General features: G+C 31.4%; 2 protein-coding genes, 1 long non-coding RNA gene and 3 pseudogenes across 8 annotated transcripts; 3 read left to right on the top strand and 3 right to left on the bottom strand.

Annotated features, from left to right (window-relative positions):
• Positions 1 to 16,639: 16,639 nt before the first annotated feature.
• On the top strand, positions 16,640 to 18,448 carry LOC145183516 (uncharacterized; annotated as a pseudogene). The gene is made up of 5 exons (XR_016447640.1): positions 16,640 to 16,721; positions 16,940 to 17,110; positions 17,338 to 17,417; positions 17,906 to 18,110; positions 18,255 to 18,448. The product of XR_016447640.1 is annotated as an uncharacterized LOC145183516 (transcript).
• Positions 18,449 to 18,961: 513 nt separating this feature from the next.
• On the top strand, positions 18,962 to 20,036 carry LOC149877999 (uncharacterized; annotated as a pseudogene).
• A 16,746-nt stretch (positions 20,037 to 36,782) lies between these two features.
• Positions 36,783 to 37,487, bottom strand: LOC149877998 (uncharacterized; annotated as a pseudogene).
• A 5,070-nt stretch (positions 37,488 to 42,557) lies between these two features.
• LOC149877997 (uncharacterized) lies at positions 42,558 to 46,125 on the bottom strand. The gene is made up of 4 exons (XM_090073043.1): positions 45,776 to 46,125; positions 44,549 to 45,131; positions 43,901 to 44,068; positions 42,558 to 43,774 (listed from the first exon to the last, which is right to left on the bottom strand). The coding sequence occupies exons 1-4, from the start codon at positions 45,937 to 45,939 to the stop codon at positions 42,827 to 42,829; spliced, it is 1,863 nt and encodes a 620-aa protein (XP_089929169.1). The 5' UTR covers positions 45,940 to 46,125; the 3' UTR covers positions 42,558 to 42,826.
• A 3,853-nt stretch (positions 46,126 to 49,978) lies between these two features.
• On the top strand, positions 49,979 to 51,155 carry LOC149877996 (uncharacterized). 5 transcript variants are annotated; one of them, XR_016447637.1, is made up of 5 exons: positions 49,979 to 50,096; positions 50,308 to 50,369; positions 50,591 to 50,649; positions 50,807 to 50,875; positions 50,966 to 51,155. It is a non-coding gene; the product is annotated as an uncharacterized LOC149877996 (long non-coding RNA). The 5 variants fall into 5 exon arrangements; XR_016447636.1 differs by having other exon boundaries at positions 50,308 to 50,372; XR_016447634.1 differs by lacking the exon at positions 50,308 to 50,369.
• Positions 51,156 to 63,179: 12,024 nt separating this feature from the next.
• Positions 63,180 to 67,140, bottom strand: LOC149877995 (uncharacterized). Its single transcript, XM_090073360.1, has 4 exons — positions 64,357 to 67,140; positions 64,058 to 64,123; positions 63,742 to 63,798; positions 63,180 to 63,579 (listed from the first exon to the last, which is right to left on the bottom strand). Exons 1-4 carry the CDS (start codon positions 66,941 to 66,943, stop codon positions 63,260 to 63,262), a joined length of 3,030 nt encoding a protein of 1,009 aa, XP_089929486.1. The 5' UTR covers positions 66,944 to 67,140; the 3' UTR covers positions 63,180 to 63,259.
• Positions 67,141 to 72,089: the final 4,949 nt, after the last annotated feature.

Genomic DNA, 72,089 nt, shown 5'->3' with positions numbered 1-72,089 from the left:
CCTCCTGCTCTTGGCTCAGAACAGCTCCCACACCATGTGGACTGGCATCACAGTGAACTATGATTTTTTTTGATGGATCAAAGTGGGCTAACAATGGTGCATTGCATAATAAAGTTTTAACTTTTTGAAAAGCTTCCTCGCTATTTTTACTCCATTTCCAAAATACAGTCTTCCTCAACAAATTATGGAGCGGTTCTGTAATGGAAGCCATCCTAGGTAAGTAGGCATTGTAATAGTTAGCCATGCCTAAAAATGCTCTTAACTCTTTGACATCAGTGGGTCGAGGACTGCTTCCTTGACTGCTTCCACATTTTGTGGTGTTTGTCTGCAACCTTTTGGCTGATTATAAAACCACAGAATATCACTTCAGGTTGCATGAAAGAGCACTTAGATACTTTTAGAGTTAGTCCTGATTCCTTTAATATTCTTAATACAGATTCTAAATTGCTTAAATGCTCTTTGTCAGTTTTTCCAGAAATGAGTATATCATCCACTCGTACTTTCACAAATGGTAACCTGCCCAACCTTCTATCCATTTCTCTTTGAAAAATCCCTTTGGTATATTTCTGCCCTCCTGCAATAGTGGCTAACTGATCAGTAGTGTTTGGTATTGGATAGGTATCTAGAGGGGCAGCTTGATTTATTGTAACTTTATAATCCCCACATATACGCAACGGACCCAAAGGATCTTTTGAATTCTTTAGAACAGGCACTATGGGTGCTGCCCATTTTGAATACTGGACTCTTTCCAAACCCCTTGGTCTTCCAAGTGATCAAGCTCTTGTTCAATCCTAGTCCTCAAAGCATACGGTACTGGTCTTGGTTTAAAAAACTTTGGTTGTGCATCTTTACGTATGGGTATGTGACATTTAAAATCTTTTAGGCATCCTAAATTATCACTAAACACTTCTGGAAATTTCGCTACTAATGGTTCTACCCTCGAATCAAACTCATAGCAAACATTAACATTTCTCATTCCTTTACACAATTCCATCCATTCTAGGTTCAGTATCTGAATCCAATCTCTTCCCGTTAATGTGGGGACATTTCCTTTAACTACAGTTATAGGTAAACTGCAAGATTGTCCTTTATAATCTACTTCAACAAACCCTATTCCTTCTGGTCTAACAAGTTCTCCTGTATAAGTCTTTAATATTACTTCAGACCTTCTTAGTCTTTCATTATTTCCTTTTATTCTTCTATAAGCTGAAACACCTATTACAGAAACAGCAGCCTCTGTGTCAACTTCCATTCCAACCTCTTTACCATTGATTTTTACATTAACCATAACTGGTCCATTCACCCTCTCAGATTCCTCACCTATTGAATACAAGGCTAAAAAATCACTTTTATTTTTATCTGCATCAGCAGTGTTTCCTTTGGTTAATCCCTCATAAACTTCAATTTGTTTCACTCCTAATTTCTTCTCCTTCCTACCATCAAATTCTTTTTTTTCTGTTCGACATCTTCTTTTAATATGTCCAATTCTGCTACATGCGTGGCACTTTGAGTTGAGAAAATGGCAATTGTTTGCCAGGTGACCTGTGTAGCCACATCGAAAACATTCTCTATTTTCATCAAGTTTTTTCCAAGTATCCATCTTGTGTACTTCATCTTGTTCTATAGGGCCTTCTTTAGTACCATGAATAGCCTTAGCATCTCTATATGCTGCTTCATATGCTCTTGCTGTGTCTAGTGCTGTCTCCAATGTTAAATTTTTGATGGTTAATAACTTTTGCTGAACATTTTCATTGTTTAATCCACATACAAACCTATCTCTTAAGTAATCATTTAATTTCTCACTAAATTCACAATACTCTGATAGTCTGCGCAACTCCATGATATATTCATTTATTGATTTCGCCTCTTTCCTGTCTCGTTTATAAAATTGGAATCGTTGTGCAATAAAGTTTGGGGTAGGTTTTAAGTGATTCCTCATAAGCATTATTATCTGAGTAAAAGTTTTATTCTTAGTGTCATTTTCGTACAAACTACAAATAAGTTTGTATGCAGGTCCTCCGACAGTTGATAAAAACACTGCTTTTTGTAGTTCTGCATCTTTAATAGTATTGGCCAGTAAATAATTTTCAAACCGTTCTATGTATTCAATAAAATCATCCTTTTCTAAATCTAAACTCGATATATTAGCCAAATGCATCATTTTCACTTCGTCGCCAATTGTTATGAATACGTTAAAAAAAGAGAATACTACTGCTTTACAATAATAACAGAACTATATTTCATTGTAACCCTTACAATAATAACAGAACTATATTTCATTCTAACCCGGATTACACAGTTACAACAATTACAAAAGTATAACTATAGTTACATATATGTGTGTGTGTGTGTGTGTGTGTGTGTGTGTGTGTGTGTGTGTGTGTGTGTGTGTGTGTGTGTGTGTGTGTGTGTGTGTGTGTGTGTGTGTGTGTGTGTGTGTGTGTTTATTTATATTATATATGTATAAACAAAAATTATAAACCATAACAATATATATAACATAAATTTTTATAGTTAATTAATTTCAATGAATGTTTTGTTTGTGTCAATAAATAGATGTCAAATAAAACAACGTGAACCTTAACTTAAGTTTTAAGTAAATGTTATTTAATTATTGCAGACTTATTTACGAATCGCAATTAACAGCAAAAACACACTTTTCAAGCATCATTATAAGTTGATGATCTTCTTTTTTATATTATGATAAATGAATATAATTTATCACCAAAAAAAGTAATTGACATTTCTTGTACATTTTTTTATACAATGACATTTGAAAAAACCTTAAAATTATTAACTTAACAATTACATCATAAGTTCAGCTATAGATACATAATGTAGAAACTATTTATAGTTGTCAAATTTAATAACTTCAAAATGTAAGCTGAAGGCCATTACGGATTTTCAATAAAGTTAAGCATGCGTACAATAATGAAAATGTCAATATATGACAATATTGACAAACTAATATTGCGTCAATATTGGCATTCCAATATAAGACAAACAATATTGGCGCATTATCGACATGCTAATACTTGCCAATATAAGTATGATAATATTGGCGCATTGTCATTTACTAATGTTGGCGCAATATCGCTTTTCTTGTCCAATATTGGCCAAGATACTCAATATGGAGCCAATATTGCGCCAATATTCCTTGCTACTAGGGAACAATCAAAAAGAAAATTCAAAAGTATAAAAAGTAAACATACCTTAGGTTTATTCTTTTCTAGGTTCTTATAGGTAGATATTTCATTTAAAAAGATTTTCTTTTTATTGAAGTCAGAAATAAGGAAACCAAAGAATTTGACAATTATTCAAATGAAAGCATGCAAAAAATTTATAAATGTTATTAGATAATATACTTATCACATTTTTTTTGCATTATTATGTTGCGTTAAAAAAGATACTTTATAAAATATTGCTTAATTAAAATGTGTTGTATAAAAACTCCTTGTTATAAACACATTTATTTGAAAGAAATTTTTTTTATTGCAAAAAAAAAAAGTAATTGTGAATGTCTTCTAAATGTGTTGTTTTGTGCCTTAAGTCATAAGGCATTTTTAACACCTTTCTTTAAAAAAAAGCAATAATCGCTTTTCGGAATCCATTTAGAATAGATTCCTTAACGTTCAGATTGATTTAAATGTCATTTTAACGGATCTAAATCCGTTTTAAATCACCAAATGCCTGTAGGGGAAATACATTTGCGTCGGTAAATTTTTTATTGCTATTAATAGCAATAATTATTGCAACACGCGTCGATGTTAGAAAATAACTGAAAATTAACGTAGAAAAGACGTGGAAAGTTTCAACGTTTGTTTTTAATGTTGAACTTACGTTGAAATAACGTTGAAACTTGGATCGTTGTTTTTTAACCATATTTCAACCAAATCGCAACGTTGAAATAACGTTACGTGCTTGCTGGGATGTAGTTCGATGAATAAAAATCACCTCAAAAATCATTTTATTTTAGAAAACATTTTTTTTTCAATATAGCAATTCAAAGCTTTATGTAAAAATATTGATTTATATGTTTGATATTGATACTGTAAGAGGGGAACTGCTGTTCGGACTCGGATCATTTTTCCGTTACATCACTCCAACATAAGCCAAAATATTCCACAAGTTAGTTCCTAGAGACTAATTCTCATAACAGGTTTACTTAATTGATCACTACTCATATTAAACACAACAGAATCGAAACGCACTTAAATAATGCTTTACAATAGTAGTATTATTTCATGAGTTTCATCTTTATTGCAGGTACCAAACCAAAGAATAAAAGAAGGGAGAAGGAAAATAATAAAAAATGTTTATGTTGCAATAACTGTATATGTTGCAATAATGTTTATGTTGCAATAACTCCATAATTATAGACTGAATAATTCAATAATCAGCATAACATGTCGTGTCTGTTGAAGAACCATCTTCACAATCAGAGGGTCCAACAACTGGAAGATTGTTGTAGAATTCCTGGTTCACAGGGTTGCATAGTTTTTTCAGACACTGCAAGTGTCTGAAAAAACTATGCAATCCTTAAATTTCTTAAATTTCTCCCGACTGATTTGAATCCTTAAACTTCTCCCGACTTATTGGAATCGGGGTAGTGTTTAAAGACAAGTGGCCTTGTTTTCAGAGGGTTGTTTGTTTACCTTTAGGTCTCAATGTCACAACCGCAGTTTCAATGGTGCCATTCCAGGAATCTCTAAATCTGATGTATTGCGGATGAGAGGCTTCGATGTAGACTTCTAGTAAAGGTCTTGTTTTAAAGGGACAAGATGTCTTGTAGCCTGGCTTTAGGAAATCTTTGAATGTCTTGAACATATTCTGGTCATAGGGAATTACTGTAAAGGGTGATGGCTTGACACGTGCATTCCTGAACACTTGAACCCACTGGCTGGGAAGATCCAGATCTGTTGACTGTTTGATCAGGGCCAAGTCGCGGTCACATTCAAGATACAAGTGACCACGGATTGGAAAACGGATTGAGATCTGCTAAAATTGCCTTTTTGTGTTTCCCAACCTATGCTTATCTGAGTAGAGTATAATTCTTGTTTTGGCCTGCACACCCATCACAAAACAAATCCAGTTTTGTCTCTACTTGCGGGATGTATGTCTTTTTAAAGTGATAAAGCATGGAGTACACATCATCAGCACCCTTTTTGGCAACAGTTTCATAAAAATAGAAGTATACATCATCTGTTGACAGTATGCGAACATTAAACGAGGCACAGTTCAGTTGACGCTTGTAATAAACATCCTTGGAAGTTTTGTTGTGAGTGCATAGATTTTTCTGAAAATCGAAAACAACTGCCTCTGTAGAATTATATCTCCGGGCAAGATCTTTCGCCTCGCGTTTTCTTTTGTAGAAAGTTGCAGCTTTTCTTTTATGAAGTTCCAGTTCTTACTTTATTCTGCCACTTTCTGGGTCTGACTCTACATGTGACATCTTCTGCTTCAGCTCATCACAGAAATTACATGTATCTTTTCTTTGATATCCAAATCCAATATTAAATGTAGTGTTAAAGATCTTTCATAAGAAACTTCACGTACAGGGCAAGAGTTTACAAACATTTGATGCATCTTTGCAACATTCAATTCCTCTGGCAAGTATATTATCCTTGTAGCACCCATTGCATAGTTTGTCTTTCTGCCACGGAAGAACCGAATATGGTCAATCAATGCTTGCAATTCTTCTGGCTTTAGTCGATGAGGTTGATTTCTATGTCTCCCTCTCATGTCTACAGGTGGATGTCCTGTGGTAAAATAGATAAACCAACAATATTTAAACAGTATTATTATTTGAAAAATCAACATAGCATAAACCTACATAATTTTTGTTTTTAAGTTACAGCTTAAAAAAAAAAGTAAACAAGTAACTAATCACTCAGCATTGTTTCGCAACCTTTGCGACAGATTTATAACAAATAAAATGAAGCTTACCAGTCTTTGACAGAGAAGATTTTATAGTTTGAATCCTCCTATTTGTTATTCCAAACAGAGCTATGAATGCTTTGTGACACGCTCTTGTTTCAAATGGCACACCAGCTCGAATAAACCGGACCTTTTACTCATAGGAGAAGCCCCTGAATTTGGCATTCTCTTTATCATTGCGTGGTCTTCGCCTCTCAACTGCTTTCACCTTTAAATAAAAATCAGTTCACTTATTTTCAAGAATCAAAAGCAATAAGTGTGCAGTATTTTTTTACTCCATGTTATTATTTTGTAGGATGATTACAAAATAAATGCCAGATTACTAAGAAAAGGCATTGTTTTAGCTCTACAATTAATATTTTTTGTGACAAAATTATGTTTAATCTGTTATGACTGCAATAACCAAAGGTCTTTTATTTACTTATTGTTATTCGAGATGGGCAGAAAAAAGATTCTTCACCTGAACAAAGATAGCAAGGTGCGAGTCTTGCGCATCTTTACTATTAATCGAGTTAAGTTGATTGAGTAGACCGTCTTTTTCTTCGTCAGTAATCGCTTCAAAGCATTTCATCTTGCACCAGCAATCTTCCCCTCTTTCATGACTTGATATGCGTTGAAATTTCAGATGTTCTTTATGAGTAAAATTCTTTTTTCATTTCTTTGGTTTGTCACTAATGACCGGGCGATCAGTGCTGATTTCCACCATCTTTAAAGCAGATGCGTAACAAAAACAGCGCGTTATTGGCTCCCACATGTCATGTGAAAAACAAAAAGTCAGTTGACAACAAGCTTAATCGTTTTTTCGTTGTAAACATGGGACTCTGATTGTTCTGCCAATGTGTGGTGTTTCTTAAAATTCCCATTACTCAAGACTCCAATCGTTTTTCGGTTAGTCACTTCAGGTAGACAAAGTATGAACCTAGGGCTACAATAAAAGAACAATAACTCAAAAAAATCAAACTTGTGACTCTGATCGTTCTTCCAGTGTGGTCTTCAATTGTTTCTAAAGTTATCTTGTAGTTTTATCAACTTTGTAGATGGTCCATTTTCAGAGCCTTTTATCTCTAAGTTTAAATGTTTAATAAAAAAAATTAAATAAAGATGAAAAAATCATAAAAATACAGTTGCCAGAACCATGTAAAAAAAATCTTGCCTCAAGTTTGGAAGTTTTCACCATAGCGATTAGCCTCCAAGAAATATTCTCTGTAAAAGAAAACGTCACCCGATAAACGTAGGGACCATCTCTTTTGAATAAATAAATCAATCATGAAGGCCATGGAAACAAATTCAACACAAAGAATCATAAACATATTTTTATAGAAAATTTGATGTCATTTGGAAAGAAAGTTTTCGATTGTATTTATACCCTTCAAACAAATCTCTTTTCACGTTCACGAATAACGCCGAATACCGGTGCAGTGTTTTTTTTCACAACTTTGCTTCCACCGAAAAACTATTTGGTACATATTGTCAGAAAACCTAAAAAAGCTTTTGCCACTCTTTGGTCGGTATTTATGATTGAGAACAAATGTGCAACATCAACAGCACTAACAAAACTGTGCAGTGCTTTTATCGTCAGTCGCGTCACTATAGTCAAATAATATTTAACAGATCCGTCGATGAACGTTTTATATTACAACAGCATACCTTTGCCTAAATACGGGTAATCAATATACTAATCGTCCAACAACAACTGAATATTTAAAAGAAAACTTGGGAACATCCGTAATCATAAATGGAAGAGTGTGAAACTTTTTTGTAGGAATGTGTTCGCCACGCCTTTAATAAAAGTGTTTGCACAATTTACAAATACTCAGTTTTCTGAGTTTTATCTTTGAAATGTACATTACACTTGGTCATGGTAAATGAAGTAAAACTTTCACAAATTTTTCGGGATCTCCGATGTTGAGTCTTTTTTCCAACCTAATTTCCTTCCTACTAACGAACCATAAGTAACTAGATAAAAAAGTAATTCTATGAATAAATTCGTTCGCTATTTATTTTAAAATGAACAGAGTTTTAAGAAACATGACGATGAAGATGTACGAACTCTTTGTAATAACGGGTGATATATAAGTAATCGAACGAAATAAGAACTTTAATATGTTATTTTCAAATAAAGAAAAACCATAATTTGTTTTTGAATAAAAATGAGTTTTTTCTGATATGAAAAAAAACTCTATCATCTGCAATAGATCTCAACTTGGCTTTGAAAACTTTAACAAACGACAGTAAAAAGTTTAAATCAATACGTTTCAATCTCTGTTTGATGCGATCAATTAAGACTTACTCTCTTGAAGCTTGCCAAGTTCCTTTGTAAACCTTTTGAGCCAAATAATCCCAAAAGTTCGCAACTCGTTGTGCTTGAGGTACATTTGATGGTTTAGATTTCTTGTCAACATCGTTTACATGTTCGTCTATTTGATTTAGAGAAACCTTAGAGCGATACCAAAATAAAGTCACAATGAAAAAAAAAAAGAACTTGTGATCGAATGGAAAATGTTGTTTTCTAAACATTTATTAGCCTCGATTGCTACAGCGTTGGAAGTACGAAACAATGATATGAATTGATTAAAATGATTTTTGATTTCACTTTCTTTTATATTAGGGTTTTTAATAAAAAAAAATTCGAAACGTTTTCGAAAATATTCTCTTTTTGTTGCATTTAGCCTCATATAAATACACATATTTTAAAAGGATAAAATAACATTTCATAGATTTTTTTAACATATTTATTACACCACATGACTGTTTAATTTACTAATAAAAATAAATTAAAATTTGTCTGATACCTAATGCATCACCTTTATAGGTGGATCCCAATGAAAAAATACCCAGACGTTACCGGAGGAGATTTGATGTCGAAAGCAAAAAAGAATGAGAGAATAAATAGAAGCTTAAAAGATATTTGAGTGAATAAAACAAGTTAGAATAAATTTACTTTAAAAAGTCGAATAATAACTTTTGTTTACGATCTGTAACAATGACTTCAAATATTTCATCAGTACGAAGAGGCATGCGAGTTGCATTTCAAGTTAAAATAACCCAATACTTATTCTCGATGTGTCTGTCTTTAGTCCCTCGTGCAGTAAACTTTATGCAATTCAAATATTTTGCTTATGTAATAATTTAAAGAAAATAATTTAACTGCGTAATGTTGTTTTACTGTTGTACACTCGCAATGATGTTGTAATTATCATGGTGACGTAATTAATTTAATGAAAAATAGTTTAATGAAAAAATTTATTTTAAAAAATAAGTTAATTAAAAAAGTTTAATGAAAAAATATTTAATGGCTTTTCAAAAGTTTTGTGTTAGTTTGCGAGTTCTCGTTGTTAGACAATGAAATAAGCAATTTAAAGTGATTTTATGTACCCCTAATTTTAAAGCCGTTTGCAGTAACTTACCGTGATTGCTTTTTTGGAATAAACGTTTATCTAACATAGGGGGCGACGAAGAAGCGCGAATTCGGAAGTGAAAAAATAAACTATTTGTTTCCTTCTCATCGTAAAATTATTAACGTGAAATAAAAATTGAACCTACATTTCAAAAAATACTTTGTGGCTACGTTCTGATGATGCATAGTTTATATAGTTAATGTGAAGCAAAAAAACCCATTCGCACCGTTAAAAAAGTGAAAGTCGCATTTAGGGTTTGCAAATCAATGAAATTTGATGGTAGATGTTTGATGGTGAATATTGACGAATATTGTGGAAAAGTCGAAGTTTAGCCTTTGAGATTCAGATAGTAAACGAAATGTGAAAAGACCAGTTGAAATGTGAAAAGACCATGTACACAATAGGAACTTTAAAACATAGGGTTGTCAAAATTTGATGGTTTGGGGGATGCTTTTCAAGATTATCCGTAATGACCTTTGGTGCACTAGAATCAGAACTTACAGGTCATAAAAAACCAAGATCAAATTGACAAACTTATAGAGCCTTTGGCTCATTGACGTACTGAAGTTATTAAAAACAGTAGATATGCCATCGATAACTGATCTGACATGATTTTAATGATACAATCTTTAAAGTTCTATACGTTTTTGAGTTGTAACAATGATATATTTTTTCTTACTGTTATTTTTTGTTATATTGCAGAGTAAAAATTTGGCATATAGTAGATACTTCTCAAATAATTAAGTCTTAATTATTCCCTGTTGGTGAAGCTACTGAGGCATAGAATAACCTAAACCCGTTAAGTGTGTGTCCTCTTAAAAACCAAAGTTTTTAGTTTTCTATAATAATATCAATTCCATTTTTTATAGGAAACTATTCATAAGTTTAAAAGTTGAAACATTTTTCTGCTAAAAAGAAGAAGATTAAAAATCGTTCACATTTCCATTACAAATACCTATGTGCCAACCCTTCGTAAAAACCGAACTTAGCAAAAAGAAACAAAACTTTTGAGTCTAATAGTAGGTTAACAATATTTATCAACTTGATTTTTCAAAGGCTTCTGTCTGGATTTTTTCTGATGGTGTGATGGTGGCCAACTTTATTGACAACTGTCAACCCTTTCAAAATATTCTGAAAAGAAAGTCTAGTAATAGCAAACATACTTTGAAAATGCAGCAGTTGAAGCAATTTACATCACAACACCAGGGTGTAGTTTTAAATACTTAATTTTCATGCCTCTATTTGAACCTTATATTCAATAAATAACATAAAAAAAAGAATTAAGTTTTATAAAAATCATTTTAGCAAAATTGAGATTTAAAAAAATTAATTTGTTAGAGTTGACTTTTATTCAATTCAATTTTTTTTACATTATTTATTGAATATTATTTATTCCACATTTAAACCTTTTCAAGTTTAAAACATTTTCTTTTGAATAAAAAAAGTTTCTCAAACCGAATTTTCATTTGAGATAAAACAACTTACAACTGATTCACTGATTTACAGGCCAGAAAATATCACAACGTTTAGTTCACTCATAAGACTGTTCCTGACAACAATCTATAAAATATTTATAAAAGCCTTCATAAAGTTTTTCTTTAAAGGCAAATATTGTAGTTGCTATCTCTGAAGTAAAATGTTTTTGTTACCCCTTAACTTATAATTAAGCTCATTTAGATTTTCAGTGATGTTGCACAGAAAAGGTAAAAGACAGCATCATCCATCATTTTCAAGTTCATTATAAATTTTATTGCTTTGTAAAAATAAAAAAACTTCTTTTAAGCACTTTTACTCTGCTTAGACATTGATAAAAAACTAGTTACTGTTCATGTCATCGAAAACGCTTCTAAATTTTCTATGATTTAGCTCTTATGCTCTGATATTGTTAGCAATGATATTATGCTGTATGCATAAATTTGCTTTTTCAGTAAATGATACATGTACTGCTAAGTTTTTTTGATGAATGATGCAGTGAAAAGTCAAGAGGTTTTTTAAATTTTTTTTTCAAAAGAGAAATCCCTTTTCTTATCCAATCATTGAAGGACACCCATCTATCCACACACAAACCAATTTTTTATTATCGATGTCATTTACTTTCAATAAAGTACTATATAAAGATAGTGCTGGCCTCTGCTTTGATTTTTCACTTGCAGAGGTTTTAACGAATATTCTTAAATAGAACTTACTTCAATTCAGTATCCAAAAAAAAACTGAACATGAAATATTGATGAAATGTCAGTGATAGATTCAAAAGGTGAACTATGTGATCAGATGTATGCTTTAGAATATCTTCAAAATGATGCGATCAGATGTATGCTTTAGAATATTTTCAGTACATCTAACACTATAGGGATTGCATCTCGAAATTCGAAATTTCGAGAACTCTGGAATTCGTTTTAATGATATAGTTTCGAATTCCAAAAATATTTCCAGCGAATTCCGAAATTAAAATTTATTTTTTCGTGCTCCCTTCAACTTTTAAGTTGTGTTTTTGTTTCTGTACATTTAAATATTCTGCATTCTAATTCTACAAGAAGAAATAAAGAAAACAGTTGTAAATTACAGTCATCCTACATAATATAAGTAGACATAGAGAAAATATTCCTAAATTACAGTTAACAGTTTCATGTATTTATTTCACATCCATGTGTAATAACTTGTTGAGACTTGCTTATTACGTTATTGCGTTATTACGTTGTTGCAGTTAACGGTTTCATGTCTTTATTTCATATACATGTAATAATTTTTACATTTGGTATAACTTCATGTTCTTATATTTTACGATTTTCAACAGTGTTGAGATTTGCTTATTGAGTGCGGTTAGTATTTAATTATTTGGATCAATATTTCTAAAGTAGGTAAGCAAATAATAGCAGGAATTATAGCAGTTTTAATTTTACAAAATTGTTTGATAACTATTTATTTGGAACACACAAAGCGATGTAAAAATCAAAATTCTGTTTGGATTTATTTTTTAAGAGGATCAAATAAACTAACAGCAAAATGTAAAATATGTTATGAAATAGTAAAAACCGCTGGTTCAACGACAACCCCGCAGCACACGCATTTGAGAACAATACACAATATTAATGTATTAAAATGGGATGTCGTGCACGGTCGTTTGTAAGAGGAAAGTTATTATACGCATGCGCAGTAAAGTTAAAAAAGTTTAAAATTTTAAAAATGGCTACGGATGCAAAACTTATCATTGACAACGAGTAACTTGTTTAATTTTAGATAATTAAATAGGCTTTTAACTATTTTTTAAATGAAACTATTGTGAAAATAACTTTCACCTGTACTAAGAAATGTTTTAAATAAAATACAAAACCTCTGAATGTGAATAAAATCTACTTTCAGCTAAAACTACTTTTATTGTTTTTGTTTATAGTCTTTAAACCTTTTTTAAAAAAATTTTGAGCGTAGAAGTTTTTAAATTTTTATTTATTCAGCAAGATGAACTCTTTATCTTTTTTGCATTTTTTGCTTATATGAGAATTCAATTTTTTTTGCAGGGTTAAAATAAAATCTTAATCGTTAGGTTTTTGTAACCTGTTGCTATGGTACTCTTTTCCGATGTGACTATATATATATATATATATATATATATATATATATATATATATATATATAAAGAGAAATAGAGAAAGAGATTTCGAAAAGAGTATAAATATATAGGAATTGGTTGATAAATATGAATGAATTACTAGGATTTGTAAAAAAAAAAAAAAAATTATATAATTGTATATATATACCATTTTTTAAATAGTCTAATATTTATCTAATATTAGATAAAATGGAACTTCACAACAAAAATATTAAACTCCTTTGCAGAGTTTGTGGACAGTTACTTGGTAAAAACCATTATTTTATAGGAGAAATTCTTAAAGAAAAATTAGAGAAGCTGTTTCATGTTGAAATGACAGATTTGGAATTTGTCCATCCTCCAAAAATGTGTAAAAAATGTTATTGTGCAATAAACAATGTGCTTTCAAGAAAAACATCAACTGCCCTTTGTCTCTGTACTAAATGGAAACCTATTCTAACACGCTTTCTGCTTCCATCATTTAGTTTCTAGGCATAAATAAATAAAAAATCAATTTTATACTAATTTAATACATCAACATTAATGCGGATATTGCAAAATCTTATTTCTATCATTAGAACAATCAAACTACCCTATAACTTTCAGATATTTACAGTTGTCGTTTGCACTACACTGGGTGACATTAACCAGGGTCAAGTCGTCATGTAGTGGGCAAAAGACATTTTTTGAGCGCCACTCAAAAAAGGTTTGAACGTTTTAGATTCCGAAACAACAAAGAATCCAAAAATGATAATTTAAAATCAGTGCATGTTTAGGTAAAGTACCTAAACCAATATACTGCTATGCAAACGGTTACAGAATTTTAAAAAATAAGGATTTTACCTGCTTCTACCGGAGCGCTATATTACATTGTTCACCTCCCTAAGGCCGAGGGGGTTACTACAGTCGAGGAGGCTGCTCTTTTTTGTGTTTTTTATTTTTTGTTCTTATTCGTGGTAAAACCCCCTCTCAACTCTTTAACTCCGAAACACGAACCTTGACAAGCAAGGCCACCGCGCGGAGAAACTAAGTTGATATATATATTTAATTAATATCTTTTTAACACATTAAATAAATTTATTCATTCTAACTTTTAAAGGTCACATTTCTAAATACTACTCGGATTTTCTTTCAAAATGTCAATTTTCACATTATATCTAAATAAAAACACAAACAAGTTTTGAACTTAGAGCATAACTTTGATAAATTATTTAATTTTTCCATATAAAGCTATAAAGTTTGTAATATTTGTAATAATGCAATAGAGACAAACTGAAGAAAAAGCAACATTGGTATAATTTAAAAAATATAAATTTATTTTATGCATCAAATAAATATCAATCAACACAAAAGATCAAAATACAATTCAAATGAAAATATAAATATCTTTTATGCATTAAATACATTTTTCATTCCTTCAATCTTTATGTAAAAAATATTCTAAATATATTCATATTGATTTTAACAGTCTCAAGCAAAAAGACATTTAAAAATAAATAAAATTTAAACACCAAATACAAAAAATATTTATATCGAGTTCCAAGAAAAAGTCTTTCTGCTTTAGTTTACTTTTCCCTTCTTTACAACAGGTAAGTTTCCTCTTCAAGACGCGAATATGGTTGTAATACTAAAAAATAGTATACTATAATATTTGTTTGTTTTGAATCAATTTCTATCATAATTTATTAATTTTGAATCAATATGTACAAAACCAGACTGATGATTCAATCGATAGAATCAAAATTAAAGCATTCAATCGATAAAATCAAAAACATAACCAATGATATTGCTTTGATGCAGGCAATACAGTTGATTTATTACACGTTATTGACTAAATCGAAAGCCTGGAATAATAACATTCAAAATTTTGATCATACATAAGAGTGTACATAAATATATGATGTATGTATATGTATATATATATTAGGACCTTGCGAATTGCTTCGATTCGATTCGCAAATCAAGTGTCGCTTTGATTCGAGTCGAAAAAAAAAAGATTCAAGTTTTTTTGAATCATATTTTATTTTGCAAATGTTGCTGTTTTTTTAGATTTCTAAAGCTGAAATGTAATTGAAATGGGTTTTTTATCCCGGGTGGAGTAAGAGTAAATGAAAACAGTTCGAATATCATTTTTAAACAAACGTCGAAAATAGAATCTGGGCAAAAAGAATTTGTTCCCAGAAATAATTTTATCTTTTTGGAAAAAAAAAAGCTTAACAAAACAAAAAATGTCAATTTGCAGGGCCCTAATATGTATATGTATATATATATATATATATATATATATATATATATATATATATATATATATATATATATATATATATATATATATATATATATATATATATATATATATATATATATATATATATATAAATTTATTATGTTATTAACATATAACTATATTATGTTAGGAAATATTATACAATATCATGTTACTAACATATAACAATATTATGGTCTCTTCTTTAAGAATATTGAGCACTCTATTTGTCTAATACACTAACATTCTTAGTGTATTTTACAAATAGAGTGCTCAATATTCTTAAAGAAGAGAGCAGTAATAAAAGAGTCAAACGTTTATCTAGTTATTTGTTCTTTGACAGTCTGTTCAACTCCTTCTGAAGGTTTAAAAAAAAATAGATAAGTGTTTATACTATATATATATAAATATATATATACACACATACATGCAGTGTTGGAAAGTATTTAAAAAACTATTACTTTAAATCCATAATTTAAATACTTTTAAAGAATTTTATTTTGTATTTTTAGTACTTTTTCCATCAAGGTTTTTTTTACAGCACTGATAATAAGTAATTAGTTTGAAACAATCTGAAATTATACAATCTTACAATAAAGAACTTTAAATATTCTTACATAGTCAATGATGTAATAAGTAAATAATAAAAATATAATTGACAAAAAAAATTAAATATTAAAATAGTAGCAAATAAAAAGTATAATAAACAAAAACGTATTTAAAAAAACAAGCAAATAACAAGCAAACAAGCAAATTACAAAATTTAAAGTTATCTTCATTGATTCTAATATTTTATTTTAAGAACTTTTTAAGTCTCTACGAACGAGAGCGCTAAAAGCGAAAATTATAAATTATTTTACGCCACTTCTCAGGTGATTAAAGGCCATTCCGAAAAAATTTCGTTTTTGTCATTCGTAGTATTTTTTGTTTAAACGTGTGTGACGAGTTTTCATCAGGCTTGTGGAGCCGAGCCGGAGCCGTGGAGCCGCTGTTTTTTGGTGGAGCTGTAGCCGGAGCCGGAAAAATCTCGCGACTCACGGCTCTCTTGTATTTTTAATGGACTATAATGTTGTTTTTAATAGTAGACAAATATTATTCAATCTTTGTTGAACGAACTTGTTGAATAAATCGTTTTAAATTATTATAATATCGATTGCTAACATTGCTTTATTGACACTTATTATTTTCTGTTTTTAGAATAGGTTTTTATTAGCTTTATTTAGCCTCCCAGTTGGTTTAATTTTAAATCATAATGCATGTAACATGTAATATTGGAAACATAGTCAAGAGAAATTTTTTTTTTGTTTATAACTTTGAGAAATAATAATTATATTCATCATTAGCGGCGGTTGGGCCATATTAAAAATGGAATGGGGGAATTTTGTCCACCCCAAACCCCCTCCGCAATTTTAGGAGTAGCCGTTGTGCAGTAGCTTTACAGAAATTGCTGCTATGACTATGCAAGCAGAGGAACATGCTCAAATTAAAAAAGAATATGAACGAATGAAACAAGTATTATGTAAATTGAATGATGGTAAGTTTAGCTTCTTTACATTTCTGATAAAAATATTTTTTTAAATGTGTTAATTTATATTTGCCCAGCTCAGTTTTGAGAAAGTTTATATTTTTGTTAGATAAACTCTATTCTGGAAAGTGCTATCGATTAGTTAACAATTATTTAGATATTTAATGATGCAATTTTACTTGCAGAATATGCTAAATGTATGTAATTTTTATTTGTTGTTGTTATAGATTTACCAAAAGTGTTTGGATTCATGCAACAAAGCTTGACATCAGCCTGAGCCAATCTAGTTCAGAGTGTTTAGACAGCGCTTCTCCTATTGTTTTACCCCAATTAACAAGTTTTGCGGCACATACAACAACACTGAGTAAAGCTTTGCAAACCGTCAGCAAATCAGCAAAGTAAGAACTTTTTTTTATTTCGTTTAATTCAAGAAAAATTTGAGAAAGTGTTTTTTGCCTATTGATATTAATTAAGTTTTAGTTCTATCAAATCAATACAGGTTTGGACATAAAAACCGAAAAAGTGTTTTTCTTTGCTTTTTCTAAATCTATTTTGTTATTAGGGTTTTATTTTGTTTCCCTGTATTTTTAAAAATAAATTTTTAAACCTATAAATGCCTTTTTAGAGAATCAACATTTTATTGCAAATTCACTATCTCCATTAAGTGATGCGCAGAATGTCTTTGGGGTTCAACAAGTTGATGAGGTATACATATGAATTGTAGTGCTGGAACAGTTTGAATTATTTAATTATTATTTACTGTAATTATTATTAACTATTATTGTTCCCATTACTAGAGTTCAGGAAGTATTTTTAAAATTTGAAAACTGTTGAAAACTTATTTATATATTCAGGTCGACACAAGAGTGCCGTACTGAATATATAAAAATAGTTTGCCAACGTCTGGTCGGTAAAATTTTGCTTTTGAGTCTTTGCATCCTGTTACAAAAAGCGTAATTATTAATTGGCAAAGCAAAGATAGATCAGCTTTTGCATCTGCATTGCCGATCTATTAAGTTTGTCACTTTTGCCAAGTAGATACATCAAAAAGAGAAAACATTTTTCTTTGTCAAAAGCTAATATGATCAGCATTAGATAAACATGCTTAATTGTATCTAGTTGCTATATGTGTAAATGTTGGATGACTTGGTATATTTTTACCAATTAAAATAAGTTTTACTTATAACTTTTAGATTGATCTGGGCTTTGGTGTCACAGTATCGAACACGAAGCTTTCCATGATTAAGTCGACAAAAGCAACTCATCTTGCTAGGCTGCTCATGGATTTGATATTCACCCAAGAAGAGATGGCACAGAGTTCAGTAATAGGTCGTGTTTGTAATTCTTCAAAAGTTGCAAAGAAAGCATTGAATCCATCAAAAGTTGCTGCTCTGTTGGGTAAGATTTCAAATTAAGTCATTTGTAAAAATTATTGGTGCATCATTTTTTTAATTAGCATTACTAAACGTTATATTTTTATGCCAATAATCAATTCGTTACTTTATGTATTGCAAGTTTTGTATTTCCTGCTTTGTTTTGTAGCGTATGTTCAGAAACAATATCCTGGAGCCGATAGCAGGATGATAAAGCAGTCAATGGCTGAAAAGTTGCAAGATGTAGGGAAATTCAAAAGGCGGAAAATGAAAGGCAATATTGTGGATGAAAATGAACCAGAAGATATTTGTTAGCAATAAACTTTTTCATTTATGTTTTTCAACAACATTTAAATTTTACTTTGTTTATTGACTTTATTATGCAAAAGCGATCCCATTAATTAAGAGAACTCAATAATATTAGCAGTTTACGTGATAAAGTTTGCGTTTTATGGTATATATGGAAATTAAAAAAATATGAGATTTCAAATAATTCGAAAGCTTAACATGCTGTTTTACCATGGAACAGACTATTGAAGATGCAAGTAGTGAAACTGAGGGTTCTGAATTCTGTGAACAGCAGCATGATGGTTACTTTGACGAAATCTCCAAAAATATGAACACTGTTTATCTTCAACGTTGTGGTGCACACACCCTTCAACTTGCTGTCACCGATGCAATGAAAGAATCGGAAATCAAAGTAATACTTGAGCGTACTCGTAAAGTTGCAAAAGCTTGTCGTGCTCTAATTCCTATGCAATTTTGCAAAAATACAAAACCTTTTAAAGTAATTTTATAAATTTTTTATACAAACTAATAAATATGTTTATTTGTTATTTTTCAAGAATAAAATATGTTCTATAATATAGTTGGCAGTTATAGACAATATAACTAGATGGTCGAGTACATTTAAAATGCTTAAGCGTCTCTTAGAATTACGTGATGTTGTTGAAGAACTGGAAGGAAAATATCCAAAAGGGAGTTTTGCAGTGCAGCCATATCAGTGGAAACAAATAAAGGAATTACAAAGTATTCTTGAAAAACCTGCTATTGCTACTCAAACCTTTCAGTTTGAGGATCTCACGCCAGGACACTTTGTCTATGTTTTGGAACTGTTAAAAGAACAGTTAATGGAGGGTGATTTTAAGAAATCTGTTTTTGCTAAAGCCATAAAACAATCTATGGAAACTAGGGAAGCAATCCTAATGAGTAATCCTTTTTGCTGTGCAGCGGTATTTGCAGACTTACACTATCTATGTCTTCTAAACGAAGAACAACAGGTATTTTTTCTCATCATTTGATTAAAAGATTTTAATTTTGATTACTTCGATTAGAAATTGAAAATATATTTATTATTTTAGAGTTTTTTAAAGCAAATTTACTTTGTTATCTTTTTAAAAATTTTAGGTAATTGCTGAGGACACTCTCTGGTTGGTTCAAAAAAAGATTAATAAGCAAAAGTTTGATTTTCATAGATTGGAGGAAGATTGTGAAATTTTTTCTACCGAAAATGAAAGACTTGTCTCCAAAAAAGAAAACTATTAGGAGAATGGATCAGGCAAGAAAAAAAAAAGAGTCAGCAATCTGATCAAAGATCTATTCAGAACATTTGGATTGAGGAGCGAGAATTTAAAGGCGCACTTCGAAGTCTACCTAAACTAGCGCACGACCTTTTGAAACAAAAAGAAACCTCGACGTGCAAAAAACCTCTGGAAGGAATAGAGTTTTTCCCTTCGATTATACAATCATCGTGCAAAATTGTCACAGCGCTTCCAATGACGCAAGTTAGTGTTGAGCGGGTGTTTTTAGCACTCAAATTTCTGACACCAGACCAAAGAAGCCATTTGACATCGGATCTTATTGATGATTTGGTATTTCTTAGGACAAATAACGAATACATTTGACTTGTTTGAAATTTAATTTTGGGTTTGAAATACAATGACAATAAAGCAAAAAATTTATATTGATAGAATATTTTATTTTTTTTTTTTGCCCCCAAATCATTTTTTACAATATAAATATGTGGTAGTAATGGATTAACATTTTAAAAATGAGCGTTGGATAAAAACTAATAGGTGTATTTTTTATGCAACTTGGGAAACAAGCCTAAATATTTTTAATTTTCATTCAAAACTTAAATTTAACTTATTAGGTCAAAGATGAAAAATAGTTTAAAATAGAGCCGGAGCCGCGCCGGGAGCCGGACACTTCTTTGGAGCCGGAGCCGAGCCGTGAAAAAAACTTGCGGCTCCACAAGCCTGGTTTTCACCTCGCGGAATTGATCGCATTAAGAATTAGACGTTAAGTATACCGTTTTCAAAGGCCGACATTGTTTTTATAGAAACAGCCGATAACAGATGAAAATATACAGATAAATATAAACATTCATATTTAACAAAAATAGTACTTTATTTTTATTAAATATAAATGATTATATTTATCTATTTAAAGTGTATGTTCTTATTGAACTTGAGGCTCCAAAAGGTCTTTTGACTTTTTAAGGGGTAAACGTTACTCGCCTATAATACTAAAAGGCTAAAGGTCGAGCCTGGTGTACATTTTTCCTGATTATATTATTTTTTCACTTTTCATTACCCCAAGCACAGGCTACATTTTAAAATTTGACTCTAACAAATCAGGAGATAATAACTTACTTGAGCTTTGGAAGTAAAAATTTATAGATAAGCATAAGGTGGTAAAATATTTTCTTTCTAAAACAAAATACAGTTAAAGATTGTCTTTTAAACTGCATTAAAATTAGGTCTACTCCCCTGCCATCAGTCTAATCCACCATGTGCTTTACATAACCTTGGATATACCAGCCTTTGTCAACTTCCAAAAGTTTTCCAAAGTATTTTCTAAAAATTAACTATAGAGAAGCTGGATGAAAGAATGAAATTTAGCAAAACCCTGTTGTGAGATTTAACACAATTATTTAAAGTGATCAATTATTGGTAAAAAAAAGATTAATTAGTATTTAATATTAGCATTTCTCAATTTCACAATCAAACAATCTGCTTAACACTATGATCTCAATCCTATATATTGCATTTTGAAGAGTGCTTGATATTTATCTTTTATTGTCATATGAGAAACAAGGATTAAAAAACTGTCAATATTAATCCAGCACCTTGTATTTTATACACATTATAATGCAGTTATCATACAATAAAAAAATTTTTATGGAATTCAAGAAATAAATCTAAAAAGTTTCTCTCTTATATTTGTATAAGTTTTATTTAGACCCACCACCAATTAAAACTTCAAGTTTGACTAAAGACAAATAATAGATGAAAAACATTTCGATTTTGCAACTTTTCTTTGTACTATCAAAACTTGTCATGTTTTTTATAATTATTACATTTGCTGAAAAATGAAAATTTTACTAAACTTGTAGCACTAATTGAAAAATTAATAACTTAGATGTGTGTAGAATGCACGAGTGTATGCATTTATGCATGCATGCATATATTGGGTTGAGGTAAAATTCATGAGCGTTTTTTTCAAATTTAAAAATGCACGCAGAAATAAAATGCATTGGCAAAATGTTTTATGTTGTTTGAAAGAGAATGTTTTGCTCTACAAGATAGTGTGTTTTGATTTGTTAGTTTTTTTTATTTTTGTGTATTTTCAGATCATTAAAATGGAATGTCAAGTGGACAAAACTGAGCATTTTCGATACCATTTGCTTTTTTCATTTAATCGAGGTGTTAAGGCCGCCGAAGCTGCTCGTGAGATTTGTGCTGTGTATGGAGAAGGAGCAATGCCTGAAAGTACCGCCCGCCGTTGGTTTTCGCGCTTCAAAAATGGGAATTTTGACCTCAAGGACGGATCACACACCGGTCGACCAATTGAGTTCGACGAAGAGCGATTGAATCAACTTCTTCACGAAAATCCACGTCAAACGACCAGAGAATTGGCGGAGCAGATGGATTGTGATCAAAAAACTGTGGTGAACCACCTTCACTCAATGGGCAAGGTTCAGAAACTCGGCGCTTGTGTGCCACACACTTTGAGCGAAAACAACAAAAATCAACGTTCCACAATCGCCGCCGGTTTGCTCGCTCGTCATCGCTCAACACATGGTCACAAACAGCGTTTTCTTTACCGCATTGTCACTGGCGATGAAAAATAGTGCCTTTACGTCAATATGAAGCAGCGAAAAGAATGGCTCAGCCCCAAAAAACAAGCGACTCCGCGAGCAAAAAAAGACCTTCATCCTCGAAAGACCATGTTGTGTGTATGGTGGGATTGGGAAGGCATAATTCATTACGAACCGCTTGAGCGCAACCAAACAGTCAATGCGGAGCTCTACGTTCAACAACTGCACCGACTCAACGAAGCAATTCAGCAAAAAAGACCAAATAGGCGAAATGGCGTTCTTCTGCTACACGACAACGCCCGTCCTCACATCGCCAATATGACCAAAGCCGCGATTCAAGAACTCGAATGGGAAGTGCTGCCTCATCCTTCATACTCTCCAGACTTGACGCCGTCAGATATTCATCTGTTTCGATCGCTTTCGAACGCTTTTCGCGGTGTATCGTTCAATAATGACGTGGAGTTGAGGGCTTGGTTGGACGAATTCTTTGAGTCAAGACCGGGAGATTTATTGAACGATGGGAGGAAGTCGTAAAAACTTATTGAACGATGGGAGGAAGTCGTAAACAACAGCGGAGAGTATATTATTGATTAAATCGTTGTAGTTTTTTTGTTTAAAATAAATTTGAAAAAAACGCTCATGAATTATTCCTCAACCCAATATGTATGCATGTATGTATGTATGTATGTATGTATGTATGTATGTATGTATGTATGTATGTATGTATGTATGTATGTATGTATGTATGTATGTATGTATGTATGTATGTATCTATGTATGTATGTATCTATGTATGTATGTATGTATGTATGTATGTATGTATGTATGTATGTATGTATGTATGTATGTATGTATGTATGTATGTATGTATGTATGTATGTATGTATGTATGTATGTATGTATGTATGCATGTATGTACATGCAACATACACCAAGTATATTAAACAGAAAATGAATAATAAAAATTAGAAAAGATTAAGTGAAACACAAATTCATTTTCAAGTAAAAACCTAAAACAAAAAGATAAACATAACAAGAAGACAGCTGGTTTAACGTATTTTCATGTAAAACTTTCAAACTAGAAAATGATTTTTGTTTTGCTTGAAACAGCTAAAAAATATTTAAAAATCTAAAATTTCATGTCAAATGAAATGTAAATTTGATCACATGGTTTCACCCGACAAAAAATTCTTAATTACTCTTACGGACTTTATTGCTGAAAGTGCCGTTAACGATGATCGCTCCTTTTTGGAGTGTTAGGGGCGACGCCGGAAGTTTATAAAAAACGTCGGATTTTCTAATCGTGCTACAAATCACTAGTTGTAAAAGTGAATAATAACAATTATCGAAGTGTACTAGACGGAGCATTACTGGAAAAGTTGTGCTTATAGGTCATTTTGTTCAATTTTAAAGATATTCTCCTTTTTCAGAAAAGACAAAATCCGTCATAACCCATAGCGTCGTAAAAAATTAATATTTTAATTTTTAACAACTTTTGCCTGGTAACGTTCATCTTAGTGACTTTTTTGCCAAAAAAGTTATGCTCAAATGAAATGTTTAGTGGTGTAACCAAACACGAATAAAAGCGAGAGATGCCTTAAATCACCCGAGATAACTGCAGGATTACCGTATAAAGTATAGGAGAATCTAGTCACGGCGATCTTTTGTATATAGATTTTCCTAATATCCGTCGATCTGGAAATTATCAAATAGTGAATAAACTCCATGTAAAATGTTATATACAATGTTATATACAATGCGAGTTCACCTTACTTTGTAAACATAAACTTGTGCATTACACAGTCAGAATGTTGTTCTTTTGTTTTCAAAAAAAAGAAAATGTCGTTTTAACGCAACCATGCAAATAAAATTCACTTTTAAGATTATCGACGTTCGAGGGCAGATTATCGACGTTCGGGGGCAGATTATCGACGTTCGGGGGCAGTTTATCGACGTTCGGGGGCATTTAAAAATACACACAAAGGAACGAAGGAATTTTGATTTTTTTTTGACAATTAGGAAAAATAAGACCTGTTTTATTAAGAAAAGTAAAAAGAGAAAGGTTTGTTATTTTTGTTATGGAGAATTTACGATTTAAAAAATCAGTCTTTTTTAGAACTTTTAGCGGAATGCGTCACAAGACTCCATGTAAAAATTGCAAAATTATTTAACTTTAAAGAAATAATTGCGTATCTGTATTTTGTTTAGATAAATAACGAAACGATTTCTTTCTGTATTTTGTTTCGTTTTGTAAAACTTGGTGTTTTTACTGTTTCTTTCTTTAATCTAAAGTAAACTTCTGATACCGCCAGAAAATGATCAGACTCAAATCGTAAACGAAGTTTGCATTAAATGAAATTATTTGCTATAATTTCAAAGTAAGTGAAGAGAAAATAGGGTTATGTTTCTTCGAGCTGTAATAGTGTAACTGGAATTAATTAACTAATAGTAATTAATAGTTCTCCTTGTTTACATGAAAAAGTTATTATGGGATAGTGTAGTGAATATTAGAGTATCTGTTGAAGAATTTTATTCAGGGTCTTATAAATGCAATAAAGGCTACAGTGCACTCCGGAAAATTTGTAACTGAAAGTGATCAGTTTGATTGTTTTTGCAACGTTTTAGAGTCAGCAAATGGTCAGCAAATGTTTAAATGCGTTTTAAAAAATGGTGAAGATAAAATTGGCATGTCTTTGTCTGTGAATCTGAGGATGGCGAGTTATGGATTAAAAAACTTCCAAATGCAAACTTTTTTTTTTTCGGATTATAGGCGAATTTGTGCTCAGCACTAGCCTAAAGATGCAGAATTAAAAAAAGTCAAAGATGGTAGTTTTGTTCCAGTGCATCCTCCATCAGTCTTTAAAGGTATACCAGTGTCTTGTATTCCAATAGTGTCTAGAAAACAAGATGTCACGGTTAATGTGCTCTGAAAGAAATAGTTTACCTGATGAGTCGAAAACTTCAAAAAAATGGACGCTATTCAATTTAATTCAATTTTAAAGAATTTGAAGTCAATGATAAATAACTGTGAAGAAAAACTTTATTTTGTTGAAAAAGAAAAAAATATATCGTTAATATCATATGAACATTGTGGACCAGTTCCTATGTTTTCAATATATAGAACTTTAGAAAACTCTGGAGATATTTATTTTCTTTTTTAAACAAAGGAATTATTAAATATTATTCTCAACTGGAGAATGCTGTTAGTTATGTTATTGATAATGAAACAGATTCTAAGCGAGCAAGTTATATTAAGCATCAAGTTACCAAAACAAAATTTGAATTAGTTCTCAAAGCTTTTCGTGATGAAACAGTTGCAGCATTATGAGTAAAGATTCCTGAAGCTAAAGATACTGGACTTTTTATTGAAACAGTTGTCAAGTGATGGCTTATTGTCAACAGTAAAGTTGTAGATATTAGATTAAATGATATTCGAAGAAAGCCTATTACTTCAGTCAATGATTGGCAAATGCGTAAATTCAAAATTTAGAGAGAAAAAGTTAACAATCGATAGTACGAGTGCTTCGCAAAAAACTTCTAAAAGATTAGCAAGCTGTGCCAAGTATTTGTTGAATTGAGGTGTATCTTATGTATTGCTAGGGCATATGCAATCAGATGCACTAGAAAAACAGTTTAGGAAATATCAGCAAGGGTCAGGTGGTACATATCTGATAACTGTGCAAAATTTTATTCAAATTTTTAGAATCGATAAAACAGGAAAGTTGCTAGATGAGCAAGCAGATTTTACAATATTTCCTCCTGCTCACCACCACTGTGATATCTATGAACTTGATGTGGAGTTTGATATGTCAATATGTGAAAATTGTGAGTTTCAGTTGCCAAATGAATGCAAACAAGAGCTTTTACATATTGCAGTTTTATTGATTACAAACTTGCAGAATTACATTCAATTTTAGAAGAAATAGACACCTTTGATATGTTTCAAAAATATGGAACTTCGATTAGTTCTTTGAACAGGGGAAGCTTAAGAGAACCTTCTGACAATTTAGTCTACTTTGTTATTATTGTTTTTTTATATTTGAAGTGACACTTGTGAATAAAGTTTCACCATTGCTGTGCAAGAGAGGATTAATTGACATTTTTATTAACTGCAATAGTAAATTTTAATTGCTTGTTCGAAGTGATAAAAATGTTTGCTGCATTTTGGCAAACATTTAAAACAATTATTGTAAAAAACACTGTGAAGATTTTTGGAAGGAATGTTTAATAAAACAAGCAAAACTTTCTACTTCAAAATAAAATACTTTGAGTTAAAAAAGTCAAAATAATTTGGCTTTACTCGACTTTCTCCCCCTCCCCCTCCCCCTCCCCCCTCCGCTCCTCCTCCTAATTTTATGATTGATCTTTGATAATGAATTTTTTGTCTAAAAGTTATCTTTTTAAAGTATTAATAACCTGGTTTTTATTTTATCATAATGAAGACTTTGAATAATAGAACATGAGAATTCATTCACGTTTAAATTATCACGCAAAATGTTTTAACTGGGATTCTTACTTTGCTGTCTAGAATATCTCTTAAAATTTTTATGGAATAAGTTAAAAAACTATAATATTGATTACATATTAAAATGAATTTTAAAACAATTAAAACTGTTTATTACCAAAGTATATATATTTAAAACTATAGACTTTTTTTTTAAAACTTCAAGCCAACCCCCCGTAATGTCTGTCATGCAAAAAGGAATGTTTCAAAATAGTTTTTCTGTTTCTTCATTTACCAACATAGCTCATCAAAAACCAAAAAACAAACGCAATAGCCCCATTGCTTAGGATCTTGCTAATTAAAAGCGGCTATTTTCATGGCCTTACAATTTCATTAAGAAATGTTTTTGCAAAAAAGTTTAAAAAACTCCATTTTTATTACTCAATGAAAGTTCATCTTTTCTTTTAACATTTTTTAAAATAATAATGCAAACTTTTATTAAAAAAACAGTCTTAAATTCTTTTGTAAAAAAAAAATTTTCAAGAAAGAATCAAGTTTCACAAGAGTTAGATGTTTTATACTCGTTTGTATATCTAATTACACTTGAAAGAACTTTCGCGCCTACAATAATCCTCAAAGACATTTTTTAATAATAAAAACCAGGCCGGCAATGTTTTGCTGTTGAAAACAAAATCGACCGTAACGTTAGTTTATCCAAGATGGCGAATATTAGGTATTTGTCGTATAATTTTGTACTTTCACCTTCAGTTTAGAGCACTTCCCATTGATTTTGAGACCCATGTTTTTATACGATTTTTAATCAGCATAAAATTCTCTATCAGAATCAATCATAAAATTAGGGGGGAGGGGGGGAAAAGGGGAAGAAAGTCGAGTAGCGCCAATAATTTTAATAAAATAAAGTTAACATATTTGTTTGTTTTCATCAAAAAATTTAGTATTTGTAATACAAGTGTTAAACAACTAAAACAAACATATAGTTGAGATTTAGTTATTTTTAGCTAAACTCTTTAAATTTTTATTGTAATTAACTTATTTATAAACGTAAAAAAATTCCTACAATATTTGCTTCCGAAATTTAATCAAAATGTTTTATCCTAACAAAGCTCTTTATTTGTATCTGAAATTTGTTTATAAAAGCAAGGATAAAAAATAATTTTAACCCTAAAAAAGTCGACCTTCGCTAATTTTAGGGGAAATGAGCTGTCGCGGCCTGTTTAAGAAGGCCGTGAAATTACGGAATGAAAAATCTTATAAAAATACAATGATATATTGTATATACTAGATGTCTAACTTCGATCCGAAAAGTGAAGCCGTGGAAGCCATTTTTAATTCAGGCAAAAACATGCATTTTTAACTTTTATTTCGCATGTCGGATCAAGGACGTATTAATAGATGGATGTTCAGCACATTGTTATAGATAAAAGGTGCCGCCAATTAGCCAAAAACTATGTGTGTAACCGTCAATTTTCTAAATTCATATTACAGATTTTCCGACTTCTACCCGTCAAATTTGTTTCAAAAAACCTCCTTCAGTAAACCCATTATAATTATGCATTTACTGAAGCTTATGGTTATAAAAACAAAAAAGTTAATCAAGAATAGTTCACAAATCTGAAAAAGGTCAATTTGAGCTATGAACATTCCTTGTTAAAAATTTAACTGTGTTTAAACTTTGACGTCTAAAACTAGGCTTTCGCAAAAAGGCTATGTATGGTTTACTAGAATGGATAGAGTAAAGTGAAACAAATTTTCCTTGTTAAATTAAAATTGCTATGATATAGTTTAAAGGTCGAATAAGAGATTTTCAGAGTTCTTTTCACCCCACTCTCAGATTATGCTTCCCACTTTGGGGCTCAAATCAGAGAGTATTTCTTATAACTAGCGAAAAGCAACCCGTAATACGGGTTGTGGTCGGTCTGTTATTTAATTTATAGTGGCTATTTTCCACAACTTAAAGTTGCAAAACCTTGACTAATAACCTTTTAGAAAAACGCCTTCAAATTGAAAAAATTAAATCATCTGTAAAATTAAAATAAAAAATATGCGGAGGTAAAGTAATTTACCAATAATTTAACATTATTTCAGTAATTTACAACTGACATAGGTCATATCAGTGTAAGGCAGAAGCATTTTCCTCGACATTACTAAGTTCAAAACAATACGTATTTTGTTAATGACACAAAATAATAACACTTCATCATGCTTTAAATTGACGAAAAAGTAAAACTAAATTCTTGTAAAATTTTTTATTACATGAACTTTAACTAATAAGATTAATTTAAAACGAACGTAAATTATACATGAGTTAATAATTTTTTACTATCCCCCTGATACATGTTTCTTTAAAAAAAGAAATTATCTTTAAAACGTTAAATGCACACAATTAAATAAATTTATTAAAAATAACTAAACATTTGACCATTACTATATATGGCACTAATCTGACCATATTTACATATGGCCTATTTGTTTCAATAGTTTTTAGTAAACGGTAATTTGCTACCATTTACTAAAAATTCCTTTTGTTACTCGAAATTTAATTCTCTAAAATTTTGACACTAATAAAGACCTCCCTTCCCCGTTTTTGCCTTAATGGTGGTCAGGAGAATAGAGTTATTTTTATTAGGAGTAATCAAGTTTTTGATGAAGACCTTTTACCAGAATAATAAAATGTAAAACAATGATTTACATGTATAATAATTTTTTCTTTCTTCAAAAGTGTTGCATATGTAAACTAAGCTAATTAATTAGTTTAACACCTTATAAAATTTAAGTAACTCGATATTTGACAAATGCTCAAACTACAATATTCACCCCCCGTTTAAAAAGATCCCCTAAGTTACGTACAACAAAATATTAGGCATAAAATAGAGAAAATTTCAAAAAAAATTCAACTAAGTGCATATACTTATATCATTTTAACTGACAAAATTTTACAATAAAAGGTAATCAGGTTTCTTTTTATAAATCGTATAAATGCGTCAATCGTAAATCTTAAAGAAAAAAAAAAGGAATTATGATACCATAATTACAGAAAAAAAAAAAAAAAAAAAATCAAATTAAGATATAAAATTGCATTTTTGGCATAATGTTGTCTTGACTTTTAGTAAATAAATAAAAGCAGTAGTTGAAACTACCTATTATTCATCTTTAACAATAGTCACAAACATGAAGGTGTCTATTGTTAAAAATGAATATCAACACAAAACATCACAACAATAACACATAACAATAGAATATTTACACCCTTGATCCTAAAATCCAGCGAAAATAACAAAACAAATTAAAATATGGAAGGCAAAAGTAGAAAACCAATTTAAAGTGAACTATATATTTATCTTTTTACTAAACTTATAAATACATAAGACTATTTGTTTTTTATGTTCAATATTAGTTATTCAATTACTTCAAATTTAGGACAATAAAACACCCTAGATTTAAAGATCAAGGTTGCATACTCTCTTATACACATTACGCTAAACATTAACAGACATTATTATGTGTTTCCAGAACAATTAAAAAAAGGCTAGACACCACAACCTAGCTTTAAAGCAGTAACACCGCCTGGCACTAAATGCTGCCAAGTCACACCTCTGTTATAAGTACATTGCTTGGCTGGCAAGGTTATCAATCTTGCTCAACATAATGCCAAGTCACACCACTTTGAAAACATGGAAACAACATAATTTTAACATATATACAGCTATAAACAAATATGGTTTCATATAACACATATAAACACATTAAAACACATATAAACATATTAAATGACAGGTATATTTATCAAAAACTATGAGAAAAAAAAAATTAAAATAATAAAGTTATACATGCAAAATTTGCTCAAAATCTACAAACAGTAAATTTTCAAAATGAAAATCTAAAGACTATAAATTATGAACATTAGAAAATGTAACATTATTTGTGTAACACTTTTCACCTACCATACCTTCAATGAGATGTTTATCAATATGGAAAACAAAATATTAAATGCTGTAGTTCTTGAACATGCAAAATATAATTGACCATGAAAGAAACACGGCTTTTTGAGATATACCCAACTCTATCAAATGTTTGACCTTTACTTTTATTAATTGTCATTGAAAAAGCCAATCTGACAGGAAACTGACGACGTTTCAGAACAAAAGGTAAATTAGAACCTGATGTTGCAAATATCTTTAAACAACCTATCAATTGCATTTAAGGCATGTTTAGGTATCGTGGATGTTTCATCAAGCAAAAACAAACTTGTCTTAAATGCCTGTGAAAGGAGTTAGGAGTTACATTCCATGTGTTATTATCCAATATTGGAACAGGAAGTTTGAATAACCCATGCAATGCAGATCCATTTGTAAAAAGAGTTGCTGCTTTGCCACTCCATGCAGCTGTAGCAGATTTAAAGCCCCTACTTATGGTTTCAGCAATCAAATAATTATAAGTAAAGGTTTTTCCACTACCAGCTGGTTCATCCATGAAAAACAATCTAGAATGTTGGTTTTCTACACTTGGCTGCTCATTCAGTGCAGCAAGGTTAGCATTACATACATTTAATTGATTGACATTAAGCAAAAGTCTCATTCGATTGGCTTTGTCAATAGATTGTTGAACATTTTCATCAAAACACATGCTTCATGAAACGTTTCAAGGACAATACCATTAACAGTATGCACATCCTCCCAAGTTGTTGCTCCTTTTGCTTGCATAACTAAGAGTCTAAGGAAAAACGATTCTCCAGTCGGATTAATTTTATACATTCTTACTATCACCTTACTACCACCCCTTTGTTTAAACTTCCATTTACAATGTTTATCATCAAATATAAAGTGATAAGGAATGTCTACATACGAATAGCAATGTGCTCTTTCATTTTCAGTATTCAGCTTAAACCATGCCATTAGGTGAGCATCACGTTGAGCTGCGCAATCTAAAGCCATTTGTTCTGCTCCTTCTCCAAAATACACTAATTGATTTTCAGGTAGATGTTTACCAAGTCACAGCACTTTAAAAATACAGAAACAACATAATATAAACATATGTACCAACTATAAACACAATAATGTGTTTAAATATGTATATAAGGTTAAATATATACCTTAATTAAAAACATTTTAAAACAATTATATAGCACATATTAACACATGCAAAAACGATAAAAAACACTATACATTATTATAAAACACATTGATAAAACAACTATAAAGCACTTATTACCACATACACATACATATCAAAAAAGCATATATGCAAGCAATAAACATGTGCAAACAAAAATTTTAAAAATGAAGCGAAAAAATTTAAAAAGATACAAAATATATATTTACAAAAAATACTCTTTACCTTCTTTCTTTCTTTTTTTTTTTTTTTTTTTTCATAAGAACTGTAACCCTCATAACAAAATTTAACCTTTACATACAATAACATGTGACATGCCATATCAGTGTTGGCACAAAAACTTAATTTATTTTTCTAAATTTTTTAAAAAAGAACAAAAATAGTTAATAGCATCACAGAAATTTCAATGTAGTAATAACCATTTTATGGAAATACCATTAGTATAACTTTAAATAACATCCATACCCCAATTTTCCTTCTAAAAAATAAGATAATAAATACAAAACTGCAAAAAGAAAAACTAAAAGAAACAAAATATAAACGATTTAAAAAATCAAAATCCTTTCTACTTTAAATCCTTTTCACTTTATCAAATAAAAATTTAAATCCTTTCTACTTTATCTAATTAAAATTTAAATCCTTTCTAATTTATCTAATAAAAATGAATATATATAACTATTTTATATACTTACTTCTTTTTTTTTTTTTTTTTTTTTTTTATTTTTTTGTTCTTTAATCTTTATAAACTCGTAATATATAATACAATCTTTACAGTTTAAGTATAGTTAAAAAAGAGAAAAAAATCACAAGATTACGTTATAACAAATATTATATGAAATAAAACTGTAAAGTGTTAGAGATTACTTCAAAGAACGCGGGAAACTTGCAGAAGACCGATGGTCTTGTCATCAAGAAACCGCTTTGCGTTATTAATATTTTTGGATACTTCAATTTAAAATAAATTTATATTTAAAAAATCATGTCATCAGTTTCGACAGAATGAAAGTAAAAATGCAAAAAACAAAGAATGCAGACAAAACAAAAAAAAAAAAAAGAAAAAAAAAACAAAAAAAAAATTTTTTTTTTTTTTTTAATTTTTTAATTTTATTACAATACACATAAATATAAGTAGGTACACGATTTGCTAAATAGGTAATATAAAGTCGTTTTTTAATATATAGTGTTGATAAATAAAAATTTACTTATTTATTAGTGTTGATAAATAATATAATTTATTACTGTTGTTGTTGTTGTTTGTTTTTGAGTTATTTACAGTTTTTAGAGTTATTAGAGTTGATATTGGTTTCGGAACAAAGTTAGTTTTATATATAGTTTTGAATGTTTTAGGCTTAATAAAAGTTCATAAAGTTGTTAGTGTTTAAAATAAGATCTTTTAATAATGTTTTCAGAGTATTTAAGTTATTCGATTTTTCCAGTTGGGTATTTTTGGATACTAATTTGTTATATAGACAAGGACCACGGTACGAAATAGAAAAGCGCGAGAGAGTAGTTTTTTTGAAAGGTACTTTGAAGTTTCCCGTTCCTCTGGTATGGTATCTATTGTTACTATTTTGAAAGAAATTCTTTGAAAAGTGAGAAGGAACAAGTCCAAGTTTATATTTGAGCATAAATAACAAATTTTGGAATATATTGATTTGATATACATTTAATGCTTTCAAATTTTTTAATAGTGGCTCAGCATGCGAGAGTCTATCCTTATTAAAAACTATTCTTGCAGCATGTTTTTGTTTTCGATATAGTGTGGTTAGTTTGGATCTATGTGTACTCGCCCATGCAACATTAGCGTATATGTAGTAGCTTTGTATGAACGAGAAGTATAAGAACTTTAAATTATCAGGAGACAGTATAGAACTTGCTTTGTAAAGGATACCAATGTTTTTTGATATTTTAGTATTTAAAATATCTATATGTGATTTCCAAGAGATGTTCTCATCAATAAGTATCCCTAGAAATTTAGTTGCTCGGGTTCTCTCTATTTCTTTATTATCTATATTTAACGAAGGTAAATCGGAAGGTATTTTTATAAAGTTAGGATGAAAAAGAATGTATTTGGTTTTTTCTGTGTTTAGCGATAATTTGTTAGATTTTAACCAACTGTTTATTTTTTCAAGTTCAGTATTTGTAGTTTCATAAAGTTCTGTAATAGATGAGGATGCATAAAATAAATTAGTGTCGTCTGCGAACATTATGACATCCAATTTACTCGAGGCTTTAGGAAGATCGTTTATGTACATTAAAAACAAAAGAGGTGCAAGAATGGAACCTTGGGGGACACCGTATTTTATTTTGAGTAATTTTGAAGCTTTTTTTTTATGAGCAATAACGCATTGTTTTCTGTCTAGTAAAAAATTTTTGAACCAGTTTAGTGCAACACCTTTTATCCCATATTTTTCCATTTTCCTAATTAAAATAGCGTGATCTACTGTGTCAAACGCCTTAGATAAATCAACAAAGACTCCAAGGACGTATTTTTTGTTTTCAAAGGAGTTATTTATATTATTAATAAGATCTAGAATTGCGTGTTCGGTTGAATGTTGCTTTTGGAAGCCAAACTGTTTTTCATTTAGGATTTTGTTATTTGTTAGATATTTATACAGTTTATTGTATATTACTCTCTCCAAAAGTTTTGAAAATACAGGTAGAACTGAGGTTGAACTGAAAATACAGGTAGAACTGAAATACAGGTAGAACTTCAATTATAAGATGATCTTAACGATGATTGTTTATCTTAATCTTATTCTTTATGTTATATATCTAAACTAATAATTTAATTCCAAATCTAAACTAATAATTAAATTCCAAATCTAAACTAATAATTAAATTCCAAATCTAAACTAATAATTAAATTCCAAATCTAAACTAATAACTAAATTCCAAATCTAAACTAATAATTAAATTCCAAATCTAAACTAATAATTAAATTCCAAAAGGAAAAAAGTTTCAACTTGCTTAAGAGATCTTTTTCCTATCATCGCGTGCATTTGAAAAACGCGCTCTTTCAAAGCCTAGCAAAGTAACTAAGAACGAAACGATGTTAAACGTTAAACATAGAGACCGGACTTTTTTTTGTCAACTTTTTACAATTAATAACAATTAAAATAAAAATTTCTGTATGTAATTGTTTAAAATAACTTTAATTTAATATAATTTTTAAATTGAGACTTACAGGATTTTTTTTAAAAAAAACTTGTGATATCTCGCAAACGTTATGCCACTTTTTGTTTCTAGACATTGCACAGAGTTGCTATTTGACTAAGACCGATTTAATCAAATGAAGATAAATTTTAATTAAAAAATTTTACGTATGAATGTAAACATGTCACACCGAAAACCTGGCTTTTTTAAACGCATAAAAAGTTCTATTTCAATAAACTTCAGAAAATTAATTTTATCTCAAATAACTTATACAAAAAATTCCATTTTAATCGTGATTAATCGTAAAAAATCGAAAAACCAAAGTCCGGTCTCTAGTTAAATGTTGAATGTTAAACGTTTCTGTAGGAGTTATATTATAGATTTAATCCGGTCAAAATAAACATTTCAATTTACAATAATTCCCATAAAGCTGAAAATTGGTACATACCTTTAGGATATTATTACAAATAAAATATTAAAAGTCCCCACCGATCCCATATCTGCAAAAAAAGTTAATTAAAGGTTAAAGGTTAAAAAAAATAGATTTTTCTTTTTTTCCAATTAATGATAAGTTTTATCATAATAAAGATCAAACAAAAGTATTACATCATGAAAGTATTTAATAAAATTGCCTTTATACATTTTTATAAGAATCGTTATTCCTGAGATATTGCAATGCTTGCGAAAATATATTGCGAGAAGATATTGCAAGAATATATTGCGAGAAAATATATAGCGAAAATATATTAAGTATAATCCGATTTTATATAAAATGCATTGCCAGAAAAGATATTGCGATTCTTGTAAAATTACGAAATTAATATAATATAAATATTACGAAGCTAATATACATATAAATAATATATGCATAATATTTGCATATATTATATATTATTAAATGCATATTATGTATTATATATTCGTATTATTGTGATATATTATATATTAGCATTTTCTTCGCTTTCTTCTTCTTCATAGTCATCTTCTTTTTCAAGCTGGATATGTGAAAAAGATACATCAATTGTCTCCTTATTGATAGCATCAAAATCATCATTTATTGAATTTGATTCAACATTAGACCAAGACTGGCCTCAGCAATTAGTACACACTGATGAACATAATAACCCGACTTTTTTACAGCTACATTTTGCATTACAATCCTTTTTGCAATTGCAGAAGATGGTGTTGAGAAGTCTTTCCGGAGCTGGTGGAAGTAAAGTGTCAATCGGCTCTAATGTATTATCTACTAATTTCCAACCCCAGTCAGATAGGTCCAGTTGATTGTCTAGCCATACTTGAACTTGATAATATACTCGATACAAGTGTTGACTTGAAGAAGCAGATGTTGGAGGTTTATGATTATCCTCATACATCAAAGTGTCATTGTAGGATGCGCATAAAACAAAAGACGAAAAGATTTGTATAAGAAGTTTGGAACCGTCGATGGAAAAATACTGAGAGACCCAATTGCAATTTTGATTTAAAAAACCTAGGCCTAACCATAGACATAATGCTGTGGCTGATACTTGTACAAGCTGATTTTAAATGTTCTAATTTAGATCGTTTATTTTTCAAAATAACTTGCTTTAAAAAATAAGTCAATGACTCTGGAATATCGCTGTTAATATGTTCAAACATTTGACCAGGCGAGGGATAATTGGTATTATCAAATACCAATGATTGAATGTCCTCTCGAATGATTGCTGCCGTAGTTTTTAAAATTCGAAATCGTTCTTCTTCTTTATTTTGGCTTTTCTTCTCATACCAAGCTTGATTAAGAATATCGCTTTGATTGTCAAAAAAACAGATAAACGTTAATTTTCCCGGTTTTTCAGTGATAATAATTTTATTACCGAACTTCAACTTTAATCCTGTCCTAATTGGCTGTTATCTAAATGTGGATTTTTGCAAATATTTTTTAGTTCTTCTAATGAAAACTGGCAGTCATCGCTATTTTCAATGTATTTAAATATTTCTTCCATTGCAACATTTGTAGATTCATCTTGAGGATGACTGATTTTACACCCATTGGTTGGCCTCAAGAAAGAATTATAACAGGTATTATGATATTTAGCCTCAGCAGCAACTAAATCAAACTCATATTCAATGCGTGCAGTAACCTTATTTGCTTCCTCGTCAGAACGACTCCATGCTACCTTCAGAATTGATTCTTTAAATTCAAGAGTCACAACTTTATGAATTTTACGCCGAACTTTCTTCGCTTTCTTCTTCTCGGCCTCCTCGTTTGCTTCATCGCCGCAAAATAAGCAACATTTTTTTAAACAAAAAAAAGATTCACTTACGCGCGCTCTGGTACGAGGTGGACTATATTCAGATGTGCTGACTTGATCTATATCTTACTGTCTTTTAAATGCAACAATAGTACTCTTCCGAGTAAACTTTTTACGGCACACCACATGAATCGTCACAGACTACAGATCTTTGAACTATTCATAAAACCCATCACTTCTTTTAACACTTGTATCAATAAAAGTCTTCATTCCACGATCAACAACAACAGTTTCACTTGCTATTAAAAGTTTACTACATATAAAACATACTTGCGACATTTTAATAAAAGTATTAAACGGTTCCAATCGTAATAAAAAATACTGCTCGATACTCTTAACTGCAATGGAACGTTCAACGCTAAAAGTATTTCATCGTTCGTAACTTTGTTCCAAGAATTTTGGGAAGTCAGATGAGGAAAATCAGTTGAAAAAATTATTTGAAAAAAGCATTTTTCATTGTTCTTATACAAGTTCAAAGAAAAGCCGACGAAATAGTTTATTCAAAAATGCGTTTAAATGCTGCTCGCTTTTGTCTAATCTATTTTTATGATAAAATATTTCCTTTTTTAAAAGAAAAACAACCTTTTTTTATACCTTAAACCTTGAATAACTTTTTTTGCAGATATGGGATCGATGGGGACTTTTAATACTTTATTTGTAATAATGTGCTCAAGGTATGTACAAATTTTCAGCTCTATGCGAATTATTGCAAATCTACCACTATTTTTTTTGTCTATTTTGACCGGATTAATTGTCGGAAATGTATTTGCCTCGCTTTTTTTTCTCTTGAATTTGTGTTTTTTTTTCGCGAACGTCCTAGTTATAAACTTTCATATTTTCGATACCTAAATCGCATTTTGTCTAAAGGTATTATAACTAAAAGCATCTTAAACTTCATAAAAAACTATTGATTTCAGAAGTTGGAAAGAAATGTTAAGTATGTATTTTAATGAGCATTTTTGGTAAAGCAGTTTTAAACAGTCAGTCATCTAAAGGTACTTTAACTTATAATGAATTTATTATTTTTATTATTATTGTTGTTACTAATAATAACAACATGGTAACAAAAATAATAAGACCATTCTTTTCGTTGCATATTCTTTAGCCTTCAACAAATGATGTACAACCTTATTTTTAACCTTTTATTTTAACCTTTTCTAGAAGTAATCTTATATTCCTATATATTATCTCATTACTGGATAAATAATGAGTCTTTAAGAGGAACATTTAAAACATTTATGTGGAAAGTGTGGCTGCATAATAAAACAGGATAGTCACTATCAGTTAAAACCTGTTGTTATCTTTAAACAAGCAACTCTTAGTTTTTACAAGCTGGATATAACCTTAGACAATCAAAAAGTTCATCCTAAATATTTAAGCAAATCATGTTACATGGTCTTATGCAGGTTAGATTTAAAATCAAAAAAAGGCTTTGAAGCTGAAAGGAATGATAAATTCTTTACTTTTTCTGAACACACAGAAACCTGTTATGTATGTAACACACTCACAAGAGTTGGAAGAAATAAAAAAGTACATGCGATAAGTATTCATCAACAGTTAAAAGCATTTGCATCAAAACATGGTTTTGACTACTACAATGAAAATAACAAAACTTATTTTGCAATAGTTAAAATCAGTTATCGCCAATCAAACGGCATGTGGTGACTAATTGTTTTAAATCGTGAAGTGCCATTATCCAATAATATTAACAAATCTCTTCCAGATCTACTAAATCTTCAATCTGCTAATATTATATTCTCCAACATTTCATGCATAAACATCTGTAAATTTAATAATGACTTCCACTATCTTTTTTTCTAATCAGAAATAAATCTTCTGATTTTAAAAATTTCCGAAGTACATCAAATGAGGATGTTGGAATAGTTGAAACAAAAGAAGGCAATACAGTTGAAAACTTTATTATTATTAGACATAGAGATTGTTCATAAATATGTTCAGAAGTCTGTTGTGATTTTAGCACCATCTACAATACTAACTTGCCTGTAATGGAATCCAGGTTAAAGAGTAACCAAAGTCAATTATCTATTACCTTTAACAAGCCATTTTTAAACTGTGTACATTTTCTTACACCAGTATATGTAAGAAATGTAATAAAAACAACTTGCATTTTTCTATATGCAGGGTGGCCAGCTAAAAGTAAATTTTAAATTCCAGGAAATTTCCAGGATTTTTCAAGAAACTTTTGGGTTATTCAAGGATATATTGATTTTTTCTCTATTTGAAGACTAAAAACATAAACAAAAATAAACCTGTTGGTAATTATTTTCTTTAAATACAATTCTGTAATTAACAAAAAGCATGGATAACTAAAAACTTAAATGTAGTGATGAAAATGATCAACAAAAAATCCATCCAACAAAAACAATCTTTTTATGTATGTATGTATGTATGTATGTATGTATGTATGTATGTATGTATGTATGTATGTATCTATGTATGTATGTATGTATGTATGTATGTATGTATGTATGTATGTATGTATGTATGTGTATATATATATATATATATATATATATATATATATATATATATATATATATATATATATATATATATATATATATATATATATATATATATATATATATATATATATATACTCCAAATATATATTGAGCTAAAAGGCTTTTAAAAAAAAAAAGGATTAAAAGTGTAACAAGAAAATTAAAAAAATGTAAAACTAAAAATTCACAAAAATTATGATAGCTTCAATATTTTCATTCTTGACTCTCTGTTACTACTAAGAGTGATAATAAGTGTTTGATTCTTTAGCAAAATATTGGAATATACTGTGCATTGCTTTCTTGTTTTTTTTTAAATCCATACCTAATGTATTTCTTATAAGTTTTAAGATGTGCGGAGGATCCATGAAAATAAAAATTGGTTTCATTGTAGCTGGATGTGGAAAGTATGTACAAGTAGAGTTAACTGATAAATCAGCTCCAAGATGATTAGCCATACTTATATTTGCCGAAGCACCATCAAAAGTTAAACTTGTTATAGTAACGCCAGCTTCTTCTAATATTTTTAAACACATTTTTACTAAGTTACTTTTTTGAACTCCTGAGATTCCATTAATTAAAAAGTAGCCAATTGGTAGCTTCCACGCATTATTTAAGCTGTTAATCAAAAACACAATTGCTTCTTTTGCTTCAACTTCAGAATCGCTTTGAAGTTCAGAACCAATATCAACATACCTAAAATTATAACTAAATTTTTTTTGATTAAACAAACACAAACTTTCCACTATTGTGTACATATATAATTGTACTTATATATAACTGTATTAACACAACCTACCCTGAAAACTTTTCACCATCCCATTCTATTTTTTTATGAATTGCCATTTCATCAATCATTAATGAGCAGATCCATGATTTTCCTTTTTCTTTTAGTTCTGCTACTTTCAGTTTTAAGACCTTAATTAAATGAAATCCAGGTTCACATGTGACTTTTTGATACCATTTTTGAAGTGTTCTTGGATGAGGAAACAATTTTGTAAATGTTTTTCTGACATATGAATAAGCTCTAGGAGAATAAAAATTTAGGGTAAGAGCAAAGCTTTTCAACTCCATTGGATATTCTTTAGTGCATTTGGATTTTAGTAATTGTTTAAAAACAATTTTTGTAGAAGCAGGCATTGTGTCCTACAAAAAATTAAATAACTTTAAAATATCTAAGAAATTATTACCTATACCTAATTAAAAAGTTTGAATGGAAAGTTCACATAGATTTTTACTTTATATATTTAGTAAATATCACTTACAGAAAGCTTAAGGGAGGATTCTTCATCAATTATTTGCATTTCCTTCAAATGTTTAATTAAAGATTGTAAGTTAGATACTCTTTTGTGAAGTTGCCGATTTCGTGTTTGCAAAATTTTAATTTTTTTTTCTTGCTTTGAAATTATTTTTAATGCTAGATTAAAAGACCGGTGTTTTTTAAAAACATTTAGGTAACATTTTCTCCTTTTTAGAGGAGGTTCTAAGGTTGTTTTTTTTAAGTTCCTAAAGGTATTGCAGCTCTGTCTTTTAGCTCTGTCTAAGGAGGCTGTTTCCAGGGTAGTTTCAAATGAAGTATCATCTTTTATTGTTTTAATATTAATTTCACTCTCACTTGTGCTTTTTCTTTTTGCTGGAGGTTTTCTAGGTTTAATTTTCTTCACCAAACTACTTGGAAAATTAAAAACACTTGGTATAGCTTCCTTTTTAAGTTGCTTTTTTGAACTCCAACCGCTAACAACATATGAATCTGGTGTAAAATGCTTAGAACAAATTTTTGAACTTTTTGTTGGAATAAAGTTTTCTCTACGCATGACAGCAATACATTTATTTCGTAACAATAAATCTTTTGGAAATCTGTGACATAAAATATAATTAATAAATAAAAAAATAAAACTTTTTTGCATGTTTATCAAAAAGTAACATTTAGCAATATAATGGTTTATAGCAACATATTAGTAATAACATTTAGCAATATAATGGCAAACATAATGGATGTGGCTCTAAACTATGATATATTCTATATAGTATTATGTTTACTTTCTTATCAAGAAAAAAGAACTTTTAAGTTTCAAACAACAAATAATATTTATATAAAAATATTAAAACATTTTAAATAAATATTAGCATAAATCAAAACATATGCTAGGATAAATCAATATTGGCCAAAATTGCAGAAATCCAAAATAAAAATACCATTGAGTCGTTAATAATAGTAATAGTGGGCAACAAAAATTATTATTATGACATAACAATATGACTTAATATGACTACTATGTATAAATATGATAAGCCATTTATCTTTCATCATAATTTAATAAAAGATAAACATTTATCATGTATATAATAATCTATTAATCATTCATTATAAATTAGGATGAAAAATAAATAGCTCATCATATTTATAGCTTACTATATATATATATATATATATATATATATATATATATATATATATATATATATATATATATATATATATATATATATATATATCAAAGGTGGGCACCCGATAATTTTTTCTTAATCCGATAATCGATAGTCCGATAGTTTATTTTCTTAATCCGATAATCGATAGTCCGATAGTCCGATAGTTCAAAAAAAAGACCAGTCCGATAATTTTAAGTCCGATAATTTAAGTCCGATAATCTTACTTAAAAAAATTAATTGATGAAATTATCTCTTCCCTTAAAAGATCTTGTGTATTAATGTTAAAAAATTCCAGAATAAAAAAATTTCCTCTGAGGTTTTTTTTTAACATGTTGACCTCCAAAATGCATGTTCCGATCATAATTATCTCAAAATATCAAAAACATAAATAACTAAATGCATGTTATAGTTTATCTTGTCACCCAAAGCAGTATGCCATGGTGGTATATAGAAAAATTGCTGTCCAGCATATAAAAAGAATAACCACAAAAATTTTTGCATTAGAAAATTTCGACAAAAAAGAGAATGGTAATTTTTCCAACAAATTTTAGAAAGTTGTAAAAAGAAAACGTACAAAAAGTTTATTTTAAGAAAGCAAGGGAAGGTTACCCTTGATAAAAACAAGTTTTTCAAAGTTGTCGGCTGTCAGGTTCGACCGCTTAGGCCTCAAGATATCTGAACCACTACTGAACAGCCTCTCCACAGCTGCGGAGGAGGGGAGGGGGTGTTGTACTTGAGGAACATATCCAACCAGGCAACTCTGTGGAGCAGGGGGAACTGGTCATAAGAGACACGTAGTTTACTGTTCACTCTGATTCTGTTCCACTCATCGTAAGCTTTTTCAATGTCCTCCTCAAGGACACCCTTTCTTGCCAACAGATCGTCGTCATCCCTCATGTACTTGAAGGGGTCCTCCTCATCTTCTTTCTGCATCTGGCCAGTCTCTCCACCAGTCTCTTCTCCAGGGCTGGCCCTGATCACCATCTGTCTGACGATTTGCCTCTTGATGTCACCTTTCAAGGCTGGGTTAAGATACCCAATCACACTTAGCTTGAAATGGGGGTGGAGGGCAGTGGCCACTAGAAGGTCCTTATCCTCAAACATCTTCTCAAACCTCCCCTTCAAGGCCACACGTGGATTTTGAGGGTTCTCCAGCAGGTATGTTATCAACGCCTGCCCCTCAACAATGCTGTTATCCCTCCTCAAGCCTGCTACTTGGTCCTTCATCAGCTTAATAGTAGGCAGGAGAATGCCCATATAGGCATTCACTTCAGACTGCAGGGTGTCCAGGCATGTTGCAACCGGTTTCATTATCTTGCAGTACTGAGCGAGCAGGTCCTTATCAGTACTGTACAAATAAGGCAAGCTTTGCTTAAGCATTACAGCATTCAGCTTTTCCATCATATCTCGGTCCTCCAGCACCTCAAGCAGAGCAGCACAGGAATCGTAGTATGAGTTCCAGCGTGTCACCCCTGGTGTCTGAAGCTTTTTACCGATGGCCTCCTTGATCTGATTGGCCGCCACTGTCCTCCTGTTCTGACAATTCCACAATGCCTGTGCCTTCCCATCTGTCTTAGTGAAGGGAGCCCTCCCACCATATTTCCAGCCTGGCACCTTAGAAATTATATTAACATTTAAAACTACGTTTAAAAATTGACAAGTTAGAGTTAGTTACAAATAATTAAATAATACTTAACTTAACTTAAAATATTCTATTAAAACTTAAGTGTAAAAAATTACCTTGCTAATGTCTGATGTTGCCATCAAGTTGACTGTGTGGGCTGCACTGCGGCGGTGCTTGGGCAGCTCTTTGCAGACCTCATCATCCATCCACTCCTCGAGGAGGTCCTCCACCAAGATGGTCATGACAACAGCCTCATCAGAGTCAAGGTCAGGGTCACAATCCTCCTGAATTCATTAGTGAATTAGAAAATAAATAAATAATAAGGTAATAATTACTAATATGTATGGTAATAACAACATTTAAAATAGTTTAAACTAATCTATTTCTTTCAAAAAGAAAAGAATGGATGAAATCCACATTCAAATAAATTTCTTATTGGATGAGCTCTTCTTGAATCAGGGGTCTATATGTTGGGAAATACCCCGGGTGCAGGGGGAATATGGTCCCAGAACCATACACAAATATATATTTTTTTAAATATAAAAGGGGAAAAAAGTTCACAAAGGGGAAGGGGGGGGTATGGTTTTTTATCAAATATATAGATTCCTGTCTTAAAATAATTCCAATATTAATCAAATTTTAATTGATTAAATCTTTTCATTTTAGCAACATTTCTTACTCAATCTGGGCTGTTCAATAAGCAAAAGTGAAACTTTAATATTAAATCATTGAATTTTTTTTTTTTACAATAACGATTAGCCTACCTCTTCAAACTCCTCTTCACCCTCCTCTGCATCTCCACCCAGCAGGATCTTGCAGGCGGCAACATAGTTAGCACCATTGTCAGTTGTTGTGCTGATGACCTTAGTGGAGATGCCGAACTCCTGGTGCAGGTCGAGCATGACCCTGGCGAGGTAGGCACCAGTTTGCTGGACTTTTATCTCCTTTATGCCCAGGATAGCATTTTTTCTGTCGAGGTTGACAGGGTCGATATAATGCACTGTCATTCCAATAAAGGCCCTGTTGTGGGCGCTCCAGCTGTCTGCTGTGGTCGCCACATAGCTGACTTTTGCCAGGAGATTGGTCAGGATGCATTTGGCCTCCTCTCCTCTCACGGCTATGTCCCTGCTGAGCTTCCTCCTGGAAGGGACAATGAAGTTTGGATTCAGCAGTTTCAAAAAATCCCTCAAGGCAGGAGAGTCTGTCAGGTGAGCGGGCACAATGTCTTTGATGAAGAAGTTATAGTAGAGATTAAGGGCCTTTTTCTGGTCAAGTTTCTCTTTCAAAGCGTACTCGATGCTGTTTTGTTTCTTCGCAGGAGGAAAGACCCCGCCTTCTGAAGTGTCACTGAAAAAAAAGAAAAAATTTACAAAAAACCTATTTAAAGAGACTTTCTTACTATCAGTGTTACAGATCTGAAACTTTTTGATATAGATCCATATCCGAAGTTAAGGATCCAGCTCTTAATCTAACCTTTTTACAAACATGTACAGAAAAAAATTGTTCCCTTTTCATATTATATGGGAAATTCTGTAACATAAAACATCTGAAGTTGCTGATAAAAGTTTTTTATCATATAACATTTAACATATTTTACAACAGAATCTGTTGTAAAATATGTTCTGTATACAGGTATCTGTTGTATAATAACTTCAGTACACAGGCATCTGTTGTAAAATATCTTTAGTATACAGGTATCTGTTGTAAAATATCTTCAGTATACAGGTATTTGTTGAATAATAACTTCAGTACACAGGTATCTGTTGAACAGATACCTGTGTACTGAAGTTATTATACAACACAACAGATAACTGTATACTGAAGATATTTTACAACAGATACCTGTATCCTGAAGATATTTTACAACAGATACCTGTATACTGAAGATATTATACAACAGATACCTGTATACGGAAGATATTATACATCAGATACATTAATACTGGAGATATTATACTAAAGAAACCTGTAACTATTAAAATTAAATATGCCTTGCTCGAGAAGAGTGTCTGCCACGCTTGGAGCCAGCGCTCAGGGCAGCAACGAAGGCCGGATAATCCAGAGGGTGCTGTGTTTTGTAGTGGACCTTGAGGTTGTTGTAAGAGGATGCTGCGTAGCTGATCTCCTTGTTGCACATTGTGGCCTTGCACTTCATCTTCAAACTGCCTTTGTCTTGTCCAAAGTAGGATTTGATGTACTGTAAGACAAAGGGCAGGGGCTCGGACAAGCTGGTCCTGCTGGTTCCGCTGTTATGGGCAATCTGGTTGTCCCCCTGACTGGATATGTCAGTCCTGGCTAAAGAAGCGACATTTTCATGTGTTAACGGGCTGACTTCCCGGCTGGTAGTGCCTTCACAGATTTGCTCTTCATCACTTAGGCTCATGGCGCTAGAAGGCCGCCTTGTAGAAGAGATAAAAAATCTGTCCATTTTAATAATAGCAGACTTAACTGCTGTTAAAAGCACAGAGACACTCAGACTCTTCTGGTGATACTCAGAACGATGAAATGAATGCAGCAAGGACCCAGCGAGAGCGGAGTTACTATTATAAATTGTTCAAATTACGCGCCACCTGTCCAAGAATGCCGCGGAAGGCTGTATAAATGTCGTCTTTTTCGTGAAAAATACCCCAACTTTGAAATGCAAAATATTAAATATATGAACATTTTAAAAAATAGAAGTCAGATAGTTTTGAGTCTGTCCGATAATTTAGTCCGATAGTTTTGAGTCGGTCCGATAATTTAGTCCGATAGTTAGGTTAGTCCGATAATCGATAATTTTTTCTTAATCCGATAATTATCGATTATCAATTATCGGAACTTTTATCGGAAGCGCCCACCTTTGATATATATATATATATATATATATATATATATATATATATATATAATTTTTCTATATAATAATAAATATGATAATATTTAGTCATATTAAATAATCAATAGATAAATAACATCATAGTAGTCATATTAATTTTTTTTTTTTTTTAAATAAACTCTTACCCGTAAAATGATATATCTGCCCCGGCTTTATGTCTTTCTGTGTAGTTATATGCACAGCAAAAATGCACCATAGTTGATGATAATCAAAAAATAAAATGCAAATGCAAGAGCAAACTTATCATCTAAAAAAGTTTTTGCCACAAACTGACGTCATGCGTCAATTTTTTTTTTTGGCTTCACTTGAAGATTACAATTATTGAGCTTAGGCCGGGTCTATAGTTTTTAATGGTCTAAGTATTTAACGATAGATTTCACCTACCTAATGGAAACTTAACATTATATCTGCGCATGCTTATCGCAGGCGCAGAGCTATCTGTCTACTTTTTAAACGGGCTCTATCCTATTGATTCAGTCCTTGCATTTAGCTTATAACTAAAATTATGAACCTAGTCTAAAAGGGAGGCTTTTTGTAGTATTGACGATATTTTTGACGGTAAATATGTATTTAATTCAACCATTACCAATAAAATATATATTAACTATAAAATACAAAAAAAGTTAGGGTTAATAGTTAAGAGATGTTGTTGTTGCTGAACCTAATTACAGCTGAAATAGAAATTCAACAGTTAGGATTGGACTATATTTACGTTACATGAATAACAAAAATAATGTTTTATCTATTCTTTCCTTTAACTAGTTTAGATTTTCTTAACTTATCTAGTAACAGTGTCAGTAAAAAAAAGGGAAAAATTATGAGTGTTAACATGCAAATCACCTCAATAGCTAGACGATAATTCGTCTGACTATTTTTTCCCGTGAACTTTGGGAAGTCAGACGAGAAAACTTTGGTTTTTGCGCTAATGCAATTTTTCATCTACCGGAACAAATATGTTCCTGCGGCTTTTCTTTGATCTTAATAAAATATCGTAAAGTTTCGGGGGGTTAATCTCAAGTTGCGCCAAAATTTAGTTAACTAAATTATCAGTGCTATTCAGCAGCAGTATAACAAAAGAAAAAGATAATTTAAAGTATGCTTTTAAAAAAGTTTGTGATTTATTTCTTATTAAACTTTTGAAGGATTACGAAAAAGAAGCTTTAAAAGCTCTCAGCGATGTTACATTACCCCCGTCCTTAAACCTGCAAAACGTTATTATATTTCGCCATTATTCATTTTTTTAAATAACCAAAGTTTTCTCGTCTGACTTCCCAAAGTTCACGGGAAAAAAAAGTCAGACGAACTATCGTCTACTCAATAGCATGGTTCATATCTGAATTAATGGCAGGGAAATTAGTCATAAATTCTAATTTAGTATTTTTACTTTCTTTGGTATTTTTTCTATCAAGCTTTTCAAAGGTGTCTATTTTTAATAATAGTAGATAAGAAAAGCAAGGGTATTATGGAAACAAGAGCTTACTTTAGCAAAAATATAAATACAGTAAAAATATATTTAAATACAGCAAAAAAGTAATAAATATCGATGAGTGGCTTTCTTATTTAGATTTTGAAGAAAAAGAGAAGATTGAAAAATTTTACTTTAATCTTGATAGAGCAAAATTTATTCAAGTTAGATACTTGTTAGGTTGCTAATTGCTAACCATTTAGGAACGAATACTAGAAACGTAAAGTTAAAATACAATGATTACGACAAGCTAGAATAAATTACTTACTATAATGAGCTATATTTCAACATTTTGCATTTTTGAGATTTCATTGTTTTGCTTTTAATGAAGATAAAGGATAGGAATTTATATAGAGCGAGAAGCAAAAAAACACGGTGCTGGCTTACCCCATTTTTTGACCATAGACCAACCTTCCCAGCTAGCACACATACGTTGGGCCGACGTTGGGCCAACGTTGGAAGCGTTGGCCAATTTTATTAACTTCGCGCTGACGTTGGACCAACGTCGGGCCAACGTCGATATACGACTATTTTTAAATGCGTATAGTGTGATACCGGGTTTAGCGTTAAAAAAGTTTTCGTCCATTTTTAAAAGCTGTGTGGCGCAACTTTTTATTAGAGTATTTTATTGCTTTGAATTTCATGATTTTATAATAATTTCGTAGTAATTGAGTATTGAGTAATTTCGAATTTAATATCAAATCATTAAAAAAATAAATACAAACATGCTAATTTTTATATCTATTAAGATGCAGTTTTTAATTTTTCTTTAAAACAAGAGTTTGTTTAATTAAATTATAATGTTTATAATGTCATTATGTATAATTATAATGTTTATAATGTCATTATATATAAATTATAATGCTTATAATGTTTTTAGTTTTTAATGACATTATAAACTAAAGTTAAATAAACTCTTGTTTTACTCTTGTATGTACTACATACATTAAAAATGTATGTACTGTACATACACATAAATTAATCGTATATACGATTAATTTGCATGATATCATGGATTACTTTTAAAAGTCATGTAGTTTGTAACAACAACATTATGTCATAATGTTATTGATACAAGCTGTAGGATTTTTAAAACTGATGTATGATACAATCAACTACAATGTAGTTAATTGTATCATCCCTCAGTTTTATCTAGTTAATTTATCTAGTTAAATAATATCTAATTAATAATGTATGTACCACATACAGTACTAATGCATGTAGTACACACATTATAAATAATAGTGTATGTAGTACATAAACATAATGTATGTAGTACATAAAAAGCATAACACTGTCTATACTATATAGACAACTACTGCATGTCAAACACTGTATGATACAGTCTGTATCATAAAATATGATACAGTCAGTGTCATATAGTATGATACATACAATTAAAGAGTTATTAATTACTAAAGACTTAAGTAGTTAATAACTATTCAGTCTATACAGTCTAAATAGTTATTAACCACTTAAGTCTTTAGAAGTTCATTATTTGGTAATACTTAATAAGTGTTACCAATTTAGTGTTGCATTTTGTTATATGCATTTGTGGTATTCTACAAAATGAATGCAATGCCAACAAATGTACTGATTAGTATTTTTTAAATCACATTTTTTTGCCATGTTTATGCAGGTAGATTGAAAAAATTATTTTATTATGTTTTATATGCATTTTATTTGTATGAACTAAATATTTTTTGCATGTGTTTGTCATTAACTACTTTTTTACTTCAAATATAGATTTTTACTTTGATATAGATTATTTATTGAATATAAAAATATGTAAATTATGTTACTGTTATCTACAAACACAAATATATATAACCTATTACCTATAATTTCAACAGTAGTTATGTCTAAAGCTCATCAAATGAAAGATGCAAGTTCAAATGTTTATATAAAGTTGTATAATGAGGAGCATTCAAATGTTAAAGTTGCTCTCAAGCGAAATCAATATGCAAGATTTGTAAGAATGCTAAGCTGTTAGAATTAACATTATTATGTTTGAATATGTGTATAATTTGTACAAGTATTTTAATATAATTATAATTATTGTTACAACAAATTTTGATTTTTCTCTGTGTTACAAAGTTAAAGATGCTTCTTTGATCAGCATTAATGTTAAATATTTATTTATTAGTAAATCCATGTGTTTAACAAAGATAACATATTTTTAGTAGATGGTTTTGTTTTACAAAGATGTTAGTAAATGCATGTGTTTTACGAAGATAAGATATTGGTGGTAAATATACGTGTACCTCATTCCTGTATTATAATTCTTATCTGCATTATAATTGTATGTTATTAAAATGTTCTAAAGTTATAATATATTATATAACTTCTTGTTTCTGTATAGTTTTTGTATTTTATGTTTTTATTATTTATTGTTTCATTATTATTTTTTGACATTTATAATTATTTACTAAATGAAGCTTTTGTTTAAATTGTTCTTTTTTTCAGTTATGTTTAAAGGGGCGTTTATTTTTTAATTCATTTGGCAGCTGTTAAAGAGGGAGAAGGTAACAATTATTTGGTAGTGTATTAATTATATATATTTGTGGCATTTTAATGGTAATTGGAATTCTTTTAGTAATTTTATAGTAGAGTTTTGAAGCTTGTTGTCTCTAATTATTGCAGTGAAATACTGATTCTGTTATTCGAAAATTTTCTGTATAGACCATGACTTGAAAAAATGAATGCAATATCAACAAATGAACCTTATGTTTTTTCACCATTTTTGTGCAGGTAATACATAAAAAAAATTATTATGTTTTTATTTATGTGCATTTTACACTCACACAAATTTATATAACATAATACTTATAATTTTAACAGTAGTTATGGCAATGCCTAAAGCTCATCAAATGAAAGATACAAAATCAAAGATTATCAAATTAAAGATTATCAAAGACTATCAAACTGTATAACGAGGAGCATTCGAATGTTGTAGTTGCTCTCAAGCGAAGTAAAGATGCAAGATTCGTTAGGATGCCAAGCAGTTAGAAAGAACATTATTATGTTTAGATATGTGTATAATTTATATGATTATTTTAACTTAATTATAATGATTATTATAACAAATTTTGATTTTCTCTGTGTAATTATTAAATTAAAGTTGGTTCATTAATCAGCATCAATGTTTACTTTTGTTTCTTAGCGCCAAATTTTATTTTAACTTATTTGGACATTTTAACAAACATTAGAAGAAATAGTTGCGCTTTATTTAAATTAATAGTTGCACTTTATTTAAAGAAATACCTGCGTTTTCTCTAAAGAAATAGTTCCACCTTAGTTAAAGAAATAGTTTACTAATTAAAGAATTAGTTTTAACTTGTTTGCAAAAACTATTGATTCAAAAGGTGTGCACATCTTTTGAATCAAAAGCAATGATTTTGCAAACAAATTAAAACTATTAATAGTTATATTTAACGTAATATTTTAGTAATTATTATTATTAAAATATTACGTTGGGCCAACGTCAGAATGCGACGCTCGCCCAACGTCGAAATCCGACGTTGGGCCAACGTTGGCCCAACGGTTGGTTTCGACGTCGCGCCGACTACCAAATCGACGTTAAGCCAACGTCGGTTACCGACCATCGGCCAACCAATTTTTCGACGTCGGCCCGACGTTGGCCCAACGTATGTGTGCTAGCTGGGTTAAAAAACTCATCCCCAGAGTTATTTTTATCATTAGTTGATTTAATTACGTCTGAATTTTTTATAGATGCAGTTGCAAAATGACGAAACAACAGACCATATACTCAACTTTAAACACATAGTGATTTTTTTCCATTTATTGTAATTGCAACAAAACAATCAAATTTCTTAAATGTAACCATGTAAGCAATCATAAAACATGGATAAATTATTGGATGAAAAAATAAAAAAAGTCTTAATCCATTTCAACTAAATAAGCAACCATACGCACTTGGATAAAATTCAACCATTTGTTATAATCGCAACAGAACTATTGAGTTTCTCTTGTAACCATTAAACAACCATCAAAAAGTGGTTAACTTTTGAGCGTTGCATTTGCAAGTTGATATACTGTTTTTTATGTAATAACATACTTTGGTTGATTAATACAAGAAAAAAAAGATAAAAGTTTTACCGGCAAAATGAGTCTATATCAGAAAAGTTGATCGTAAGACAAAATTTGTAAACTCCCTTTCCCAGAATTCTTTTCTATTTTCTAGTTTAAGAAACAGTAAGGATGCGTAAAATTTAAAATGAAAACAGTAGGGATGGGTAAAATTTAAAAAGAAACATGAGGGATAGATTAAATTTAAAATGAAAACAGTAGGGATGGGTAAAATTTAAAATGACAATTTATATTTTTGTTGCAACTTTTAAATTTGTATCGTCACTGATTACATAGAGAAAAGGACACTTAACTCTTTTTTTATAACTTATCTCCTGATAATAACTTTTGTTTTAGCCACCAGGTACACAATGTTGTTTGTTACATTTAACAAGAAGTGTTTTAGTTACTGTAAAATTGTAAACACTTTGTATGCTGTCATTTCAGAATTTTTTGTTATAGAATAAAGTTTATACTTTAATATTAGACCATTTCAACTTTTACATTTTTTTGATCTGGATACTTGGTACTATCATTCCACCAGAGGGTTTTTTCGGAAGGCTTTATTGTAGTTTTTAGTAGCTTCTGTACAACGGTGAGACTACTGAAAAGTCATTAGTATATTTAGATGAGCAAAACATAAATACGCATCCACCAGGATAGTTTATAGATTCAATCTCTTCAGCTCCTGATTGATACTTGATATTTTGCTAAAAAGATGCATTAAACCATTGTTACTAATAGCAGCTTAATCAGTACCATCAGCTTTAGACAATCTTTATGCATATATGAGAGAACAGTCTTAAGGCCTATACGCTTTTGTAAAATATCAGTTGCTTTTAATGACACATCACGAGGTCCATCATGTTTTTCCAATATAAGTTATGAATTTGGATATGTTAGCTGCAGCTTTATCAATTTGTTTTGTACCTGCATCAGCTACAGCTGTCTAACCAACCTCTAAAGCCATTTTACCAATTTTTTTAGTAAAAACTTTACCAGCAACCATAGCTGCATATGCAATTTATTTTTTTCCTTGCCTGTAAACATCCTAATTAGCATCCTTGACATGCCATCAAAGAATCCAGCACCTCCATAAGCATACTTTCTTTTATACCAAAAATTTTTGCTAATAAACATATTTTTATAATGATAACATTATTTTTTTGTAAAAGTTTGTATCAAAGAGTTGTTGCTTTTTTCAACTGATCACATATTGAGACAATTTAGTACTTTTGACCTGTGTTACCAGCTTTTTTACTAGCTAAAAGCAAGTCAAGTCTATCTAGTAATGCATTTGGATCAATTATTTGAATCAAAAGATCATTGTGGTTGCAACACTTTTACTAGTTTTAGATTCATTCCAAATGAGTTTTAATATATTATTCCATTTATAACTCCTGTTTCCTCCAAGAGCTGTACCAACTTTTTCGTTATTTCTTTTTAGTACATTTGTACTTTTCATAATCTCTGAATAGTTTTTATAATCGTCATCAGAATATATTTTTTTCATTTAGTTTTTTCATCATACATAATTCCCAAAGACCTTGAGTACCTTCATACTTTTTATCACCTATTATAATATTATAACTTCATCAGTATCAGAGTTATTCTTAATAGAATATTTAAAGAAATATATATTGATTTTGCAATCTTTTTTATTTGTGTAGCTGTTAAGGTAAGTACATCTTTTCTCTCATCTGGATTCTTATTTTTTTCATATCTTAAACAAGTACTTATAGCGCTGAAAGCGCCTGGTAGCGAAACACTAGATCCATTTGAAATAAATTGCAAAAAGTGGTTCTACAAAATCTCATTTCGTAAAGCTATTTTTCGTTTTAAAGCAAATTTTAAAGAAATAACAAATGATAAGTTTTTAGTTTATCAAGCTTTTATTGTAATATCTTTTTTAATACAAATATCCCAAGAAACTGGTGACCTCTTCATAAAAGGTTTTTCGACAGTCTGTTTCGGCTTCGAAAACTCACTTTATGGTTCTAGTTTTGCTTTTACCTCTTGAGGATGGGTAATTTTATGAATAAATATTTTTTATACAGTAGTGCAAGAAAGTTTATGCGCAGTCAATAATTTTTAACTTTCGGTAAAGGTAAAGTCGCATAAAATCAAAAATTATAAAAGATTTTACAAAATTTCTTTTGAAATATATAGTAAGCTTGTTGAGCTATGTTTTAAAAAAAATCAAAGAGTGATAACCGGAATTGGAAATATTTTGAGTTTTATGAACTCTTATAAAAAATAACGCAAAAGTAAGTGACAACAATGTTTAAGCGATAAAATTTAATAGAATTTTTTCAAAATAAACTTCCGGTCAGTCTCTTTTTGAAAACTCTTAAATTCCGTAATAAAAAAATTGGTCAAATATTGAGCTTAAGTCTCAATATTGTGGTAAAATAGAATGAAAAAGCGTGGCAAATTATTGGTTTAACCAAATACCGTTGTAAGAGTAAACGAGAAATAGAAAAAACTTTTGGAGTAAGTGAGTGTTGTGTAAGGAAAAAACGTTTTAATTAGTTTTTTTTAGATTAGAATGATATCTCTCTTATTAGGTTTTTCTGTTGTCACTAGTTCTGATTTTTTCTAAAATTGAGGTGGCACACACCACAAAAAATTCAAAATTTTCAAAATTTAAGTTATAAATTTTTCTGGTCAATTTGACTTAGGTGATTCTGAAAATAAGATCAAAAATAGATTAAACACCATCTAAATTTGTCTAATTTAGTATTTGGAATATTTAATAATTTTGTAGTTCCTCAGCAACAGTCTTAGCAACTAGGGTGATACCTGAATTTATTTTCTTTCCTATCTATATTTGTGTTCTTTCAGTATGGAATTAACTAAAGAGCTTCTTGTTTTGACTTAAAGACACATTTCCAAGCAACACAACCACGGTATTTCCATAAATTAACTGGGTGCATGTAATGCAAATCAGGTTATGTTCTCATTATTGAATTAAACCAAAGTTTTTTACTTTTAATGGGCTCAACTAGCAGAAAACTGAAGTCAAAAGCTAGAAAAAGAAAGTTTTATGGTAACATTCACTCAAAACCATATCAGCACCAGCTAAAAAAATAAAATATGACGACCATTAAAAATAAAAATAGTCTATATAAAAGTAAAGGCAAAATTCCTGCTGCTATTGCAGATGAAATCAAAAAAATTTTTAGTTACAAAGATTTAGGCAATGATACTTTACTTGAAGCTTGTCTTGCTGGTGAAACGCAAAACGTTGATGAAGCTTTGCATAGTTTAATATGGAAACGGTGCCCCAAAGAGGTTTTTGTAGGAAAGTTATTAATTGATATATCTGCATCATCTGAAGTGCTATGCTTCAATGAAGGTGGTTATGGTTTGTTAAGTGTTTATCATAGCTTTGGTTTGCAACCTGGTCAATTTTGTATATACGGCTTACATAAATAAGATGTAGGACGCATAAAAAGTTCTAAAAAAAAATCCAGTGACATTGTAAAAAAACGAAGAAAAAAGCTCAGAGCAATAAAAAAAGGTTTTGATGATAAAATTATTGCTACAGAACGTGAAATGTGAGCTTCTGGAACTTTTTAGACTTTAAAGTAATTGGTTATATTAGTTTTTATTCTTTTAAAGAGTTTTCCTCAGATTCGCATTTTTTTAACTTTGATCCTAAATAACTTAAAATCTGTTTTGTCAAAATTATTGAAATTTTTAGGATTCATTTTTTACATAGAAGTTTGTGTTCTGAATTAAAAAAATATAATTATTTCATTTTTTTTACTTATCTTTACATGCATTTTTGTACTTCTTTTTGTGGAAAATTACGCGAGTTATTGTAATTGAGCAAATTAAACTTAAACTTTGGATTTATTAACATTTTTTTAGTTCAGAACATTGTTTGCACCATTATTGATTAGCTTGCAAGGTTTGATGTAAATATCTTTTTGCGATAAAAAGATATATTGGAACAAAAAATTTGCATAACAAGGGTATTTGCATAATTATTTTTAAGAATAACTATATTTTGTAATTTATTTTTAATTTTTTTTTTTATTGGTAATTTTATTTTACTCAAAATAAATCAAAAAGACATAAATAAGAACCAATATTTTTTGATATAATTTTTTGAGGTATGTATGTACCACCTTAAGATCTTTGTAGAAGTAAATTTTGTTTAGCATTACCATTTTCATAAGTAGTTTCAGTTATTAAATTTATTGTGCATCTGACATGATCATTGCTATTTCTTGGCATTTCTTCTTCTTCATAAAAACTGTAAACATGAATATATTTTTTCAGACAGTTTTTCTAAACTCATCACTTTATACTAAAAAAAGGTTGTTAAACAACTTTATTATAGGAGGTTCTTGTATACAATACACTGTATTATTTAAAAACCATTTTCTTAGAGCCATGTTAAAATTTAAAAAACAGCCAGAGTCATACAAGTGAATAGAATCATAATTATTCGATAACAAAACGTGAACATACTTGAATAAATACATTTATTCACACTATATTTTATAGGAAAATCCTGTCGATCCATTTGGATTACAACATAAAAAAGGTTGTATACAAATTTAATGATTATGCTCGCAGAGTATTTAAAACCTATGTCAAAGAGATTCTGTTATTGATTTCTTGTTTCGATTTATCGATTGGATAATGATTGCATTTAATTTTAATAATATAAATTTCACTGAAGCCAAGTATTAATTTTTTATAATAACTATAAAAAAGATACAAAAGTTTTTCATAAATTCCGCTCCTCCTTAAAAAAGCGAGGCTCCCCATTACTTAAAAGAATTTAAAACCATGCATTTATAATTAGGTTATATAAAGATAAACTACGAAGAACAGATAGAAGAAACGATTAAAGAAAGTGTTCGTAAACGAAAAATTAAAAAAATAGAAATACAAAATCTGATAAACAACGCGTTAATAATCCAACGACTCAAAAAATGCAAGAAGAAAACTTCACTTATTGGAAGAATAAGCTAGAAGGGTATGAAATCCTAAACCTAGTTACAGATTATCCAAGACCGCTAGAGATGGATTATAAAGGAAAAAGTGTACATTTTGAGGTAGATAAAGGGTTATCCACCTCATTAAGAGAAGTGGCTAAAGCTTAGAAGTAAGTCTGTATAATCTTCTCTTGGCATCATATTATCTAATGATTAACAGTTATACAGGACAAGACGATATAGTAATAGGTACTCCAGTAGCAAATCGGCACTACGCTCAAATAGAAAACTTAATAGGCTTCTTTGTAAATACTCTAGCGTTGAGGACCACCATTGATACTACCACCAAAATCACAAGCTTCATAAAACGCATAGGAACTGAAGTAATAGAAGCGCAAAAACATCAAGATCTTCCTTTTGAGAAACTTGTTGACGAGCTAAAAGTTCCGAAAGATACAAGCAGACATCCGATTTTTCAAGTGATCTTTGGGGTGAAAGGATTTGGAAGTAAAGGAAAATATATAAGTCAGATACTAGATGGATCATATTACAAAGATGAAAACAAAATCTACAGCGTAGCTAAATTTGACATAGAGACATTTATAGATGATAGTAGTGATATACTTAGAGGTAGGTTCAACTTCAGAGTAAATCTCTTTAAAGAAGACACTGTAATATAAATATATATAAATACTTACCTTACTATACTTGAACAAGTTGGAAGAATTCTAGAAGATGGTCCTGCTATGGCCTGTCATAAAATTAGTGATATGAAGTATCTCACAAGAGAGGAAGAACAGCTCCTATTAACAACATGGAACGGTACGAATAAACCATACCCACACAAAGAAACAATACATGCGTTGTTTGAGGAGCATGCGTCTAAGACTCCAGAGAACATCGCCGTAATATTCGAAGACGTCAAACTCACTTACAAGGAGCTGAACAAAAGAGCGAACCAACTAGCGCGCTATCTTATCAACCATCATGGCATCAAAGCAGATACCTTAGTGGCTCTCCTTCTAGATAGAAGTGAGGAGATGATAGTAGCAATACTTGGGGTGCTGAAAGCAGGCGGAGCTTACGTTCCTCTTGATCCAGAGTATCCAGACGAAAGGATTAGATATATACTGGATGATACAAGTTCTGGTGTGGTGGTTACTGGTGAGATGTATGTTCAGAGATTAAGAGGAATGGGAATCAAAGCAGCGATAGTTTCTACAGATAGTAGCGAACTATACAAGGTATTATCCAGTGAGTCGGGTGAAAATATAACAACACGCAACAAAGACATCACTGGCTCTAACTTAGCTTACGTTATCTACACATCAGGCACTACTGGAAAACCTAAGGGAGTCATGCAGTTGCACGGTAATGTGATCCGACTGTTTACTGCAACAGATGACTGGTTCAACTTCAGTAACAAAGATGTTTGGACTATGTTCCATTCTTACGTATTTGACTTAACAGTATGGGAAATATGGGGAGCCTTATTATATGGAGGAACGCTTGTTATGCCTTCTTATGGAGTAACCAGAAACTTAGACGCATTATATGAATTATGCAGGAAGGAAAATGTTACTGTAGTTATTCAAACTCCAAGTGCATTCTATCAGTTTGTCGATATAGCAAGTAGTAAAATAAACAAAGATATTGAGGGTGGAGAAGGTAATGGCAAACTGCTCGACCTAAAATATGTTATCTTCGGTGGTGAAGTGCTCAATAAATCCCAGTTACAACCGTGGGTTGATTTCTACGGTTACAATCAACCTAAACTCGTTAACATGTATGGCATCACGGAGACGACAGTACATAATACGTATAAAGTGCTTAAAGAAAACGACAAATGGGTAGGCTCATGCATAGGACGTGTTTTACCTAACCTTGAGGCATACATCTTAAACAACAACTTACAGCTCCTGCCAATAGGTGCCGCAGGGGAATTGTACGTAGGAGGAGCAGGTCTTGCAAGAGGCTACTTAAACAACCCTGAACTGATAAATCAGAAGTTCATTCCTAATCCGTTCCAGACAGAAGAAGAGAGGAAGGACACCACATTCGGACCAAACGGAAGAAACTCTCGTCTCTATAAAATAGGTGACCTCGCTAGATGGCTTCCGGATGCAAACTTAGAATACATAGGTAGGACAGACTTCCAAGTGAAGATTCGAGGGTTCAGGATTGAGCTTGGAGAGGTTGAGGGTGTTCTTTCTTCCCACCCTGACATCAAGCAATGCGTTGTTATGTCAAAAGAGCATAAAACTTCTTCTGAGAGAAGCAACAAGTATCTAGTAGCTTATTACACTAGCATCATAGGAGCGAAGGTTGAAGATAGTGCTCTACTCCATCTCATCTCATCCAAACTTCCAGATTACATGATTCCTAGTGCATTTGTTCATCTAGACAGGCTTCCTCTTACCATAAACGGTAAGCTAGACAGAAAAGCTCTTCCTAATCCCGAGTTTACTGGGAACTCTGACTCTTACGTAGCTCCGAGAAGTGAGCTTGAGCGGAAGATATGCTCTATATTTGCTGAAGTCTTAGGGCTTGATACAAGAGTTGTTGGTATCAGGGATAACTTCTTTAGGCTGGGTGGTAATAGTTTACTTGGTATTAGAAATGTTAGTAAGTTGAATAGTGCTTTTAATTGTCGTTTGAGAGTTTTTGACATATTTTCTGACGGAGCGGTAGAGCTTTTGCTTATTCGATTGTTGCAAACTAAGGATTCTTATCAACCTCTTGTTAAATTTAACTATAGTGATGACAAGCCGAAAATGTTCATGCATAAAATAAACGGGTAACAATGCTCTTCTATGTATGTTTACATTGAGTTAAATAAAATCCTTTGCGCAAATATAGGTATGTTAGAGAATAAAAGTGCATAAAAAGCCTCAGTACTTTGCTGTAGAAGAAGTGGATGAGTAGATGCAATTTTTTAAATTTGTGTGCTATCTCTATCGAATAAGGTAGTTTTCGAGAGTTTTTTCAAAGCAAAATTAGCGTAGTGTTCCTCTTTTAAATCTAGATTATCTCAAAAATAGATTTCGAATAGTTTTTCAAAGAAAGGTTAGCGCAGCTTTCCTCTTTTAACATTAGCTTATGTTGCTTGACATCACAGAACACAAAAAGATAAAATAAAATATAAGACAAACGTAAAATGAAAAATAGATGTAGCTAAAGTTAGGCTGCATAAAAAACCAACAACATATTAATCTACTAGGCATGTTTAAATTGAATTAAATAAAATCCTTTGCGCAAAAATAGGTATGTTAGAGAGTAAAAGTGCATAGAAAGCCTCGCTACTTTGCTGTGAAAGGAGTGGATGACTAGATACAACTTTTTAAAGTCCTGTGCTATCTCTATCGAATAAGGTAGTTTTCGAAAGTTTTTTCAAAGCAAAAATAGCGTAGTCTTCCTCTTTTAAATCTAGATTATGTCAAAGGTAGTTTTTGAACAGCTTTTCAAAGAAAGGTTAGCGTAGCTTTCCTCTTTTAAGTTTAGCTTATGTAGCTTGACATCACAAAACACTAAACTCAAAAAGACAAAATAAAATATAAGATAAACGTAAAATAAAATATAGATGAAGCTAAAGTTAGACTGCATAAAAAATCAACAACGTAATAATCTACTAGAATCTAATAAAACCCTATGCGCAAATGTAGGTATGTTAGAGAGTAAAAGTGCATAAAAAGCCTCGCTACTTTGTTAATTGTAGTTTTTGAATAGTTTTTCAAAGAAACCTTAGAATAGTTTTCCTCTTTAAAGTTTAGCTTATGTAGCTTGATATCACAAAACACAACACTAAAAGGAAAGGTAATATAAAAGTTAATCGTAAAATAAAATGTAGGTGAAATAAATGTTAGGCTGCATAAAAGAAAAAAAAAATCATAGCATAATAATCTTCTATATATGTTTGGATTGAACTAAATGAATTCCTTTGCGTAAATATAAGCAAACTAGTGAGAAAAAGTGCATAACGAACCTCGCTTCTTTGCTGCAGAAGAAGGGGATGAATATATGCAACTTTTTAAAATCGTGTGCTATCTCTATCGATAAGGTAGTTTTCGAAAGTTTTTTCAATGTAAAAATAGTGTAGTTTTCCCCTTTTAAATCTAGCTTTTGTCTAGGGTAGTTTATGAATAGATTTTCAAAGAAAGGTTAGCGCAGTATTCCACTTTTAAGTTTAGCTTAAGTTGCTTGGCATCACAAAACACAAAACTCAAAAAGAAAAGATAAAATATATGATAAACCTAAAACATAATATAGATGAAACTAAAGTTAGGCTGCATAAAAAACCAACAACATAATAATCTACTAGGCATGTTTAAATTGAATTAAATAAAACCCTCTGCGCAAATATAGGTATGCTAGAGAGTAAAAAGGCATAAAAAGCCTCGCTACTTTGTTAAAGGTAGTTTTTGAATAGTTTTTCAAAGACAGGTTAGCGTAAATTTCCTCTTTAAAGTTTAGCTTATGTAGCTTGACATCACAAAATATAAAACTCAAAAAGACAAGATAAAATATAAGATAAACGCAAAATAAAATATAGATGAAACTTAAGTTAGGCTGCATACAAAACCAACAACATAATATTCTACTAGTTATGTTTAAACTGAATTAAATAAAATCCTTTACGCAAATATAGGTAAGTTAGAGAGTAAAAGTGCATAAAAAGCTTTACTTCGCTGAAGAAGAAGATGAATAGATGCAACTTTTTAAATTCGTGAGCTATCTCTATCGGTGTAAGGTAGTTTTTGAACAATTTTTCAAAGAAAAGTTAGCCTAGTTTTCTTCTTTTAAGTTTAAATTATGTAGCTTGACATCACAAAATACAAAACTCAAAAAGTCAAGATAAAATATAAGATAAACGCAAAATAAAATATAGATGAAACTAAAGTTAGGCTGCATACAAAACCAACAACATAATATTCTGCTAGAAAAGTTAGCCTAGTTTCCTTCTTTTAAGTTTAGATTATGTAGCTTGACATCACAAAACACAAAAAGGCAAGATAAAATACAAGGTAAACGTAAAATAAAAGTTAGGTTGCATAAATACAAAAACTGCATTGCCAAAAATAGAATTTGTTGTCTAGAAAGACCTTTTAAACTTTGTTTCTTTCGTTTTTTGACTTAGTGAATCGCGATTTGGTTTTTCTTAGGCGCGCTTGTTTCTTAGTTGTTTTTTTTTGTAAAGAAACTTTATTCAGACGTTTTTTTTACGCAACTCCTTTAACATTATTTTTAACAAAGTATTCTTTTATACGTGTTTACATTGAAATAAAACCCTTTGCGTAAATAGAGATAAATTAGAGAGCAAAAGTACATAAAAAGCCTCGCTACTTTGCAGAAGAAGAATTGGATGGCAAGATTCGTGTGCTTTCTCTTTCGTTTAAGGTACTTCTTGAATATTTTTTCAAAGAAAAGTTAGCGTAGTTTTCCTCTTTTAAGTTTAGCTTACGCAGCTTGACATCACAAAACGCAAAAACCAATAAGGCATGATAAAATACAAGATAAACGTAAAATAAAATAGAAGTGAAACAAAAGTTAGACTGCATAAAAAAAAAACAACAAAAAAAAAACATAATATACTTCTATGTATGTTTACATTGAACTAAATAAAATCCTTTGTGTAAATATATGAAAACATAGAGAGTAAGAGTTCATAAAAAAGCCTCGCTATTTTGCTGAAGAAGAAATGGATGTCTAGATCTTTTAAAATAAGGAACTTTTTGATTTCTTTTTCCGAAAAATGGTTGGAGCAGTTTTCCTTTTTTAAATTTCACTTATGCAGTTTAACATCACAGGAAATATTATTTTGCTGTTTAACAAACTCTTAAAAACATCAGAAGTAATTCTAAATGCAACTCTATTAAAGGTTTTCACAGAATAACGAAACGACTTCTTTTTTTTTTTTTTTAAAGATAAAAAAAATTTTGAACTATCTTTAAATAAGAAATGTGAGAACAGTTTAACAGAACTTCTTGTTTATTATGTCTTTAGCGAAACAGATAAAAATATTTGCAAAAGCGTAGATAAAACAAACTACACAAAAGGCCCATCTTCATTGCCAAACTGAACAAACTTATCTAAACTACATAAATGGTCTCACGATATTGCCATATTGAACAAACTTTTCTAAACTACCCTCTTTTTGAATTTTTAGCTTCATGTTTTTAATTTTGTCTTTAATATGGCTTTGGTAGGAGTACTTTTGCAAGACATGAATGAGCTTGTCTCTGCTATGATTTGCCAAGATGCCAAGGTAATCTTTGTACGAGCAACTTGAGCTTACATCTGTAAACACGTCTTGCAAGATGTATGCCAACACCAAAGCTGCACATCGAGGAAAACTTCTGGTGTTGAACCATTCGTTGTGGCCAGGGCAAGCATTCAGCTTTTCAACTATTTCATCTAAAATTTTACAAACTCAAGTCATAACACAAAGTGATTAAATCAAATATTCATTTGGTTCTGAAGTAAGACAAGATTTATTCTCTTTTTTTATTTATTTATTTATTTTTTGTTGACCTTATTGTTTGCACTGATAGCAATAACTGGTTTTTGAAAGATTACCTAATTGGCATTGGCTAACTTCTGCTTTGTTTTCCTTTGTTCTTGGCTGAGTTGATCCTGAAATAAAATAAAACCATGTTCATTTTTCTAATTCATAAAAACCATCAACAGTTTCTAAGTGTTAGAGATGATAACAAGCTGTGCATGATTTCTAACGGTGATGTTTCTAACTTCATCATTAGAAATCGGGTAGACACAACTTTCTAAAAGTGCACTTAGCAATGATGGCTAGTTTTTGTTAACAGTTAACCACCTGAAATTGTGCAAGAAGAGGTTTGTGTTTATATATCTTAGTATAAATTAGGTTTTACATTACCGATGAGTTCTTGAGTGAAAGATGGCATTTCCAACTTGATTTTTTTTCTTCTTGGATCTTTTACTTCTAAAACATAATCAGTTTTAGTATCATTCACTTGTATAAACATTTAAGCAATCACAGAATTGCTTAAATGTCCTGCAACAAATACAAACACACTTCTGTGTTGTTTTTTTGTTTTGTTTTGTTTTTTTTACAGCTTTAACAATAACAATAGGGCAAGGAGTTGATTTGAGCATTTTCATTTTTTGAAAGCGTGTTGAGATTTGCATAAAAATCAAAAATCAAAAAGACTTTACCTCTGGATGTACAGGCAAGACTTTGGCTAAATAGGCTACCAACAGATTGAACAGCATAAGGTGAGAGCTGCTTTGCAAGAACAGTACCAGCCTGTTGGACTGGAACAGCTGAAACTGGATCAGATGAAAGAAACAAACTGGGTTTGGCCAATGTTTGCTGAAAAGCAACAAGGCTAGGAGTCAGAGGAACAGAAAAGACCTCTTTTGAAGGACAGAAAGCGACTTGCTGAGAAGGAGAAGCAGAAACAGGTTTGGCAACCACTTGCTCATTAAAGTAAACTGGAGAAAGTTTTGCATGGTGCTCAATAAAATCCGGTTCATCAGGAAATAATGTTAATGCAAGAGGAGAACAAGCTGTGCCAACAGGAACAGCTAGAGTCTGATCTACATCCATACAAACAGCTTGTTCATTAGGAACTAGTTGTGCAAGGGCAGGGGATAGTTCAAGAACTGGACCAGCGATTGTTTGTTCAGATGGAACAGACGAAACAGGAGTTGTGGTAGGTTCACACAAGAAATCTACGGCATGGTCGTTGCTATCCTCTAAAGGAACATTGTTTTCTACAGCTGGAGCAAACGGAACCACTGTGGTACAGCTGAAAGTAGCAGCACATTCTTCAGAGTCAGAACCGGAGTCTAAGTCTTCCTGAAAGATGTCCTCAACCTCATGAAAACCGTACTCCTCTGCATTAGTTTGGAGCCAGTCCATCACATCCTTCTCCTTCTTTGGTGGTCTCTCAGACTTTTCAACAGTCAAAGACTCTATGACTCCGAAGGACTGTCCGATGCCCAGGGCAAAGCGCAACTCCTCTGCAGCGTTCCACTGGGACACATAAAAGCTATCCATTGTGTTCCTGCTGTGCTTCATGTAGAGTGTAGCAAACCGCTCGCGGTCTTCTTTGCTGTTGTTGGCAAAGTAAGTGGCTATCGAACCGCGAATGCAAGTGGGAGTAAGACGCTTCATGGGAATGTTTACTTGGCTTTTTCTGAAGCAGGACGTCAGGCAAGAGGTGATAGCAGAGGAACCCATTTGGTAAACAGGCACTCTAGTTGCACCGAGTGTCACACATTCGTCTTTGTTGGGTCTCATCGATGGAAAAAGGGGCCTGTAGCAGTCGCTCAACTCCAAAACAGTCTTGGTGTCTGCAGCCATGTAGTGAGAGTCGTTGACAAGAAGGTCTCTGTATCTCAGCAAATAAATATCGATCAACACTTTCAAGTCGTTCGGCACTAGAATGTTTTTGGCTCCGTACTTGTATGCTGTTTTGTAGCGCTCTTGCACAATGCAATATCCACACTCACTCTTCTCAGCAGCCATGTAGTCTCTAATGTTTAAAAGAGCAATGTTAGATTTTCTTAAACTGTTAATTACAGTGACAGAGAGCAGAAGATGGTTTCGTAGAGACACAGCATTGTCTCTAGTCGGTGTAAGAGACGGCTTTCTAATCGATTCCACCAACTCTCTTACGTATGCAGACCTGCCATATTCGGTCAGCAAACTGACATTGATGATGTTGATGCATTTTTTGCTTTTCGCAAGGCTCCTCCTCAAAGAACGAAAGGGCCTCAGCACTTTTTGTAACTCCTCCACCTTGCAGCGCAAACGTCGGATGGCCTCATGAGAAAGTCCGAAATAGACGTTCCTGGCTTCACTGAAACGAAACAGGAGACAAAGGTAGACGAGGCGGTTGTACAACGTGTGACAAGACATGGCTTTTGTTTGGTCAAGTTCACTCAGCTTGGAATTGAGCTGAATGTTTTTAAAGTGCATGGAAAAGTATCTATCCTCCAAAACGTTGGAATTGGTGAGAGCGTTCGGGTGCAGCGTCAGCGTGCTGTCACAACATGTCAATATTTCAACAACTGCATTTTTGTAGATCTTTGCTTGTGACCAAGTGTTGTTGTTGGCTACCACAAGCCACTTTTCAAAGTCTCTGAAGAGCTCATCTGCTGACTGGTAATAAAAGTGAAAAGCATATTTGTCCAGCTGAAACAAATGTCTCTTATCTTCTGTCAAGACGGAGGAGTTGGAAACCAAGTGCTTTAAGGAATTAAAATCAGAGTCTAGGACGGATTCGGTTTTCAGCTCTTTGTTTTCTACAGAGGTGCAGTGGTTTGCAGAAGGAGCCTCGGACGAACCAGCAACTGATGAGGGCAAGCTTAAAAGAGGATCAGAGGAAAGAACCGGAGAAGAAAAAGACGAGGAAGGCCCAGGAGCAGAGGATGCAGAGCCTGATGCAGACGCTTGTTCAGCTACTGGCTTAATACCAAAGAAGGCAGGTCGAATAAATTGAGGGACATAGAGCTTCTCGTTGTCGTATCGCTTTGCCTCTGCAATCTTTTGTTTGATCATCTTGGAATCGTAGAAATGAGTCTCTTTCAAGTGTATGTCCAGTCGGTCGTAATATTTCCAACATTGCAAACAGGGGTAAGGTTTTGGACAGCCGGACTTGCGTTCGAGACGAGCATGCTGAAACTTCCTGACCATTGCAGAGTAAAAGATGGAAGCTTCATCCAAAGTCCAAGAATGATCTTTTTTAGTCAAGTGTCTTTTAATGTTTGTGGACGAATGTTTGCACAAAGGCATCGGACAGCTAACAGCGTACCTCTTCTTGGTACCATAGAAAGGTACAACCCTGTTTACGGACCCACACGCTGCAACTAATGCGGCCCTGACTTTGTTTTTGAGCTTTAAGACTCTCTGTTCTTGTGACTGCTTTCTTTTCTTTTTTTTCGCTTTAGAGTTCAGAGAAGGGGCAACAACAGTGTTGTTTTCTTGTGAAGAAGACATGTTCAGGTGATTGTTTGCAACGGTTTATGCTAAAAAAAGAAAACAGTTAGTGAGAGTTTTTTTCTTCTGCCTGCATCCCATCCTGGAATGTTTACAACTGCAGGGAAGAGCTGTGTTTTTTCGAACCCTCTGCAAAAGAGAAAGAAGAAAGAAAAGAGAGCGACAAGAAGAAACAAAGTTTCCACTAGCAAATGAAGAAGAATGAGAGCAACTAGCCTTACATGCATGGTGGCAGCAGTGATTGCTATTATGAGAAGGTGAATGAGAAAAAAAAAGAAAGAAACAAATAAATAAAGAGATGGAGTTTGAGAGGATCTCACAACCATATGACTCAAAGAAAGAAACTGTGTTGAAAAAAGGCAAGAGAGGGCAAATAGAACTTGCTAACAAGGACAAATGACAGACAAAACTACAACAGTAACAACTCTCATTGCAAGCATAATAACAACAGCATCAGCATCACTGACTCAGAGAGTGTTGACAAAACAAAACAGATTAAAAAAACAAACAATGTGGCTGAACAGTAACAACAATCATTGCAAGCATAATAACAACAACAGCATCAGCATCAGCATCACTGACTCAGAGAGTGTTGGCAAAACAAAACAGATTAAAAAAACAAGCAATGTGGCTGAACAGTAACAACAATCATTGCATGTATAACAACAACAACAACAAAAACAGCAACAGCATCAGCAACATCATCACTGACTCAGAGAGTGGTGATAAAATAAAACAGATTAAAAAACAAGCAAAGTGGCTGAACAGTAACAACTATAAATACAAGTAAAATAACAAAAGCAGCAACAGCATCACTAACTCACAGGGTGTTGATAAAAAAAAAAAAAAAAAATAACAAACAAACAAAGCAAGCAAGCAAAGTGGGTGAACATTAACACTCATTGCAACTATAATAACACCAACAGCAACAGCATCAGTGACTCAAAGGGTGTTGATAAACAAAAACAAAAGCACAAACAAAACAAGCAAAGTGGGTGAACATTATCAACACTTATTGCAAGCATAATAACAACAACAGCATCAGCATCACTGACTCAGAGAGTGTTGATAAAACAAAATAGATTATAAACAAGCCAAGTTGGTGAACATTAACACTCATTGCAACTATAATAATAACAACAGCAACAGCATCACTGACACAAAGGGTGTTGATAAACAAAAACAAAAGCACAAGAAAAACAAGCAAAGTGGGTGAACATTAACAACACTTATTGCAAGCATAATAACGACAACAGCATCAGCATCACTGACTCAGAGAGTGTTGATAAAACAAAATAGATTATAAACAAGCCAAGTTGGTGAACATAAACAAACACTCATAGCAACTATAATAAGAACAACAGCAACAGCATCACTGACACAAAGGGTGTTGATAAACAAAAACAAAAGCACAAGCAAAACAAGCAAAGTGGGTGAACATTAACAACACTTATTGCAAGCATAATAACAAAAACAGCATCAGCATCACTGACTCAGAGAGTGTTGATAAAACAAAATAGATTATAAACAAGCCAAGTTGGTGAACATAAACAAACACTCATTGCAACTGTAACAACAACAACAGCAACAGCATCACTGACACAAAGGGTGTTGATAAACAAAAACAAAAACACAAGCAAAGTGGGTGAACATTAACAACACTCATTGCAACTATAACAACAACAACAGCAACAGCATCACTGGCTCAAAGGGTGTTGATAAAATAAAGAAATAAAAACAAAACAAGCAAAGTGGGTGAACAGTAACAACTCCCATTGCAAGCATAATAACGACAACAGCAACAGCAACACCATCACTGACTCAGAGAGTGTTGATAAAATAAAATAGACTATAAACAAGCCAAGTTGGTGAACATTAACAAACACTCATTGCAACTATAACAACGATTACAGCAACAGCATCACTTACTCAGAGAGTGTTGAGAAAAAAAAAACAAAAAAAACAAAAAACAAAACAAAACAGAAAACAAAAATACAAGCCAAGTGGGGGAACATTAACAAACACTCATTGCAACTATAACAACAACAACAGCAACAGCATCACTTACTCAGAGAGTGTTTATAAATAAAACAAAAAACAAAAACAAGAAAGAAAAATACAAGCCAAGTGGGTGATTACTAACAGCGCTAACAGCAGCAACAACAGTGTCTTTAGAAACAACAAACAAGTACAACAGCAACAACTGCTTTTACAGAGTATAACAATAACAACAACATGGCACTAACGACAACAAAAGGGTTGGAATAAAAACCTGTAGGCAAAAGGAGAGCTGCATTCAGACAAGATCGATTACAAAGAGGCTCTTCTTTAGGACAGAGGAGAAACTGCTTTTGAGGGACAGAGGGACTTTTGTTGTTGTTGTTGTTGTTGTTGTTGTTGTTGTGCAGAAACCAACAAACTTTTATTGAACCGAATAAAACCGAATATAACCGAAAGTCTTGTTTGCTTCTGTTTTGTGCCATCAAGAAGGGAAAACAAAACATCACAAAACAAACGAAGCAAACGAAACAAACAAACAAACAAACGAACGAAACAAACAAAAAAAAAAAAAATTAAAAAAATTGACAAACAAACAAACAAACAAGCAAACAAACAAAAACAAATAAGAAAAACAGAAAACGCAGTACCGAAACCTCGCCATTTTTATCCTTCCCCGAGCTTTCTTTGGGCGCCAAAGACCGAGAAAGTTGAGCAAACGTGACGTTAAGGGGGGGAGGGGGGGTACTTAAGGACAGCAGACCGACCAATGGCACGCTTAGGAGAGACCCACGTGAATGCTACTTTTTCTTTCTATGTACGCTGGATCCGCTCAAAGTCTGCAATTTCCAGCATTCACGTGTCATCACTCCAGCCACCAGATTGGCCCACACTTTGCACACTTTCAAGACTAGAACCTCACTTGTGCTCAATTTGAGCAAAAAAAAAGCTAAGTCTCGCATGCCACGACAACTTTTAGAAAAGCAAACAAAGGCAAACGAAGGCAAACGAAGAAAAAACAAAAACAAATAAACAAAAACAAAACCGAAAAGGGAGAGAGAGAGTGAGTCGACTCATTTCTCTCGACTGCCTTAAACGAGAAGTCTAAAACGTTTAAAAGTTGTAAACTAAGTTTTTTAAATGAACTGCACCGAAAAAACTTTACGACAGATTAGCTGGTTAAAAACGCAGAGGAAAACATTTTATAAAACTTAAGCGTTCTAGAGATGTCCTTTTTTGCTTTTGTTTTTTATTTTTATATTTGGGTTTGTTTCTGGTTTGTTTTTTTTTTTAAATTCTAGCGATCGAGCATGTTTGAACGGTTTCATCAACCTGTTGGCGCACGTGCTCGAAAGCTAGAACTTTGATTGCTTTTGTTGTTGAGAATTGAGAATATCCGAGCAGGTTTTTTTATCGATTTCATCGCTTGTGGCGAGGCAAAATCAAAGCGCTTTTTGGACGAAAGAAAAAAGATTAAAGGAAAAAGTGAAGAAAAAAATAAATAAATAAATAAAATAATAAAAACAAAAACAAAACAAGAGGCTATGTGTCATAAACATTTTTTTTCTCACGCGATGACGTCTAGTTTTGTTACAGTAATTAAAATATGGTATCAAGTTTGTAATTTCTATCTTATTTTTAGTTACGGATAATTGCCAATTATGTCACGTTTAGGATACACAACGCTGTTTTCTTAATAGCAATATGATACAAGCAAGTTATATAAAAAAATAATGTACACAAAAGTGGCACTAACAAATGAAAATGTAAAAAAAATTGTTTACCTTGATGCCAGACTCGCAGAGATGTTGTCGCTCGTTGCTATCGACTGCGAACAGCTTTGTTGTTTTTCGAAGTGCCTCTTTATTCCACTTATAGCCGAAGTTTTGGCTTCGAAAAAAAAAATAAGAACGTCGTTAAGCTCAACGAGCTGCTTTAATTGTTGTTCGTGCGAAAACGAAATGCTTAAAACGGATAAAAGTGTTGGCGTAATTACACTTTTCGACCGCGATGCAGTTTGTCAAACTCTAGCGTACTTTTTTGGCTCGTGGAGCAAAAGCCTCATGATAATAGCAAAGGCTTAAAATGTCTTAACCTGTCAGCAAACGTTTATGACTTCTCGTCTAAGGCAGTTGAGAAAAATCAGTCGACTCACTCTTTCTCCCTTTTCTGTTTTGTTTTTGTTTTTGTTTTTGTTTTTGTTTGTGTTTTTGTTTTTCTTTGTTCGTCTTAGTTTAAAATATAAAGAATTCGAAAGGAAGGTTGTTGCTTTGTTTGCTTATTGAAAGTTGTCGCCAGTTGTGAGACTTAGTTTTGTATTTGTTTACTTTTTAAAATATCGAGGAAAATATTTTAGGTCATCGCATTCTAAAGGTGCCTTTTTAATAAAACATCTAACGATTTAGCTTATAACGTTATGCTCAAAAGAATGCCCGTTTCGGTTTCTTTTTTCTTTTTCTTTTTTTTTTTCCTTTGTTTCAGTTGGGCAGAGTGCTCATTTGAGCAGCCCGCCCATGATCCAAAATTATGAACTCTGTACAAGGTACTTTTCATGGACTGTAGAAATTTCAGGAAACCAACACAGTGACTAGTTGCTAGTGTGTGAGATAGTTGCACCTTTATTCACGGTAGAGCGGACCTGTTCGAGTACTCGAACATTTGGTCACGTCTGGAACGTGAGAATGCTAGAGTGCGTTTTACAAACAATTTTATCGCTTGTGGCCAGGAAAGCAAAACTTTCCGTTTTTGTCTTTTGCATTCTAAAGAAGCCTTTTTAATAAAACCTCTAACGATTTAGCTTTTAACGTTATGCTCAAAAGAATGCCCGTTTCGGTTTCTTTTTTTTTTTTTCTGTTTGTTTTTGTTTTTGTTTTTTTTTCAATTCGGCATTCTAAGGGTGTCTTTATAACAAGCTCTAACGATTAAGCGTTTAATGTTGTGCTCA

The sequence above is a fragment of the Hydra viridissima genome, unplaced genomic scaffold (assembly GCF_058129835.1).
Source record: "Hydra viridissima isolate aposymbiotic clone 2 unplaced genomic scaffold, HvirCarnegie_v1 scaffold_15, whole genome shotgun sequence".
NCBI classification, from domain to species: Eukaryota; Metazoa; Cnidaria; class Hydrozoa; order Anthoathecata; family Hydridae; genus Hydra; species Hydra viridissima.
Note: the sequence above shows the minus strand (reverse complement) of the source record. Positions and strands in the feature narration are given on the sequence as shown.

Bases quoted from the DNA above. Each gene is read 5' to 3' on its own strand.
- LOC149877997 (XM_090073043.1), bottom strand. From the start codon at position 45,939: ATGAAGTGCAAGGCCACAATGTGCAACAAGGAGATCAGCTACGCAGCA. The intron at 44,069-44,548 runs GTAGGCTAATCG...TAATGAATTCAG, and splicing joins GTGAAGAGGAGTTTGAAGAG to GAGGATTGTGACCCTGACCT. The intron at 43,775-43,900 runs GTAATTTTTTAC...ATAATTTCTAAG, and splicing joins CAACATCAGACATTAGCAAG to GTGCCAGGCTGGAAATATGG.
- LOC149877995 (XM_090073360.1), bottom strand. From the start codon at position 66,943: ATGCCTTTGTGCAAACATTCGTCCACAAACATTAAAAGACACTTGACT. The intron at 64,124-64,356 runs GTAAAGTCTTTT...ATTATGTTTTAG, and splicing joins TCTTGCCTGTACATCCAGAG to AAGTAAAAGATCCAAGAAGA. The intron at 63,799-64,057 runs GTAATGTAAAAC...ATTTTATTTCAG, and splicing joins TTTCACTCAAGAACTCATCG to GATCAACTCAGCCAAGAACA.